This window comes from Bufo bufo, chromosome 7 (genome assembly GCF_905171765.1).
Source record: "Bufo bufo chromosome 7, aBufBuf1.1, whole genome shotgun sequence".
Classification (NCBI taxonomy): Eukaryota; Metazoa; Chordata; class Amphibia; order Anura; family Bufonidae; genus Bufo; species Bufo bufo.
The window spans coordinates 68,989,941-69,053,487 of record NC_053395.1 but is presented as its reverse complement, the minus strand read 5'-3'; the positions used below and the strand labels follow the sequence as shown (position 1 = coordinate 69,053,487).

Below are 63,547 nucleotides of genomic sequence, written 5' to 3'. Positions count from 1 at the left end.
TTTCTGTGTGTTGGGAAAAATGTGTGTTTTCTGTCTGGTAGTGATTAAGTTAGCCCATTACGTTTGGTAATTGTATTTTGTGGATTGCGTCTCAGACAATGCCAGTGTGTTAGTTAATTAAGTCTCAGACAATGCTCATTGTATTTTGTTGATTGCCTTACAGACAGAGGGAAGGGGATTTTGTGTACAATTGCTGGGAGGGTTTCAATACTGTAAATGCATGTGATTGGCTAAAATATAAACTGTCACAGTCTTTTACAAGGGCCCCAGGGGGAGTGTCCCTTGCTAGGAGACCTGCATAAAAGGCTGAAAAATAACCCATTAAAGAGTTCCTGCTTTGCCCCTTTATGAAGTCTTGGCTCATGTTTGGGGGATGGGATAACTACACTCTTGGGGATTGCTATATCATAATACTCCCCTGAGTATAAGCTCTTGTAAGAGCTTGTTCCTGGTTCCTGTCTCTGCATTTAGGAGAGGTTCACCCACTGGAGCCTGGAGCCTTGGCGTATGTCCAGGGTGGGTAGGAGATGGCGAGACCTCCACCAAGCTTCGGCGGTTCGTGGGGTCTGCAGTGCTGACAGTGTCAAGTGGAGTGCTTGGAGTCCTCTGGAAGCACTAGGAGCATCTATCAACGGAGGTACCAGGTCGGGGTGCTAGGCGTTCTGTTACAACCGGTATATATATATGTTGAAAATATAGGATAGTAGGATGCACAGGGCTACTAGTTCACCAACCAGGGTGCTCACAGTCAAGTAGTATCACCCCACTACTAAATAAAAGCTAGAAATGTATATAAAAAGACTGGGCACACCTGAGGAAATTTGGTCACTACGTTTATTATTGCGATATAAGTCTAAAAACACATATAGCTAAAGGGTGGTTGACCCAATTAGCGCTCCAATAGATAAGATGTATAATATAATATATACCACCTGTAGATGGATTATAAAACAATATACAGGATATACAATGTAATAAATAAAATATCTAAGCCTCCTGTGAATGAATAGGATAAGGTTAGAACATCAATCAATGGAATAAAATAAATGATAAAAATAATGATAATAAATATAGCAGCATGTATCGTATATAGCAGCGTTGGTATATGGACAGAAGTCTTGTATAGCAGCGTAGGTGTAGTGTATCAAATATTTGTAAGCTTGTTGCAGCAGCGTGAATCAGGTGTAGCCAAATATATCAAAGCGGCTGACAACAGCAAATAGTGGCAAGTTATTTCATTACTTTGTGGTCATTCCAATGAATCAAAGTCATGCACAAAGTCCAGTAGATAGTCTTCGTTATTTGCACCATAGACTATTACAACCTATACGGTAGGTCAATGCCCAAAGTCATTAGGTCAAGGTGCATCCGAAACAACAGTACCTGGACTGTATGCAGCGGCGTCCCGTTGTATCACTGACCTAGCGGCGTCCCGCTAGAGGTAAGTAATAAGATTGGTGATCACTCGAATCGACTCTAGTGTCAGAACAGTCTTACCAGTGTTTGTAGACCTCTGCCGTCCTGTAGACTTCAATAGGATACTTTCCTTTTGTCTTTCAGGGTGTTGGTTTGCCGCGTCGGTAGATTGTTTCACGTGGGCCCGCCGGTTCAGATCCAGGCTCCAATTTGGTCCTTCACTGGTTCTTTGTGGTGCACTCACATTCAAGTGGGGGGTCTGACCAGACGCGTTTCGGGGTTGAGATGTCCCCTTCCTCAGTGGTAATCGGACCCCCCCCCAAAAGCAGTCTCTTTTATAACAAAAGTGTGTTCACTGCAAACAGTCAAGCGGACAAGGAAAGGACATTTCTAGAGGAGTCTGAAACAAAATGGCAGCATGCACTTGGCCGGGATCCGTGTTTTGCAGATCCGCGATGTGGGGACCGCAAAACGGATGCGGTTGTGTGCATGAACCCTAAGGCTGATCGGTGTATCTTTCCAGGAGTAGGCAAGGAGTGGGGGTCTGTCTGTTGTCTGTGACCTTTGGGGATACAGGTCAGAAGGGCGGTGGGTGCCCGCCATGGCTATGCAGATACTTTCTGGGTTCATGTAAACCCCCTTTGTAAAATCCTACTACACATAAATTGGTGGAAATTTTCACCCTAAGGTCTCATGCACACAACCATATCCATTTTGCGGTCCGCAAAGTTCGGAGCCATTCCGCAATTTTCTCACACCCATCAGTAGAAATAGCAAGATGGGCAAGAGAGTTTTAGAATTAGCGGAACGGTCACACGGATGCGGACAGTTGTCTGCATTTTTTACATCCCGAAACAAATGAATAAGTCTGTGTGCGAACCGCAAAAAATACTGATAGGACGCGAACTCGAAGTATGTTTGTGTGCATGAGGCCTAAGGATGGGAGGCGCTGGCTGGCACTGTACCAGGGGTGCGCACTATAGAAGGGGGCTTTGTGGCATCACGCAGTCATGTAACGCCTCAGTGACATCTAATATTTTTTATAATGGACAACAGGGATCCATTATCCCATGTGTTGCATTACAATGTGGTTATTCCCAATTCATGTCTCATTTAATACTGATATTCCCAAATAAATATTGGCTTTTTCCATTCAGGAAGAACAATAGCTTTGGACATGAGGTCAGCACAACCACAGCAAAGAGGAGGAAGACAAGTGCTACTGCCCCACTGACTGCCATCCACAGCCACTGAGATTCACGCACATGCGCAGTGCACACGTTCTGCCTTCATGTAGCCAAGCTTGTCTGAAGCTTTCCACCCTTTGTGACGTGGTTAGACGTACGGCGGTATCAACCAATCAAAACAACGTCCTGGAGTTCAAAGCGCCTGCTCTACCAATGGTGTGGAGGGAAGACGCCAGGGGGCGGTCTTCTCGTACTAGCAGGTTTTTGCCGAGCTTACACTTAGTGTCAGGTCAGCGGCGTCACAGGTTCAGTTTGTTTGGAGTCAGCACGGAGGAACTATGGGGGTGAGGTAGCCGGCGGGGCGCTGTGGTCTCTCGTTGTCGCTACCTGTTGTGCGCGGCACGGACTTCTTCTTTTTAGGAGCCCGGCGACGGCAGACGTAAAAGGGCGTCAGCCGAGCACTAACTGCTAACCACCCTACCCCCCCGGAGGAGGTGGAGAACGACAGGCCCGGGGGACGGTATAAGATGGAGGACAAGAAAGAGGAGGGCGAGGCGGAAATCCAGGAACACGGACCCGAATACTGGTTTACCAAATGGGAGCGCCAGTGTCTAGCGGAGGCCGAGCAGGAGGAGCAGCCCGAGGCCGACGCCGAGGACGGGCAGCACAAGCTGTGGCATCTGTTCCAGAACTCGGCCACCGCCGTGGCGCAGCTCTACAAAGGTCAGTCCTAGGGGAGGCCGGGGCCTGCTAGAGCTCCTCGGAGGCCGGGGCGGGGAGTTCCGCAGCAACGGAGGCGAAAGTAAGATGGCGGACGGCTTTACCTCAGCGCTGGCCCGGGGTAGTTCCGTGCTGCCCCTCCCGCCTGCTCTCCCCGGGGGACGCGGAGAGCGGCTGGCTGCACCCCGGGAGGCGGCCTGTGCTCCTGGCCTGACAGCTGTGTGCGCCCCGGCGTAACCCCTTCCCTGCCGGAACCGAGGGCTTGATTACAAAATGGCGTTGGCTATTGTGAGGAACAGCTCCGTCCTGCGGCCGCCCGGCGGCGCTGCATGCTTCCCCGATCACCGCTGTTATGTCACTGGAACCGACCGGCTGATCAAAATGGCCGCCCGCCCCGTGTGATGAATGTGCGCCTCTGTGATCCGCATTGACATCGGCCTCTCTGTTTTCCTTTCCAGATCGCGTGTGTCAGCAGCAGGGGCAGCCTCTGTGGGCCACCTTCCAGAATGCCGCGACAGCTGTCACCAATCTATATAAAGGTAGGGCTGGAGCTGTCACCTGGCATCTCCGAGTGGAGGCCGTGCCAGCCTGTGTGGTTGGCAAACAGGACCGGTCCAGTGAGGGCTCCTGACTCTGCCACTAGGGGCGCTCTGCATGTAAACAAGCTGAACGGCCTACCCCCCCATCTGTGGCCCTGCCACAATGTATCTACTGAGAATGGAAGGAGTTGAAGGGGATCTGTCCTCTGATGACATGTGACCACACCTTTGTTAGCCTCATCTGTGCTCTCAAAGTCCTGAAAAATGCACTTAATTCGGTATGCAGATGAGGCCCAAAGGGCCCGGCAGACCCCAGGCCCAGCTCTTCACCCCTCCTTGGGTTTCCACCCCACCCCTCTTAGACACCACTGTTCCCCTTCAGCTCCACCTGCGAGATCAGCCGGTGTCTCACCAAAAACCTGCTCAGGCGTAGAGCGTCAATCTGCCCGCACAGCGCCTTTTCTGCAGTGGGTCTAGTGCAACCGCATGTGCATACCAAATAAAGTGCATTTTCTGGATTTTGAAAGAATGGATAGAGCTACCAGAGGTGTCAGGCGGATGTACTTTGTGCTGGCGTTACATATAGTGGAAGTAGCTGACAGATTCCCTATAAAACGCACTATATTTTCCGGTTCGGACCTCCTCTGCTCCAGGTCTGCACCTTCAGGCCTGGCTTTAAGTCACCTGCCCGTATAGTGCTGAGGCCAGGAACTGGCTGCAGCAGTCAATGTGCTATATGGAAAGGGGATCGGAGCGGTGGAGGTTTGGAATGGCAATTGTAACCTTTTTACTTAACGCTTTCCCTGCCATTTAGACATTTTTATTTCAACACTGCGCTCTGATAAATGCACTTTATGACCGTTGTCCAGTCGTGATTAATGACTTTAACCGCTAAGCTCGGGCGCTTCCTTGTGACCCTCTCCGGCCAGTCACCTGTCTGATCCGCCATAGACTAGACCTTGTACTGTGACCCCCTGGTTGCGGTGTGGGAGGGGACACTATTTTATGTCTTAGACGTCAATGTAACAAGAGTCTGTTCTTCAGTGTTATCCTGGAGTGGTCTTTCTCAATGGCTTTCCACTTGCCTTTTTAAGATTCTGCCGGTTAAGCTATTTTCACACCTGTGCAAAAGCTAACCGACGGAGGAGAGCTGCCGGGGTTCACCATATCTGGGCTAGCCGTTCACTGCCATGTCCTATTGACTAATGGGATTCCGCCCGACAAACTGGTGCCCGCACTTGTTTTGGTCCTGCCAAAACCTGTCACTCATGCCGGATACTGACCAAATCCCTGACAGGTCCCATTGTAGTCAATGAGCTCCGGCATTGCATGGCCCTGTCCGGCTAGGCCGGATGTGGTGAACTCCGGCAGGCTGTTCCTCTGCTGGATAGCTTTAGTGTGTGTGTGTGTGTGAGAGTAGCCTTACTCCTTAACCACAGGCCACAAACTGCTGCCAGTGTTCACCATTACCGGGAGGTGGTAGTCCTCTAATGGTTACTTGTTCTGTGGCACTCAGTGGTCAGGTCACAGCACGTTACTATGTAGCCACAGCCTCTCATTCGCCCATATGACCTTTTGGCATCTGGTCGGTATACAGTGCCGTACATCGGAGGTGGTGTTCAGCTAATTCTCCTGGCACATACTGTACCTCCCATGGTAGGCTGTAACGCTGTGTGAACGGAGCCTAAGGGCTTGTTTATGTTGCCTGATACTCGGGGATCTGGAATGAACTGACTGTTCTTGATTACTGCCAGTACTTGCACATCCCCTTAGGATCGTTGTGTGCCAGGAGGACATCCCCGCTTAGTGGTGTGCTGCCCACGTGAAGGATCTGATCACTGAGTGATCGGCAGCAGTTTTACATGGCCAGTATTCAAGAACGAGCGTTCCTGGGACTTTCTCCCCCACAGTTGTCTGTGTGAAAGGGATCTAGGTCTTGTGTATGTTCGGATGCACCTGACACAGTTGGGCCTGTCTTGCTGTTTACTCTGGTATTCCTGACCTTGCACATTACACAAATTACATGACGGGACATACCTGACACATAGCTGCTGGAAAGATGGTCGGGTAAGGAACGCTTTCCACTGTCGGCGGCGGCCGGGTGCTCTGGACATATCTGGCTTTAGATATTTGGGGATTGCTGGGGCCCTCTGGTAGCAGAGTATTGCACATGATTGGGAAGTCCTCCCCAGTAAGGACTGGTTTTCTTATCAAGATTATCTACAACTTGTCCGTGAACACTTTTTGCTGAAATAGATTTTTCCTGCGGACAGTAAAGGTATGTCCATGTCCACACAGGGTGCAAAGTCTGCATGACATGTGGTTTTTGCCACGGAAATGGCTTTGTATTTCATCTTCTCCATTGTGAACAGTGAATTCTTCAGTGGGAAGCAGCAACGTAGATTCAGTTCCGCACCAGTCAATTTATGCTGCACACTTTATTTTGTTTTTAAATTTGTATTTGCATTATGTGGGTGATTCTTATAGTTTAGTCCATTTTTCTGGTGCTGTAAAACGCCATGTGTGGACGTACAGCAGTCTTTACTGATTTTGATTGGCTTCAATGGGACCTATCAATTGTTCAAGGGGTTGTTCCCACCCACAACATAACTGGCTGACTGGTTAAAACAAACATAAAATTATCATTGGGACTTGCGTGATGTTGCAAATGATTGGCCGAATCCAGCTGGTCATGCGTTCAGCCGGCCACCTCCCAAATATTTAAAGGGGGTTCTGAATTTTTATTTATTTTTTTAACTGATGATGTATCCTCTGGATAGATCGTCTGATTGGCGGGGATCTGACACCCGGGACCCCCGCCGTTCAGCTGTTTGAGAAGGCAGTGGCGCGTCCTTCTCACTGTTTACCGCAGGCCCAGTGACGTCACGACTAGTATCAATGGGCGGGGCTAAGCTCTGTTCATTTTAATGGAGCTTAGCCCCGCCCAGGCCATTGATACTAGTCGTGATGTCGCTGGGCCTGCGGTAAACAGTGAGAAGGAGGCGCCACTGCCTTCTCAAACAGCTGATCGGCGGGGGTCCCGGGTGTCGGACCCCCGCCGATCAGATGCTGATGATCTATCCAGAGGATAGATCAACGGTTTAAACAAAGTGCAGAACCCATTTAAGTTTTATCCAATGTTTACGGCCACCGCAATACATTTGAGATGAGGCCGTTGGCATTGTGTTGGGCTTCCAGGGCTGTGGAGTCGGTAGATAAATGCTCCAACTCCGACGACTCAGTTTTTGGTACTTCCGACTCCTCTGTATTTAATATGCAAATGTATTTTCTACATTCCTTGAAGGAAAGAAAGGCAACATACATGTCATTACCACAGAACTACTGGCTAGGAAGCCGCTGCCTTCTCCTTTGTGTGCTGATCTTCTGCTGAAGATCGGGCAGTGGGAGGATCCAGGAAGGGGCCTTTATTGTAAAACATGATTTCCCTAGTAGAATCCCATAGTCATGTTTAAAGGGTTTCTGTCACCCCACAAAACTCATTTTTTTTTTTTTTTTTGGATAGTTAGATTCCTCATAGCGCGATATAGGAGAATATAATAGTCTTACTTACTTTCATGCGGCCGATTCTTTATAAAACGAAGTTTTATAATATGTAAATGAGGGCTCTACCAGCAAGTAGGGCGTCTACTTGCTGGTAGCCGCAGCAGAAAACCGCCCCCTCGCCGTGTTGATTGACAGGGCCAGCCGTGATCTCCTCCTCCGGCCGGCCCTGTCAGTAATTCAAAAATCGCGCGCCTCTGGTCATTCGGCGCAGGCGCTCTGAGATGAGGAGGCTCGTCTCCTCAGCACTCCCTCAGTGCGCCTGCGCCGATGACGTCTTCTCTTTCAGTGATGTCATCGGCGCAGGCGCACTGAGGGAGTGCTGAGGAGACGAGCCTCCTCATCTCAGAGCGCCTGCGCCGAATGACCAGAGGCGCGCGATTTTTGAATTACTGACAGGGCCGGCCGGAGGAGGAGATCACGGCTGGCCCTGTCAATCAACACGGCGAGGGGGCGGTTTTCTGCTGCGGCTACCAGCAAGTAGACGCCCTACTTGCTGGTAGAGCCCTCATTTACATATTATAAAACTTCGTTTTATAAAGAATCGGCCGCATGAAAGTAAGTAAGACTATTATATTCTCCTATATCGCGCTATGAGGAATTTAACTATCCAAAAAAAAAAAATGAGTTTTGTGGGGTGACAGAAACCCTTTAAGCTAACAATCTGAGTTTACAAGTTTTTATAGCCTTAGCTGAATGACAGCAGTTTTTCAAATGGTTTTCAGCTTCAGTCTTGAGCTATTGACTACCCATTCCCTTCACTTAGACAAGTGTCTCTAGTCCTGCGAAAAACATATTTACTTAATCAGTTATCAGTGAGAGGCTCGGTTACCCATGGGCGTTGTGTTCCGCTGTTACAGGGAACGCAACACAATGGAAAGTATAGGTATTGCCGCTCCTTAACTGTGCGTTGCGTGCCATATAGTGAAGCATATGAAAAGCATGCTTCTTCACGGTCACTAACGTGTTCGTTTTGCGGTAACGTGACGCACTGCATGCATTGGCCTTTATTCTTACAGTAGAGAAGTACCGTATTTTTTTGCAAAAGTGGGGGGGGAAATAGCAGTGCGTCTTATGGGGCGAATGCTGCGACCGTCCGGTGAATAGGCTGAGAAGGAGGAGGGGCTGACACCGGGCCCCGCTCACTGTAGTATACGGTAATCATATCTAACTTGTGGGTATTGTTAAAGTATTCCAATCATCTTAAATCTAGCGCTGTACTACTTACTACTAACTTCTTGGCAGTCAGGAGGCCGGGTGGGCGCTCGTAGCGTAGCTCACTACGTCACGCGCCTGTTCCGCCCACTTTATGACTGAAGCAGGCACCGGGCCCCGCTGCCATTACAGAAACAGATGCCGACCCCAATTACTACACAGGGACACTGTTATGGGGGGGGGGATCTGTGGATGACACATAAGATGCTATATATGTGTCATCTACAGATGCCCCCATAACAGTGCAATCCACAGACCACCATTAGTTCAAAAGCACACCTTTTAGGTTCAAAATTTTTTTTTCTTCTTATTTTCCTCCTCAAAAACCTAGGTGCAAAAAAACCTTGGCAAGCAACCCCCACCCACTTGGCCGGGCCTGCACTCGCTCCCTATAAGATATGGGCAGGTGCGTCTTATAGGGCGAAAAATACGGTAATTAATTATAACTTTTTGTGAATTGGGACATTTAAACTTCTTTTTTTTTTTTTTTTTTTTTTTTTATTCCAATTTAAATCGAGTCGGTTCATTTTTTGCCGACTCCAGGTACCCAAAATTGCCTCTGACTCCACAGCCCTGTGGGCTTCTGTGACATTTCTAGTGGGGGCCACAGACAGCTGGCCATGTAAGGCTGTTTCCTTTACTCTTAGACTGATGGTGGGCTGCACCTCACTGCTACAGTTTTTGGCCACCTTGTATGACAAATTGGAGGTCTCGGAGGCTAGAACGTTCACTTAAGATATTTGACATATCTGTCTTTGCTCAGAATTAACAGGGTTTTCTGGGATCTTTATATTAAAGGAGCTGGGCTCCTTTGTTGGAAACATCTGGTGGAAGCGGTGACCATGCCTCTTGCATCGTGTGACCATTTATCATGATATAAAGGGAGCTGGTCAGTGATTGGCTGCGCACAATGTTAAAGTGGATGAGCGCGGTGGAGCATTGCAGGGAGGAGGACTGGTGGGGAGTGCAGGCCCGGCCAAGTGGGTGGGGGTTGCTTGCCAAAACCCCTCCATTCTTGCACAACCCCTTTAGTGGCCTATCCTCAGATAGATCCTCAATATGAGATTGTGAGGGTCTGACTCCCTGAAACAGCTGATCAGCGGGGGTGCTGGAAGCCATTGCACTCACTAGCACTCCGGTGAGCGAGGGGGCTTTCTCGCAGCGTACCCTGAGCAGCTCCGTCCACTTGATGGCTTCTATGCTTGGTATTGCAGTGCAGCCCATTTCCATGAGCACACTTAAAGGGGTTCTGCAGTTTGTGTAAACTGATGATCTATCCTCTGGATAGATCATCAGCATCTGATCGGCGGGGGTCCGACACCCGGGACCCCTGTCGATCAGCTGTTTGAGAAGGCAGCACTGCAGCCTTCTGTTTACCGCAGGCCCAGTGACGTCATGACTAGTATCAATTGCCTGGGCGGGGCTGAGCTCTGTTCACTTGAATGGAGCTTAGCCCCGCCCAGGCCAGTTGATCGGCAGGGATCCCGGGTGTCGGACCCCCGCCGATCAGATGCTGATCTATCCAGAGGATAGATCATCAGTTTACACAAACTGCAGAAACCCTTTAACTCTTCAATAACTGGTCTAAACTGATTCTCAAATCTGAAGCAAGCAGTGTCCTCTATATTTGAAATGAACTGATAAGCGGATGTGGATGAATGTGCAGTAGACCAGGTCTCCTGTCGGTAAGCTGCTAGTGAGGCATGATCCATCGTTCTGGATGTGATTGTGTTACTATGACTTATCAGTGTGGACGAAGCTCTTTGGCTTTGTTGCCGTTCTATCAAGATTTTATCCCCTTTTGATGGTGAGGAGTTAAAAGCAGTTCTTTAGTGTTATCTGTCAGAAGGTGCTCAGGTTCTGAATGGCAGAATTGTCTAAAAGAACATGCATCTACCTGGTTAGAGGTTGCCTACTTTGCAGGATATTGGGCTGAACTGCATGGACGCCCCCCCCCCCCTTCTAAACTGTTACCATGTTCGTTAAAGAGGAGCTGTCCCCTCTCCTGACATGTCTGTTTTTAATATGTTCATACATTCCCCTTGTAATAACAGTTCTGGAGCATCTGTTCTTATGGCTCTGTTGTGCCATTCCTTATTCCTACTAGAAGTTATGAATGAATTGCTAGCAGTCTGCAGTAATGGTACAGAGGGGAGGTAACCAGTTGGGGGTGTGTACCTGCACAGACTCACTCTACCCAGTCAGTGTTGCAATTGTCAGACTGTGCAGGTACACCTCCCCCAACTGGGTAACACCCCTCTGTACCCTTACAGCAGACTGCTAGCAATTCATCATAACTTCTGGTAGAAATAATAAAGGAACGGCACAACATAGTCATAAGAATAGTTGTTCCAGAATTATTACATGAAGCTATTAAAACAGCATGTCAGGAGTGGTGACAGGTCCCCCTTAAATGGGTTGTCTGCAGAGGCTGCGGTAACATCTGTACAAGCGTCAGACACCTGTACAGGCAATTTCTACACTTGAGAATTTCTTCGGTCTGAAGAGTGGCTCAGCTTGTAAAGTCTGTTCATTCCCTGCTGCCCGCACTATCAACCCTAGCATGGGCAGCAGCAAATGTAAAGACCTGTGCTTCCGATCACTGTCTGAAGCCAAGTTTCTAGAACCTCTAGCATCTGAGTGAAATCTATTTAACTCCCTAGATGCATCAGTCAATAGCGACTGCGGCATCTTAACATTTGGATTGACATGGCTGTATGTCTTTTAAACTGTGCAGGAAGCATGGCCAATAGACTGGTACAGTGAGGCTGTAATGCAGTGGTATGAAGGGAAGGTAACCGCTATAAACTTGGTGAACATGAGGGTGGAGCATTATGGGTGACAGGGCTTCTAAAGCCAGAATTTATAAAGCCGCCATAGCTGGCGGTGGATCTGCCGAAGTTATGAAGTGTCGAAGGCCTCTCCATAACTTCGGCACATCCAGCCCCAGTTCTAAATGTAAGCCGGCCTCCGCCTAAACCAGGCATAGAAAATGATGAATCAAACAGGCCTACTGCCCCCCCCAATGTCACACCAACAATTTTAGACCTGGCGTGAGTGGGGAGAAGTCACAGATAGTGGCGCATCTAACCATTGTGCTGCCATCTGCGCCTGAAATACGCTTAACTTAGGCTTATTTCAGATTGGTAAATGACCCCCACATTTTTTAACTGAGCTTGGTTGATACTTAACTTTGGCCCAGATTTCCCAATTCTGTGTGAATGGAAGTGGCTAGACACTACTGCGGACAGGAGCGGTCTGATAACCTTCTGCTAGGGCAGGGTGCACCTACCTGAGTAGTCTGGCCACACCTGATGTGTGTGTGCACTGATGGCGAGGGACATAATAACTCTGCTTGCATGTCCACATGCTCTTAGGCTGACAGGCTTCACCACCTCCAGCCGTTATAACACTAACTTCCAGCACGCTTTATTCACTTATGTGGGAGTTCTCAGAACAGCTGAACAAGTTGTTACATGTTGGGGGTTGTAGTTGCAGCTGGAGTACCAGAGGTTGCCGACCCCTGGAATAGTGAGACCTTTACAGCTGATGCCTATATTTGTTCCTGATGTGATTGCCATATCCCAGAACGCATTTCATAGAAATCCACATCGCAGTACCATGCACTTTTACATATTACTTTTCTTAAAAAAGCAGCATGTTCTAGGGAAAAAAAACTGCTTTGTGTGACTTTATTTTTTATTTTTTTTGTGGATTTTCCTTGTTAAATCTGCATGCAAACTGTCAACAAATGTCACATTATAGACACTACAGACAGAATCTGCAAATATGAGGGGGTGCGTGAGGTCAACGAATCAGCGTTATCGGATTAGCTTGTTAACCTGACCCTTGTCTTAAAATTATGTGGGTATCGGATTCAGCTATGACTAGCACTAATAAGTACAGGCAGAACATAAGTAAGGTACTCGGATATTATGGATTTTCTATAGCACCATGTTTTCTGTACTGCTCTACAGTGTAATAGAAGTAATAACTTACAGGCACGTGCACATAGAAATCACTGGGGATCTGGGGGCAACGCAGTCTGGTGATGAGGACCCCTTTAAAATCACTGAGCTGTCACAGCACGAGCTGGCTGCAGAAGATCTAGAGTCCCGAATTCATGGGCTCCTTGCTCCCCCCCCTTCCCGCTGGTGATTGACAGCTCTCTTCCTAATGCTCCTGTGCACAGCCATAAGTGTTTTGTGGCTGCAAAACATGGATACCAGAAACGTCCTATCTTTTTCAGCTAAATAAAGAGTAGGGCATGGCTGCGGCACGGACTTGTGGGTGTGCTGTTTGTATCTTTTGCGGCCCCAGTGAGATGAATGGATCTGCATCCAATCCCCTTAAGATGCGGACAAGCTACGGCAGTGTGCATGAGTCCTAAGAGTTGGGGGCTCATGATGAATATTGGGGCTCCTGAGCACGTGCACTGCATTGAGCAGACTCCAGCATTAGGCAAGGAGCACACATTGTGTGGTCAAGGATCATTATGTAGCACTGCAACCAAAGAACTGAATGGGGTTGCAGTGCTATATCTAAGTTGTCACAAACAATACATCTGTGTCAGACCTTTTAATTCTACGGTCACTGCAACTTGTGTGTTGTGCTGCAACTCCGTTCAGCGTTGTCTTCAATGTTCACATGGATTTTAAGAAAATTATTAGGACACTTGTATTGACCCCCAGTCTTCATCGGGATCTGTTTCTGGTTCCCTCAGATAGGACAGCATAAAACTGGTGACATTGTCTTCAAGATTTGCAAGTAACTGTAGCAGAAGAATAATGGTGTACAGGCATATGGCAATAGTGAAAGCACTGGATTATCAGTAATAGTTCTGTTGCCCATCCTGCTGCTCTAATGTAAATTTACGTTGGTGGGGGTTTAAAATTGGTCACAAGCGCAGTGGGTGCCATGGCCACCAGGTGCTTGCCGTTTTAAACGGCAGACACATCCGGGGCTAATGTATGTGATTAATGTAGTTTGCATAGATTTAACCCCTCAGTTACTGTAGTCAATTGTGACAACTGCATCTGAGGTCAAAAACTAGGATGTGCGCCGCAGCCTCTACTCCTGAGTGATACGAGGCTGCCGCTTGTTAGTTCCCATGGAGAAGCCTGCTTGTGGCAAGGCTCCATAGGAACACAGTGTAATCCTCAGACCCCAATGCTTTAGCTTGTTGATTGCTTGTTAACGTTCCCTAGGGAAACTCTTAAAAAAAAAATAAGAAAATTATATATATATATATATATATATATATATATATATATACACACATGCCCCCCCCCCCCCCCTCCCACCCACCTTTACCCAAAATAGCAGTAAAATACATAAGCAATTAAAAAAAATAAACATTATGGGCATTGCCCGTACTATTAAAATATAAAAATGCTCCCGGGTCCGCACAGCCGCACCTCAAAAGATAAAACCTGTCTTATAAATTGTTGCATCTTCGTTGAAGTCATTGGGGTGCACGCTGATGCATCGTGTGTTTTGCGGTCCGGAAAATTGAGTCATGTTATTGGATCCATGCACTTTTTATGGATCGGATATAGGGTTGGGCAATATAAAAAAAATATTCCCACAATATTAAGAAATTTATAGCAATAACTAGAGAGAGATAACCCATACCCATCCAACAAGGAAACATTATACTGTATGGCACTTATCCTCTCCTTGGGACTCCTGTGTATTCTCCTTGGGTCTTGCACATCCCCCATCTATGTGCACTACTGAGAAGTAATTGTGGGATAGCGGTCTTGCGTCATTATATCATGTGTGTATATATACCGCTGCTTATGGCACCACTATTCTATTATTTGGACTCCATAGCAACTACAACAGCTAGTGCTCCACCACAGTGCACTCCCTCTTTAGCCTGACAGGGTATCCTCTTCAGTGAAACTACAAGTCCCAGCTAAACCGTCCAGTACAGCCTCAAACCAGAGGGCATACGGACCGAACACTACGCCCAGTCATACTTTACTATGCTTCTCGTACACCACTTCTGAGGGAGCGGGAGGGCGGTGTCTGCTCCAGTGTGCTGCTCCCATATGACGCCCCTTGTCACAAGCTAGGGAGACTTCAGCATCCACTGTTGGCCTAGTGGGTTGGGGATGTTGTTTATAAGGCGCATGGCACATGCTCAGATGATGGCACTGCTTTATGGAGTGTATCTGCACCCGTTTTGTCTGACTGCCCCTATGATGTCGTTAAAATACTGCGGTATTTCCGAAACTGATATCACTTCTGTTAGATCAGCAATGCTGACAGTCCCAGGCCTGTAAACTTCAGGACGAATTGTCAGGTACGCACCTGCAGCCAATCGCTAGCCTCAGAGTTGTGTCCAAGCGGCATGTCACTGCTGGTTCATGTGCTTCTTGGGGACAAGTCGCCAGTGATTGGCGACAGCTCCACACGTGACTCCCGCTCATAAGTTTACAGGTCTGGGACCAGTAGCAGCATCGAAGTGCACTTTAGCTCTGGCATCAAGTAGCTGGGGCACATTCTGGTGCCAAATAGGTGTGCTAAAGCTGTAAAACACCATTTAAAGGGGTTCTGCACTTTGTTTAAACTGATCTATCCTCTGGATACATCAGCATCTGATCGGCGGGGGTCCGACACCTGGGACCCCTGACGATCAGCTGTTTGAGAAGGCAGCGGCGCTCCTGCCAAGCCACGGCCTTCTCACTGTTTACAGCAGGCCCAGTGACGTCACGACTAATATCAACTGGCCCGGGCGCAGCTAAGCTCCATTCAAGTGAACAGAGCTTAGCCGCACTCAGCCCACTGATGCTAGTCGTGACATCTGGGCCAGCGGTAAACAGTGAGAAGGCCGCGGCGCTGTTGGAGCGCCGCTGCCTTCTCAAACAGCTGATCGGCGGGGGTCCTGGGTGTCGGACCCCCGCCGATCAGATGCTGATGTATCCAGAGGATAGATCATCAGTTTAAACAAAGTGCAGAACCCCTTTAATGCTGTGATTTGTTTTCTCGAGCGCTTGATAACTGTGGGACATAGTCATGATACACTAGGAAAACCTCTGGTATCTCTGTAGGGCTGGCCTGTTTCTGATTTTACAGGGAAGGATTGATACCTTGTCTATTGGCTGGTGTGTACCCAGTGTTCGTCTTGCCGAGCTCTCGTGACTTTTGGTCCAGCCGCCAAACTGTTACAGAAAACTGTTTTGGGTAAGGGCTGAAAAAACTCCCCACCCCCACCTGGGCACACTTTGTGTCCCAGTTACTTTGGCAAGGTTTCAGCTTTGCAAGCTCACAACAGTGGTCTGTGTTAAAATGTGTGAAGTCGGCAGTTTTTCTGTGGATGAAGTAGTTGAGTAGATTAACAAATTGGGATTTGTTTTGCATAACTAAAATTGTTCAGTCCTTCTATGCCTTGTAAAAAGGGAACTGCAAATGGAAATTGATAGCGTTTAAAGGGGTTTCCAGGATCGTGCACGATTTGGTTATTATGTGTATATGTCTAAACGGCCTACGTGTGACTTGAGAATTCCTTTTTATTTTCCTGCTCCGGTGCCTCCCATCGGGTCGTACAGCAGTCTCGCAGTACATGTATCAATTTTGCCGGTAACGTACCAGGCTTTTCATCTCTCTGCTAAGGCCTGACTTCCACCAAGCACTGTGCCCAGTAAAGTCACCGGGATAGCTGGCTATGCTCCAGCACTGCCAGGGGCTGGTACTATGCAGACTTGCGCGGCCTATGGGACCCATAAGGCAGTGTGACAGGAAGTGGCATGGGGAGAATGCAGCATGTAAACAATATGGAGAGCAGCATCAGGGAGCCGCTGGAGGATGGTAAAAATGCGGGGAAAGCCATCAGGGCAGCCTTAGAACAAGGAGATTAGGTGATTGAGAAAGTAATTCTGATTTAATGTGAACCCAGATAACCCCCTTCAAGGTGTCCCTAAATAAGGGCGCAGAAAAGCGGATCACTTTTTTTTTTTTTCCCTTTTGCTGTTTGTATTCCATCTAAATGTATGAGAAATGTTTCTCTGCCTTCAAACTGTAATTTTCCCTCTGTTTGCATTTTAGAAAGCGTGGATACCCATCAGCGGACCTTTGATCTTGGAATTCATGTTGGCTATCAGCGGCGCAATAAGGATGTTTTAGCCTGGGTAAAAAAGCGTCGACGAACTATTCGTAGAGAGGATTTAATAAGCTTTCTATGTGGCAAAATTCCACCTCCACGAAACTCGCGTGCACCACCAAGACTAACTGTTGTATCTCCGAACCGAGCTTCACCTTCAGAAACTGACTCCTCTGTAGAGACTGATTTGCAGCCATTCCGAGAAGCGATAGCTCTCCATGGTAACTGTCAACTTCTGCTTATCTTATTATGCATCACATTCCATAAGGGGTATTCCTGTTTTTAAAGAGCAACTCAGTTTTCTAAAACCTCTTTAAAATGATCTAAATAGCCTAAAAATGATTTTTGTAATGTACTTTATTAATCAGTAATTCTAATCAAACAGACACCCAAATTTGTGGGTGCTATTGTGCCTTAAAAGTGAGATATCAGCTTTCACTGGGGCCGCAGATTACAGCTTCTGCCTGTGCTCCCCTCAAGCTTGGCTAAGTTCTGGCACAACGGTACCCTGCACAAGTGTGCTATGCAAGGATTGAGTGGAGCAGGCTCCTGCCTGAGCCCACTCAGCTCAGACTCTCTATAGCACATTACTACTACACCAATGTGCTGTAGAGCAGCGGCCCCCAACTGCCCAGCACTGGGCCACGGCAATACAGAGGAGCGCCAGGCGCATGCGCGCACGGCCGTACAGCAGGAAGGAAGGAGAGCGTTCCTTCCTTCCAACTGTGATGCCAGCCACTGCCACCAATGAAAAATGCTTGAAAAGGGCTAGTGAGGCAGGGATTGGTTAGGTCCCACTGCCCCACCAATGGAAATAAACATGACGGCCCGAGGGGGGTTGTCCGCATCCAATTTCAGCTAGTATCTGAGGGGGGCCCAGTGCCCATTAGACCCTAGTCAGTTTTGTGCAGCCAATTCAGGTATAGTTACCATGTCAGACTGAAATAAAGGCAGGGAGATATCAATGTAATAGTAAGGCATATTTCACACTGATTCTGCATAATGGTGAGTTGAGTCACATTTAAATAATAAATGTAATTGTCCTATAGTGTTATATATTTTAATATGCGCCTTGTGTTTTTGTTATGCACCTGAATCAGTCAGCGCCACCCCACCCGGTCCCTGGGAAAATTGTCTTGCATGAAACTGGTCCTTGGCGCAAAATAGGTTGGGGACCACTGCTGTAGAGTCTGAGCTGAGTGGGCTCAGGCAGGAGCCTGTTCCACTCAATCCTTGCATAGCACACTTGTGCGGGGAACTGTTGTGTTGTGCAGAATTTAGCTTTGCATGATGGGAGCACAGGCAGGAGCAGCGATCTGTGCTCCAGCCTGTGCAGCATTACCTGTAGCCCTCAGTGAAATCTGTACAGCACTCTACTAGGGGAGTGATTTTAAGATGCGATAGCACCTAGGGGTTTGGGTGCCTATTTGGTTAAGGCTACTTTCACACTCACGTTTTTACTGGATCTGGCAGGGTTCAGCAAAAAACGCTTCCGTTACTGATAATACAACCATCTGCATCCGTTCAGAACGGATCCAGTTGTATTATCTTTAACATATCAAACATGGATCCGCCATGAACTCCATTGAAAGTTAATGGGGGATGGATCTGTTTTCTGTTGTCAGAGAAAACTGATCCGTCCCCATTGACTTGCATTGTTGGTCATGACGGATCCGTCTTGCTCCGCATCCCAGGACGGAAAGCAAACCGCAGCTTGCGGAATGCATTTTGGAGCATTACGTTCAATTCAATTACGTTTTGTCCCCATTGACAATGAATGGGGACAAAACTGAAGCGTTTTTTTCCGGTATTGAGATCTGTCATAGGGAAAATATTAACGCTAGTGTGAAAGTAGCCTAAGAATTTTTTTTCTATTTAAAACATTTTAAAAGGTTTTAGAAAAGTTGGTTCACTTTAATTTATTTGTTTATATAATAGGAAATTATAAAAAAAATTCTAATATACATGTATTTAAAACTTTGCTTTCATACTTTTTTTTTTTTTTTTTTTTCTTATCAGGTTTATGGCCCCTTTTCTGTACAACTGAATGGTGTAGCCCTGTGATGGCTAACCTCCTGCACTCCAGCTGTGGTGAAACTACGATTCCCAGCATTCTCCATTCATAGAACAACGATGTTGGGAGTCGTAGTTTTGCCACAGCTGGAGTGCTGGAGGTTAGCCATCACAGGTTTAGCCCATGAAGTGAAGCATGGCATCAGTCATGTGACATCCCACTGACAGATTCAGTAATGGGTCAGCACATGGGACACTTTCATTGGATAACTACATAGGACTAGTCGGTGCTCCAGATGGCAACCAAAATGGTCGCCAATGTGACTTAGAATTGCAAAATGGCGACAAGACTTTGTAGTCTTGTCGCCATTTGTGCCTAGACCCCTCCACTGTTCTGCCTATTTAAGAAAATAAAGGCTTTCATCCAGCAGACACACGCTGCAGACGTCTGCCCCTCACACTACCCGACAGGGTGGGCGTGGCTTGGGCTCCTGCTTCCAGCAGTCTAGCAAGTTTGGAGTAGAGTCTCACCTCACCCTGATTGGCTAGTAACTTTCCCACCCATCGCTCACGTGGTCACCGCCCCTTCACGTGTATTCGCTGCTGCACGAACAACGCTTGTTTCTATTAGACAGTTGAGTCTCCTCCTGTGTCCTGCTCGCTGATTGGCTTGTGAGTGTGGTGGGCGGAAGCGTCGCCTGTGTGTTGTCCCGGCTGACGTGCACATAGCTCTTGAGAAGGGACCTGGTTATGTTATGTGCTGGGTGAGTGTTTGATGTGTGACAACTTTGCAAATAGTGGCCTACAGAGTGTATATTGTCGCTGACCAGTCCAGACAAACCTTTATCTTCAAAATGGAACTCCCTCCCTTTCCTCTTGCCACACTTCATCAAATTGAAGATGCCGGCTTGCTGTCAGTGCAGACGCTCATGCTTGCATCCAAAACCTGCAGTCCAGTGGTAAGCGCCATGCTTTATCTACACTGATACATTGTAACTGAACCTCAGCTGTAATAAGTAAGAGGTTAAGATAATTTTCAGCGTCCCAGTGGCTGACTGCAAGCAGAAAGTTTGAAAATAGTGAGGTAGTAACACAGTGAATTATACATACGCTGAAAACCCATCCTGGTGACAGAGCTATGGGTTTGGTGCTGTACTCCTGGTAAGGGCTCTTTCACACTTGCGTTGTTCTGTTCCGGCATAGAGTTCCGTCATCGGGGCTCTATGCCGGAAGAATCCTGATCAGGATTATCCTCATGCATTCTGAATGGAGAGAAATCCGTTCAGGATGTCTTCAGTTCCGGACCGGAACGTTTTTTGGCCGGAGAAAATACCGCAGCATGCTGCGCTTTTTGCTCCGGCCAAAAATCCTGAACATTTGCCGCAAGGCGGGATCCGGAATTAATGCCCATTGAAAGGCATTAATCCGGATCCGGCCTTAAGCTAAACGTCGTTTCGGTGCATTACCGGATCCGACGTTTAGCTTTTTCTGAATGGTTACCATGGCTGCAAGGACGCTAAAGTCCTGGCAGCCATGGTAAAGTGTAGTAGGGAGCGGGGGAGCAGTATACTTACCGTCCGTGCGGCTCCCGGGGCACTTCAGAGTGACGTCAGGGCGCCTCACGCGTATGGATGCGCATGGGGTGCTCTGACGTCATTCTGGAGCGCCCCGGGAGCCGTACGGACTGTAAGTATACTGCTCGCCCGCTCCCCACTACTACTATGGCAACCAGGACTTTAATAGCGTCCTGGCTGCCATAGTAACACTGAACGCATTTTGAAGACGGATCAGTCTTCAAATGCTTTCAGTTCACTTGCGGTGTTACGGATCCGGCGGGCACTTCCGGCAAATGGAGTACACGACGGATCCAGACAACGCAAGTGTGAAAGAGCCCTAAGAGGGGTTGTACCCCAGCTCCTCTTAGTGGCTAAAAGGTTGGAGAGGAGTACATGGCATCCATATCTAAATATGTGCTTTAGGGCTCATGCACACGACCGTATGTATTCTGCGGTCCACAAAAAAATACGTCTGACATCCGTGTGAATTCTGCGGAACGGAACAGCTAGCCCCTAATAGAACAGTACTATCCTTGTCCATAATTCTGCCAATAATGGGACATGTTCTATTTAAATATTTTTTTTTGCAAAACGGAAACTGAATGCACACGGAGTAACTTTTTTTTTTTTTTTGCAAGCAAGTTAAGTCGGTTTTGTCTGCAATTGCGTTCAGTTTTTTTCCGTGCGGGTGCAATGCGTTTTTCACGCGTGTGATAAAATACTGAAGGTTTACAAACTGCTCCTAGCAACCATCACTGAAAAACGTATCGCACCCGCACTTGCTTGCGGATGCAATGCGTTTTTCACACAGCCCCATCCACTTCTATGGGGGCCAGGGCTGCTTGAAAAACACAGAACTGATGCGTGAAAAACAACGCTCATGTACACAGACCCATTGAAATGAATGGGTCAGGATTCAGTGCGGGTGCGATGTGTTCATGTCACGCTTTGCACCCGCATGGAAAACTCGCTCGTGTGAAAGGGGCCTAACAGTTCTGCCTGTCTTTCGGTGATGTCATGTTAATAAAGTTAGATGTTTGAAACTTTTTTTTTAACACAGCACATACAGGGAAGGGGGGTGCAGTGACTGTATATTCTGTATCTCGGTAAACTCCCAGTCACCTGTTAGATCTGGACAGTTAACTGACATGTCGCGCTTGAATGTCACATGAGCGATACAATCTTTAGTCCCGTTCAGATCTTAAGTATGCATTTTGCAGGACTAAAATAGGCTGAACTATTTTTTTTCTTTCTGCGAGAAGCTAGTGTGCGAAATTTAAATTACATATGAAAATTGGATAGTTGCCTATTCTCTAAACAAATGTAATAATTAAAACCGAAATGCCTCTGAGTTAACATGCTGTTCACATTCGTCATTGCACAGCCTGCAAGAAAGCCTGTCTTGTAACATGGTGCAGGGCCTCTGGAAGGGGAAAATGCAGATGCACATGGCTGGTAGCCGTGTTTTGCGGATCTAAGATTAGCGTGCTGCAAAATGAATACGGTTGTGTGCATAACTTGGGTATCACAGCTGACAATGCATATCTGAGCAAAAACCCAAGCCATGAGGAAGAAGGAACAGCCTGTAGAGCCCAGAGACAGGATTGTGTGGAGGTACAAATCTGGAGAAGGGCACAAACACTGACAGTTCCCCAGAGCACAGTGGCCTCTATAATCCTAATGGGAATGTGTCATCAGAAAAGACGTTTTTGTTTTTAATCACTTTATTTAATCACTATATTTAATTCTGCACTTTGTACGTTGGGCATTAAAACATGTTAAGACTCCCGTCTTTTAAGCGTGGCTACATGGGCCAAAGACCCTAATGGACGAGCTGACCCCACCGACTTGTATGGGGGAAGTTGTCTAAGCATGCATTGTGATATCACTGATTGTGAATGGTGGGTTCTGTGTTATCTAAGAAGAGGTGTTACCTGTTTTAATTCTGCCTTTGTAACAAGATGGCTACTAAAAACTTACCTGTACAGGAATCATGATGTATTATTAGAGGTAGTGGCAGGTGTAAAAATTGCAGGATCATCTAAAAAAAATATATATTTTTTTAAATATAGCCATGGAAAAAAAAAATTCCTAAGATTATATTCAACCTAAAAATGTGATTTTAAACAATAGTTTTTTTTTTTTTTTTCTTTGATACATTCCCTTTTTAAATGGAAGAGGTTTGGAACAACCAGAACTCCTAAAGCTAGTAGCTGTTCCACCAAACTACCGTTTCGCTGAGCTCAAAAGATCCTGTGTGGAGAGGAGAGAAACTTCCAGAAGGTCAGCCATCACTGCAGCACTCCACCGATCTGGGCCAGAAAGAAGCCTCTCCTCAGTAAAAGACACATGGAAGTTTACAAAAGCACCTAATGGACTGTGCGAAACGGGCTTCTCTGGTCTGATAAACCAAGATTTAACTTTTTGGCCTCAATTCTAAGAGTCATGTTTGGAGGAAATCAGGCAGTGCCAATACCCTCCGTATAGTGAAGCATGGTGGTGGCCTGGGAGAGACCTGAAAATGTCAGAAACCCCAAATTCAGATGTTGCAAACCTTGTGGCATTATACCCAAGATCACTAGAGGCTGTAATCGCTGCCAAAGGGGCTTCAGCTAAGGCTAGTTTCACACCTGCATTAGACATCTATGGCAGAGAGTATCCTCCTGGAGATGTCTGTAATCGTCTGGACGAAAACTGTTGTACGCAGTGTTTTTGTCTGTCCTATTTGCTGGGTTACTGCCTGGTGTCCACCTGTCCCCATTATAGTGAATGGGGCCGGACAGCGATGTGGTAGCTTCCGGCAGTGCCGAATCCAGACATCTCCGACAGGCTGCTCCCTTGCCTTCATATACGGTAATGCAGGAAGGTTGAATGCTGGTGCTATTTTGTGTAACCAGAAAACCCCTTTAACCCTTTCACGTATTTGGACTTAACTGTACGTCCAAATTGCAAGTAACTTACTGCATTTGTACGTACAGTCACTAAAGTGTCACAGCTCCGGAGTCTCGACTCTCCCGGAGAGCAGAGACACCAGGGAAGCAGTCAAGGGACAAACCAGAGTGCCGGCAAACGCTCCAATTGGTTTGTCTGCAGAGAGCGCTTCATTGAGAGAAATGTCTGTTTCAGGTATGACTGCCCCCCAGAAGCCCCCTGCTGCAATGTCCTCTGTGCCGGATCTGATGGCAGCGGCTCAGGAATGGAGCCGCTGCCATGAGCAGAATGTGTCTGCTGTAACTTACAGCTGACCCTCTGCTGTTACGGCCGAAATTTGTGCTGGCGGTCAGCATCTGCCCGTGGCATCCATGGGGTTGAGAGGGTGCTCCCTTTCTTGCATATGGCTGTCATGGCAACCGGACGCCCTTACGTACGCGGCCGCGCTGGTCATGTACCTAAGGCTGATCAACCTTAGGGCTCATGCACACGATAGTATTTTGCGTTCAGTATACTGGCCGTTTTTTGAGTTCAGTATGCGGTACATATACTGAACCATTCATTTCAATGGTTCAGCAAAAAAAAAAACTGAAGTGTCTCCGTGTGCATTCTGTTTCAGTATTTCTGTACCATGAAAAGATAGAACATGTCCTATTCTTGTCTGCAAATCACGGTGCTTGGCTCCATTTAAGTCAATGGGTCCGCAAAAAAACGGAACACCTACGGAAATGCATCCGTATGTCTTCTGTATCCATTCCGATCTATTAAAAATGTTATGCCCAGCACAAATTATTTTTTTCTATGCAATTACTGTATATGGCATACGCAACAACGGATCCGTAAAAAATGGACCGCAAAACACTAAAAAAGCCATACGGTCGTGTGCATGAGCCCTTAGTGTAAGTGTAGCACTGTATAGCCATCAGGCCCACTGGATCGTAAAGATCAGATGGGTCTTGATAAATAAAGTGTAAAGAAAAAAAAAGGTAAAAAATTGTCTTTTCTCATCCGTTCATATCATAAAAAAAAAACACTTTGTATTGTAACGACCTGATCTATAAAAGTATCATTACTAATCCCACACTGTGAAGGCTGTAAAAAAACGACTGAATTGCTGGTTTTTGTCACCTCACGTCCACAAAGTGATCAAAAAGACGTGTACCCCAAAATAACAATAAAATCTCCAGCCCGTCCCGCAAAAAAAAGCATCCGGACAGCTACATTGGTGAGAAAATATAAATGTTAGGGACTTTACTATATATGGCGATGCAAAATATAATTTTCACACAAGTGATTTTATGCTGAAAAAGTAGTAAAAACAAACTACATAATACGGTTATAGCGATACCAAATTTAACACACAGAATAAAATGATCATATAATATTTACCACAAGAGGAACCCCATAAAAAATAACCGATAGAATTGGCATTTTTGCCCACTTCATCTACACAAAAAAATGGTATAAAAAGTGATCAAAAAGACATATGTACCCCAAAATGATACCAATAAAAACTACAGCCCATCCCGCAAAAAAAAGCCCTCACACCGCTACATTGGTGAGCAAATACAAATGTTATGGGCCCTAAACTAGTTTCAGCAAATTACATGTTAGAAAATCCTGATGCCGCTTTTACCCTTCTGAATGCTGCCGTGCCCGCAAACAGCGGTTTATGACCATGTATGAGGTGTTGCCGTATTCAGGAAAAAATGCATTACAAATTTTGGTGTGCATTTTCTCCTGTTCCCCCTTGCGAAAATGAAAAATTTGCGGCTAAAGCAACTTTATATTAGAAATAAAAGTAAATTTTTCATTTTCACAGCCATATGTTTCTAAATTCTATGAAATGCTTGTTAGGTCAAAGCATTCACTTCACCACTACATTTATTCCTTTAGGGGGGTAGTTTCTAAAATGTGGTCACTTTTTGGGTTTTCTTTCTAGGGGTACCTCAGGGTCTCTTCAAATGTGACATGGCACCTTGAAAACCATTCCAGCAAAATCTGCCCTCCAATAAATGGTTTCTGTCACCTGAAAAATGGGTATTAAGCTGGCTGACACTAGTGATGTGCTAATGTCAGCTGAACCTAACTATATTAGTGCCATCTCACTGCCTGAAGCCTTTATTGAGAAAAACAAACTTATATAATATGCTAATTGACCTCTGGGGGGGGGGGGGGGGTTGCACCTGCTCCTAGAGGCTCCGCTTGCCCACCTCTTTTCACTCCCTTCTTGTTTTGATTGCCAGTGCAGCGCTGCTCTCCTCCCGCCGGCCGTGTCTGCAGTGAGGAAGCCAGCAACCGCCGAGCGTCCTTCCCTCACTGCGCCTGCGCCAAATATTGAACGGCGCAAGATTTACACTGCAGACACGGCCGCCGGGAGGAGCGCAGCGTTGCCCCGGACCTGTCAATCAAAAGAAGGGCGTGAAAAGAGGTGGGCTAACTGAGCCTCTAAAATCAGATGCAACGCCTCGCCCCCCCTTCGTGCTCCTGGAGGCTAATTAGCATATTATAAAAGTTTGTTTTTCATAGTAAAGGCTTCACGCAGTGAGATGGCACGAATATAGTTATGTTCAGCTGACATTAGCACATCGCTAGTGTCAGCCAGCTTAATACCTATTTTTCAGGTGACAGTAACCCTTTAACAATATGGCGCTCCTTTCCCTCTGCACCCTGCCGTGCGCCCATAAAGCATGTAGGGTGTTTCTGTAAACTGCAGAGTAATAAATATCAGGGTAATGAATATTGAGCATTCTTTGTCTGTTAAAGGGGTTGTCCGGGTTCAGAGCTAAACCCGGACATACCCTTATTTTCACCCCAGCAGCAAAATCGCACAGGGCGGGGGCTGTTTTGTTTATCATAACACATGGCCAGGCGGAAACTTCTGCCAGGCAGTGTGTTTGGTGACGTCACCGGCTCTGATGGGTGGGCTTTAGCGCTTTCCTTGCCGTTTTACTGGCTAGGGCAGTGCTAAATCCCGCCCATCATTGCTGGTGACGTCACCGGGCTTCCTGACAGCCCTATGGAGAGCCCCGCTACGTCACCGAAATTCCTATAAATGCCTTTGCCCTGCACGATTTAGCGCAGGGCAAAGGAGAGCATCGAAGCATGAACTTCTGTGATGCTCAAGTCAGGGATGCTGCCTGGGTGAAAATGGAGGCATGTCCGGGTTCAGCTCTGAACCCAGACAACCCCTTTAACCCTTGCTGTATTACAGGAAAATTGGATTTAAATGGAAAATCTGCCCCAAAAAAATAAAAATTTCCCCTGCATTTTGCTTTAATTCTTGTGGAACACCTAAAGGGTTAATAAAGTTTGTTAAAATCAGTTTTGAATAACTTGAGGGGTGTAACTTCTAAAATGCGTCATTTATGGGTGGTTTCTACTATGTAAGTCCCACAAAGTGACTTCATAACTGAGATGGTCCTTAAAGAAAAAAAGTGGGTTTTTAAAAGATTTTTTTTAAATGTACTTCTAAGTCTTCTAACTTCCTAAAAAAATAAAATAAATGTCAATTACAAAATGATACTAACATAAAGTAGACATATGGGGAATGTAAAGTGATAAGTATTTTATGAAGTATCACTATCCGTCTTAAAAGCAAAGAAATTCTAATTTTCCAAAATTTCTGCAATTTTTTTTTTAATGCATAAAGGTAAAATGTATCAACTCAGATTTACCACTAACATAAAGTAATATGTGTCACGAGAAAGCAATCTCAGAATGGCTTGGATAAGTAAAAGCGTTCCAAAGTTATTACCACACATGTCGGATTTGAAGGGGTTAAAGGGGTCCTCTGGTAAAGCCACCCCTTTTCAGTATGCGCTGTGAGGTTATATGGACATCGTATAAGGGGATCTTTTGCTCAGGTTCCCTTCTGTACAAGGACTCGACCTATCCTTTTATCACAAGCAGAGCCGTTCATCTGAATGCCTGCCATGTAATACTGCATTACCTCTGCAGAGGCTGTGGCTTTTCCCTGATAAAATCAGCTGTTTTCTTGGAGCTTGACCACATTTTAAAATATGCTGCATCTGATGAGGTTGATTTTTTACTTAGAGAAATTAATGTTCAAGGGATTTAAAAAAATATATATACACCTGTCTGGAAGGAAGAGTAATCCAGTGAATGGTAGGGGCAGCATGCTTTATAAATTAGGCGTCTGTCTCATTAAATGGGTTGTCTCATCATAGACAATGGGAGCATATCGCTAGCTCCCACCGCTGGGACCCGCACCTATATCAACAACGGGGCCCTGCAAGTGAAGGGGGGGGGGGGCATGCACAGCCGCTCTCCATTCAATTTCTATGGGGCCGGCGAATATAGCCGAGCGCTGTCTCGGCTATTTCAGTCAGCCCCATAGAAATGAATGGCTGCGCATGCGTGGCACGCTCCCATTCACTTCTATGGGGAGCTGGCTTGGTAGTGGCCGGACCGGACTCCTCCAGCCACCACCTTGTGGGGCTCCGTTCTCGATATAGATGCGGGTCCCAGCTTTTAGGACAATGGGGGCATATCCTAGTGATATGCCCCCATTGTCCATGATGAGACCACCCCTTTAAGGAAAGGGGTATTATAAAGCTAATTTCAGGAAGTAATGGGGTAAAATATCAGTCTAAGGCCTAGTTCATACGATCGTTTTTTTTTGCCAGTGTACGGGCCGTTTTTTTGTGTTCCATTCATTTCAATGGTTCCGCATTAAAAATGGAATGTGTTCCGTAAGCATTCCGTTTCTGTATTTCCGTTGAAAGATAGAACAAGTCCTATTATTGCCCGCAAATCACGTTCCGTGGCTCCATTCAAGTCCAAAGGGTCTGCAAAAAAACGGAACGCATACGGAAATGCATCCGTATGTCTTCGTATCCGTTCCGTTTTTTCAGAACCATCTATTGAAAATGTTATGCCCAGCCCAATTTTTTCTATGTAATTACTGTATACTGTATATGCCATACGGAAGAACGGAAAAACAAAACGGAAACACAACGGAACTCAAAAACGGAACAATGGATCCGTGAAAAACGGACCTTAAAAACCTATAAAAGCCATACGTTCGTGTGAACTAGGGTACTTTCACACTTGCGGCAGAGGATTCTGTCATCTAAACTGCCTGCCGGACGCAAACTGATGCATTTGTGAGACTGATCCGGATGTGGATCCGTCTCACAAATGCATTGCATTACCGGATCCGTCTCTCCGGTGTCATCTGGAAAAAACGGATCCGGTATTAATTTTCTATATATTTTTTTTTCATCTTTAAAGGTCTGCGCAGGCCGGAAAGCCGGATCTTTTTTGCCGGAACCCTTAATGCTGGATCTGGCACTAATACACTTCAATGTAAATTAATGCCGGATCTGGCATTCCGGCAAGTGGTCAGTATTTTTGGCATGCTGCAGTATTTTCTCCGTCCAAAAAACGTAAGAGGACTGAACTGATGCATCCTGAACGGATTGCTCTCCATTCAGAATGCATTAGGATAAAACTGATAAGTATTTTTCCGGTATTGAGCCCTGAGGATGGAACTCAATACCAGAAAACTTTAACGCAAGTGTGAAAGTACCCTAAGGGTCCATTCACGCGTCCGCAATTTTTTTCCAGATTTTGCGGACCCATTCATTTTCAATGGGGCTGGAACGGATGCTATGTGCTGTCTGCATACGCGCTTCCGGGTCAGCAATTCCGTTCCCAAAAAAAAAAAAAAAGGGAACATGTTCTATTCTTGTCCGCAACTGTGGACAAGAAAAGGCGTTTTCTATTATAGTACGAGCGGTGTGTGGTCCGTGAGATGCGGAACGCACATTGCCGGTGTCTGTGTTTTGCGGGTCTGTAATTTGCGTACCGCAGAAAACCTACGGACGTGTGACTGGACCCTAAGGCCTCTTGCACACAAACGTACATTTCTTAATTTTTTTTGTGGACCGTATGCAGAACCATTTGTTTCAATGGGTCTGCAAAAAAAGGCGTGCATTCCATTTCCGTATATCGGTTCCTCTAAAGCAGGGATGCTCAACCTGTGGCCCTCCAGCTGTTGCAAAACTACAACTCCCAGCATGCCCGAACAGCTTACAGCTATCAGCCTACAGCAAGGCATGGTGGGAGTTGTAAAACTACAACTCCCACCATGCCTTGCTGTAGGCTGATAGCTGTAAGCTGTTCGGGCATGCTGGGAGTTGTAGTTTTGCAACAGCTGGAGGGCCACAGGTTGAGCATGCCTGCATAAAGGATAGAACTTGCCCTATTATTGGCAGCATTACGGACAAGGATAGTACTGTTCTATTAGGGGCCCGATGTTCTGTTCTGCAAAATAGGGAATGCACACGGACGTCATCCGTATTTTTTGCGGACTGCAAAGTACATACGGTCGTGTGCAAGAGGCCTAAATTGACACCTGAAATAGGGCACATGCCTTTGATGCATATTTTTGCTCATGTAAACGACAACTAAAATTTGCGCTTGATTTAACCACTTCTGATGGGCAAGTGTGAGCACAGCTATTAGACATCTGGTGGCCTATGTTTGGCAGTCATCTGTTCTTCTGATCCATCTGAAATCTGTGCTATCTGACAGTCTTTTGGCGGTGGCCATACACATTTGCTGTATCTACCAATTGTCTCACCATTGTCATTTATTTTCGGTTTACTTGCTGGTTAATGAACCTAGTGATGATAAGCCACCAATGTCTGGCAAGCCTGCCCTTTATCGTTAAAGGGTTACTGTCACCCCACTAAAGTGATTTTTTTTTTTTTTTGGGCTAGTTAAATTAGTTATATAGCGATATATTAAAATATAATAGTGTTCCTTACTTTGATCCAGCAGTTTAGTCAAAAAACGAAGTTTTATCATATGCAAATTCGGTCTCTACCAGCAAGTAGGGCGGCTACTTGCTGGTAGCTGCTGCAGAAATCCGCCCCCTCCTCTTGGCCCTGTCGGCATTTCAAAAATCGCGCGCCCGTGTTGAATCTGCGCAGGCGCTCTGAGATGAGGAGGCTCGTCTCCTCAGAACTCCCTCAGTGCGCCTGCGCAGATGACGTCTTCTATTTCGATGATGTCATCGGCGCAGGCGCACTGAGGGAGTTCTGAGGAGACGAGCCTCCTCATCTCAGAGCGCCTGCGCAGATTCAACACGGGCGCGCGATTTTTGAAATGCCGACAGGGCTGGCCGGAGGAGGAGATCCCGGCTGGCCCTGTCAATCAACAAGAGGAGGGGGCGGATTTCTGCAGCAGCTACCAGCAAGTAGACGCCCTACTTGGTGGTAGAGACCGAATTTGCATATGATAAAACTTCGTTTTTTGACTAAACTGCTGGATCAATGTAAGGAACACTATTATATTTTAATATATCGCTATATAACTAATTTAACTAGCCCGAAAAAAAAAAATCACTTTAGTGGGGTGACAGAAGCCCTTTAAAAAGGCTAATACACTGGGTTTCCCATGTTGGTGCAAGCAGTCCTTTTGCATTACAGATGTCTGCCGGTAAGGGATTTTCATTGTAAGTGTGTATCCACCTTAACTGCCACATCACATATAAATAAATGTGTTTTTCCGGGGGGAAAAACTGTTGTAGGACAAAACCTTCTGCAAACATTAGTCAACTGCATTGCCATAGTTCTGCCCATTGACTTGACAGGAAAGATATTGCAAAATGCCTCAAATAGGGCAATACTGTTAAATGGAATTTTACAACACAATGTTGGGCTTATTTGTGGTACTGCAGATAAAGGTCCAGGTTGCCATTTTTATTTTTTCATTCTTCCACCACTGTCGGCTCTCAATGCTTCACTGAAATATACGGTCGTGACTGCTATGCCATGATGGCTTAACCCTTATGTGCACCATGCCGTACAGTTACATTAGGGTGTAGTTTATGCAGCATGTTCACTCGCTGAGCCCAGCCCATATACAGTGGGTGCTAGGACTGGGATCAGCGATGATGCCAATCCTGGTCATTAAACACCGCAGATGTCAGTCACTTGTGACCACAGCATCTGAGGCAGTTTTCCCCAGGAGTGCAGCACTCCCAGGGCCCAAACTGCACCCTCCCATCAGGATTGAAGGAGTTGTTTGCTGTGATAGCCCCAAGCCTGCTAGAGGCTACCAAGCTTACCACAGCAGAGCTCCATAGGAACTCCCACAGACTGCACTGATAAATCATTGTGGTCTATGGGAAAACTGATCGCAAGTTCATGTTCCCTAGGAGGACTACGTGGGGAAATAAGTTTCACAAAATATATGAAAAATAAAAATTTCAAACCACCCTAGTTTACATATAGAAATAATAAAAAATTAACATAACCGATATCGCCACATCCCAAAATTGCTGAACTATTAAAATATAAATTTTTTCCTGTGTAACGGGGAATGAAATAAATCCATGGTTCGGCTTTTTTTTATCACCTTATCCCCTCATAAAAATTGAATAAGCAATCAAAATGTTACCAATAAAACCTGCCAAATTCAAAATGTCTGCCCTGCAAAAAACAAGCCCACATACAACTCTGTAGATGGGAATATAAAAAATCTGACCATCAGAACAGATTTTTATATTTTTAAAAGTGGAACACACACTATATAAATTTGGTATCAATGCACTGCAACAATCTTTATGTTAAAATGAATAGTGCCATTAAAGAATACAATTTGTCCCACAAAAAACAGGTGCTTATGCAAAAAAAGGTGGCTCTTGAAACGTGGGGAAGGAAAAATGGAATTGAGAAAATTAGGTTGTGTCCTAAAAGGGTTAAATTGTATGGGTATAAGTGATCACTCTTCCCTGTACAGTGGGGTTGATTGCTGCATGTAAATGTGGCTATCCTTCTCAGTTACAAGATGATAGGCAGTTATCGGGAATTAACAGTTTGGTCCCAATAATTGCCTCGTCATTCAACCATGTTAAAGGGCCTTTAGAACTGATGAGGCTGGTATACTTGCCTTGATAAAAACATGGTGTGCCTTAGTAATCCTTTTTGTAATTTTTTATTTCTTTTCCCTTTTGATATTAAATTTAGCATTTTGAGTCTCCCTTAACTTAGTAGCCTCTTTGGAATGAGTAGTAGTAATAACTTCGGCTCATCGGAGCCAATACATTCTAATACTGTACGGAGCGCTTGCTCTGTGCAGTATTCAAACGAAGTATTATGCGAGTCGACGTCTGATGTTTCATCCGAAGTCTATTTGCTAATCCCTAATAAATATACCGTAACTTTATTATGTGGGTCAGTACAATAAATAAATAAATATCTCCTGCAGGCTGTCGGCGGCAGAACTGCCCAACTGCTATTCCACATTGTACATTCCACAGTTTGTTGATTGGGCAGCTCATCATAGAAATGCCTATTCTTATCCGTGGAACAGAGCACTCCTTGTGCTGTCTGCATCTTTTGTGACCCCATTGAAATGAATGAGTCCACATCCAAGCCGCAAAAAATGCTGCTCGTATGCGGACCCAAACAGCGGTCGTGTGCATGAGACCTAATGCTGTCATTCTGGTCTTGTATGAAAGCCTGGAATGCCAGCTTTTAAACAAGACCAGGCCCATGTCTCTAGCTAAGGGATTGCCAACCTGTAGCTCTCCAGCTGTTGCAAAAGTACAACTCCCAGCATGCAAAGACTGAATTGTAGGTTTACAACAGCTGGAGAGCCGCAGGTTGGCCATCCCCGCTCTAGCTGCTACCAATCTTGACACATGAGCAGCTAAACAGCCACCTCGTTTATGTCCAGAACATAGGATTACGCTCACACATGGAGAGTGATTTCCAAACTCCACATGCTCATGTGAAACGGCCATTAAGGGGAAGTATGGAGTTTGCTCGCGCTCCAAGCTTGCTCCATATGTGGTAGGTGATGGCTGTATAATACAGCCTACACTCACTGGCAGGGACTGGGATTGGCGATAACTCCAGCCTGGTAATTTAACCAATCATATGCTGCTGTCAATGGGCACCGTGATATCTGTATGGTTAGACAGAGGAAGGGAGCTCTTTCCTTGATTGGAGCTCCTGTGTTGAGGGGCTCCCACTTGTTCCTATTACGCTTGGGGCTTTGTGAAGGCTCCCAGCGCTGTCAGGGTCCATTCAGACGTCCGTAGAATGGGTCCGGATCCTTTTCGCAATTGTCGAATGGGTGCGGACACATTAATTTTCAGTGGGGCCGGAAAAGATGTGGACAGCACACAGTGTGCTGTCCGCATCCGAAATTCCGGTCCGCAGCTCAACAAAAAAAATATAACGTCCGTTTCGCGGGCAAGAATGGGCATCTCTACAATGGGCTGCCTGTTTCGCAAATTGAGGAAAAAAAACGGAACGGTCGTGTGCATCAGGCCTAAGGCTCTGCTTTACAGGCAGCAAGTGAAAATGCCATTCTCTCAGTCCTATGGGACAGGAGATCAGAAGATTACAAGTCTTCTATGGGGACTAAAAGGTACTGTAAGGAAAGAAGTGAAGCAAAATACCTAAATTCAAATGACCCCCCACCCCTCCAAATGTTAAAAAAACATAACTGGTATTGTTGTGACACATTGTAGAGAATAATCATAATATGCCGATGCAAAGAATAATTTTTTTAAGGTTGTTTTTTATTTATTTGGAGTAATAAAACATAATTTAAAGAACTATATTTGGCATCGCTGTAATTGTACTGACCCACAGATTAAAGCCTCTTGCACACAGCCGCGGCTGGGACAGATTGAGACCCATTCAACTTGAATGGGTCCATGATCCTTCCGCAGTTTCAAATTTTTTTGCGGTGCGGAGGACAGACAAACACCATGGAAGCGCTCCATAGTGCTTCTGTGGGGTTCCGTGCCTCCATTCCGCAGCTCTGGATTGCGGACCCATTCAAGTGAATGCAACCGCATCTGTGATGCAGGGAGCACACGGCTGGTGCTCGTATATTGCGGGCCTCGGCCGGGCAACGGCCATGTGTATGAGGCCTAAGGATGTTGTGTCATGTTGGTGCACTGTAAACGCCATAAACACAAAAGACATGGTAGAATTTCCTATTTTTTTTTTTTGTAATAATGAATGATCAAAAAAAATCCTATGTACCCAGAAATTGTACCAATAAAACTGTCACCTTATTTCCAAAATGGGGTCACTTTTTGGGAGTTTCTACTGTAGGGGGGCTTCAAATTGGGACATGCACCTAAAAACCAGTCCAGGAAAATCTGCCTTTCATAAACCATATTGCGTTCCTTTTCTTCTGCGCCCTGCTGTGTGCCCTTACATCAGTTTACTACCACGTGGAGTGTTTCTGTAAACCGCAGAATCGGGGTAATATTGATGCGGACTGGCACTCTGTGTGTGTGGATACGAATTAAAATAGACAATATATAAAGTGAACACTAAATTTAATATACAAAAAAATATATGATAAAACTCTATAAAATCACAAAAAACACATATATATATATATATATATATATATATATATATATATATATATATATATATGAGTTTGGAAAACGAGGAAGCAGCACACTGTAGAAGCGTGGGGTGCACGTCCGGCCAGTGAGGACCAGCACCTAGGTCCAATGAACTAGAGATAAAAAAATCAGCCAGCAGCACTCCAATATTGCAAGGAAAATCGTGTGGTTTATTGACCCAAAGTCAAGCGACATTTCGACAGCTGTCGAAACGTCGCTTGACTTTGGGTCAATAAACCACACGATTTTCCTTGCAATATTGGAGTGCTGCTGGCTGATTTTTTTTTATATATATATATATATATATATATATATATATATATATATATATATATATATATATATATATATATATATATATATATATATATATATATATATATATATATATATATATATATATATATATATATATCAGATTATAAAGCCTTGAGGTAGTGGATGTATAAGTGTCTATGTTTGAAATCGGACAATCAAAGCGCAAAAAAATCAAAGTTCCTTTTTAAAGATAAATAAAGTGCTTTCTTGAATAAAGAACTATCACAGGTCTTTATAGTGTTCTTCTAATCAAGATAAAGTGCACTTAATTTAGATGGATGAATGTTACTTGATCATATGTTTGTAATTGACATCTTATAGACAAAAGTCCTCAGTAGAGGTAAGCAGTCCTGTATTTTGTTGCTGCTAAATATCCGGACCCGATTACTGCAGGTAATAGCAAATAAAGTGGTAATTTGCACTATATGAAACAATGTACGGGTCTTACCTTCTCTTCGGGAAGTAGCAGTGTGGTGTATCCGGAATTACGGCCTTACATACCCGATAGTAGAAACACTGCTGTGTAGATTATCCCAGCTCGTTCAAGCAGACGCCGGCGTGTCACGTGGTCTGTGACTGGATTCTGGCTTGTAGCTCACAGCAAGATATCACGGGAACTGATGCCGAAGTTTTGGATACGATAGTTGTTATTCTGTTTGGAGTGCTCCAGTTATTTCGAAAATCTTTAGCAGATTTTTATAGTCGTCCGTGTAGAGGCCTCTTTCTTTGGTCCGGTGGGAGTTCTAAGCTGTTCACGCCAGATGCGTTTCGGGGACCTCTTACCCCTTCCTCAGTGGCAGCTTTTCTCCCATTTTTGGACTGTATTTATAGACCGTCCCAAATCAGTCCAATCAATGGTGCGGATTTGGCAACCAAGGATTCTGCTGTATTTTGTATGCTATTTTATTTTTGTGTGGTTTTGTTGCGTTTTTTCTTCCACTTGTGCGTTTTTTTGCAAGTGGAAGAAAAAAACGCAACAAAACCACACAAAAAATCGCATACAAAATAATACAGCCGAATTCTTGGTTGCCAAATCCGCACCATTGATTGGACTGATTTGGGACGGTCTATAAATAGTCCAAAAATGGGAGAAAAGCTGCCACTGAGGAAGGGGTAAGAGGTCCCCGAAACGCGTCTGGCGTGAACAGCTTAGAACTCCCACCGGACCAAAGAAGGAGGCCTCCCCACGGACGACTATAAAAATCTGCTAAAGATTTTCGCAATAACTGGAGCGCTCCAAACAGAACAATAACGATCGTATCCAAAACTTCGGCATCAGTTCCCGCGATATCTTGCTGTGATTTTATTTATTTTTTTGCGCTTTGATTGTCCGATTTCAAACCTAGTCCCTTATACATCCACTACCTCAAGGCTTTATAATCTGTCATGTATGTGTTTTTTGTGATTTTTATATATTGTGTTTTTATCATTTTTTTTGGGATATTAAATTTAGTGTGATCACTTTTTATATATTGTCTATTTTAATTTGTATCCACACACAGAGTGCCAGTCCGCATCATCTATTTATTTCCAATATTTTTCTCTGTACGGGTGATACAGCTATTTGGACTAGAGCACCTGTTCCCTGTCATATAGGAGTGAGCTATTCCTACTACCTTCTCTTGCATTAATATTGAGTTTTGTTTGGCTGTTAACCCTCTATGTGTTAAAGGGAAAAAAATGGATTAAAATGCAAAATCTGCTAAAAAAAAAGTTTAATCTTTTTTCCTTTTAATTCTTGTGGGTTAACATAGTTTGTAGAAACTACACCCCAAGTTATTTAAACCTGATTTTACACTGGGGTCATGGGTGACTTCAGACCTGAATTGATCCTTTTTAAAGTGGGTTTTGAAAATTTAATAAAAAAAATTTAAAGAATGGCTTCTAAGCCTTCTAACGTCCTAAAAAAATGACATTTACAAAATGATGCAAACATAAAGTAGACATATGGGGATTGTTATGTAATACATATTTTATGTATCACTTTCTGTTTTTAAAAGCGGAGAAATTGAAATTTTTAAAATATTTTTGGTAAATTTGGGATTTTTCATAAATAAAGGTGAAATATATATTGACTCAAATTTATGAGTGTCATGAAGTAAAATATGTGACGAGAAAACAATGTCAGAATGGCCTGGATAAGTAAAAGCGTTCCAAAGTTATTACCACAAAGTGACACACGTCAGATTTGCAAAAAATGACCGGGGTAGAAGGGGTTAAAACTTGATTTCTGCACCTGAGGTACGTTTACACTTCACCTGTATTCTGAGGGGTCACAACTGCCGACACTCGCCTTAACCCCTTTATGGGCTAGGCCAATTTTTGCAATTTCTGCTAAGCTTTGCAGTTTCTTCCTCTCGCAGTGCTCTGGGTGTTCATTGAAGTGTGTGGGAGTGAGCCCTGCCCCTTTCCCAAACTTCCTGTTTTGACTGAGGTTTTGCTAGTGCACAGTTGGTCCCCGGGCTCTGATGTAGGAGCTGGAATGGAGGAGTCACTTCTCCATATGAAAATGATGTTGTCTGTGTGTACATATTTAATATATTATACCGGTGTATATATGTTCATCATGTGGGAAATTGTCTTCTGTTACAGTTGTTTTCTATAATTGCAGGTCTGAGTGGCGCAATGGCTAGTATAAGTGTTCGCTCAAGTACTCCGGGCTCGCCCACCCATGTCGGTGGAAGTTCTAATACCAGCCGTAGGAGAAATGGACTCCTCGATGTCGATCTGAATACTTTCATATCAGAGGAAATGGCACTCCACTTGGACAATGGCGGCACTAGAAAGCGTACTTCAGCCCAATGCAGCAACGTCATTACGGACTCTCCAACTAATAAACGCAACAGAATGATCTAATCCTACAAAATTCTAAAAAAATCAAAAATAAAAAAAAAATCCACCATGCTGCTTGAAAGCCACTTTATCCTCAACATGCTGTCTGAAAGGAACCATCTTCCCCTTTCACTGTTCAAAACGCGTGAATTCAACAATTGCCATAAGGAAGTTCTAAATATTACCGTAGATGCATATTGGCTTTCTTTACCGAACTTCTTCACAGAACATCTAAAATTGTGTAGTATATGGTAAGATCATCCTAGGTGAACATCAGTCTATTAAATGCAAAGTGACCTTACTTGTGTTTGCAAAGGGAAAGGAATCATCATTCACTTTTGTTTTTTCTCTCCAGTGTATTGCCATTGGAGTTTGGCCAAGACATTAGTGGGCATACCCATCAGTTCTGTAGGCTTCCATTGTTTTTATACACTGTGTGCAAATAATTTTATTTTCTGTTCAGTTTTGGTAATCGTGTGATTATGTACAGAGATGCTATGATGGTCGTACACACTGGGCCTCATTTATCAAGACTCTTAACAGTAAGACTGTCTTAACCAGTCAAAGCTGATTTACAATTTTTTTTTCTTCAGAACTGCTTCAGAAATAAAAGATGAGCTTTGATTGGTTGCTTGTGGGGAGCAAAGACCGCCTCGCTGTTAGCCAGTTTTGTTAAGAGTTGTTCCATCTTGCTGTTTCCACAGCTCTAGGTGGCCAGGCTTCGGGAAACGGCCGAGCGAGCCGGCGCCCCAGGAGATGCGGAAGCAGCATAGCTTGTTCTGCTATGTTTGCATACTACAATGGAAATTACGGAAACTGGGTAACGCCGGTCTGTGCAGCTTTTTCCGTAAGCCCAGCCAGCACTTAGTCCCATCGTGGAAATGTCGAGATGGGACAACCCCTTTAAATGAGACCCAATGAGTCCATGTATGAAAGGCTCTTGGATTCACTTTGTATGTTATTAGTGCTGACATGCCAATATTAAAATGTCTCCAAATAATTCTCCGTAGGCTTTTAAAGTTGGTCAATTTAAGCATATGTATGCACTTATTTACATGCTTGTTGTAACCTTGTTAGGTAATTGTAACTGTATAAGCCACACTAAAACCTAAAAACCCAGACTCTCTATAACGTTCTCCTTGTACATTCTTGGTCAGTAGTGTATTTATTCTATGGTAACTGAAGGTATCGTTTTCTCTCCCCAGCTTTTATTTGACTTATGTTCTCCTTCCAACCAGGCGGATGTCTTTTCCCAGACTACTTGTAATGAACACTTTTTAGTCCTGTTGGGGTTGTGTTGCAGTATATGCCTTTTGTGAGCAATAAGGTGACTCTAGCCTCGTAGTGGTATTTCTCCGTATCTGTGGCATGCCATCTGACACATTTGAGCGCTTGCTGCAGCTTCATTATTTTGCCCTAGACTGCAAAAAAAAAAGTTTGTTTGAGTGGTCTGACGAAGTCTACAACGGCTACCCAGTTTTAGGTTTTTCTAGTGCTTCAAATGTCCTCTCCCCATGTAAACAAATGATCTTTGGGAAGAATGAGCTCACGTCCATTCTCTACCAGTGTTTAAGCTTACAGTTGGAATTGAACACTATCCGCTCTGTACTTAGAGATGATACTTTACCGCTTTGCAAGTAGCTCATGGATGCCCCAAACAGTAAAAGGGCTACCAAAAGAAGGTTCCTTTGTATTACTTTGGTGCACAGTGTAAACACATTGGACTTATTCCTGGCCACTTGAGAAATTTCCAGCTTTGTATAATGTTGAAAATTTTGATCTGTATAACTTTTGTATTACTGGGAATATTATCATTTAGAATCTTGCAACTGAGTATACGGAATCATTTGGCCTTAATCTGCTGTTTTCTGAATCCATGCGTTTTGTCACCAGACTTCATCCGTGACCTTGTGTAAACTGAACTTCATTTTTTATGGCAATAAAGGCACTCCTGCGAACAGTGGTGAAATGGTCTGATAGTTGGGGGAAGGGGTGGGTGTAGATGACAATGTTGGAGCGCCTTAAGTGTTCCTGTACCGTGACCTTGGAAACGCTAACTTGCATGTGTATTCATGAGTATGGTATGCGTATTGGTGCTGGTCACGGCTGGGTGTGGATGCTGAGCACCATCACTTTTGAAGTTCAGTTTAGAGGAGACTTTACTTACTTATGGTAGCAATCGCCTGTGCAAAAAGGGAAAAAAAAATCCACGTGTGCATATGGTTGTCTTTAATTACTTTTTTGTAGGAATTTCTTATAAAAATTAAGATGTTTAAAGGGATACTGTCACCTGGATTTCACTTACTGAGCTATTAACATCACCACATCAGTCTCCACGATTTATATTAAAATATACTAGTATTACAGCCCTGTGTCTTGTAATTTGTCTATAAAATCGCTTTTATTAATATACTAATTACCTCAATAAGGAGCCCAAGGGGCTGTCCCTCCGGTGGTTGGCGCCCAGCACCGCCCCACTGCTAATTTATTCACTCCTCATTTCAGATGTAATGCGTTTGTTGCGCCCAAAATCTCACGCATGTGCCGTGGGTACTCGTGTCAGCGCCCGTGCGGTGTCCTGGCATTGGCCTCACAGAACGAAGTGCGCATGCGCCAGCTTCACTCAACCCGGTAATGCACGAGATAATGGGCGCGGCTGGGCTCCAACGGCCGGAGGGACAGCCCCTTGGGCTCCTTATCGAGGTAATTAGCATATTAATGAAAGCTATCTTATAGACTAATTACAAGACACAGGGCAGTAATACTAGTATATTTTAATCTAAATCGTGGAGACTGATGTGGTGATGTTAATCGCTCAGTAAGTGAAATCCAGGTGACCGTGTCCCTTTTAACACTTGGTCCGACAAAAATTGCAACCGATTTCACCACAAAAGAAGCATGTAGTGTCCGCAGATTCAATGTGGCTTTCGCCCCACTACATTGATAAGAGTTGAAGTCGGTGGTGAAGATCTGCAGAAACAATTGGTATCCTGTGGTTTTAAAATCCGTGCCGCATGTCAGTTTTTGCTTGAATAGTTTTCTGCAATGTGTGGCTGAGATTTATAAAAATCTCATCCGCTGTGCTGCTACTGCCATGTTTGCTTACCTGCATGGAAAATCCACGGTGACACTGCTAAATTTGAACGTACCTTTTAGGCCAGTTTGACATGAGCTTGTGCGGTCTGTGTGACGGCTGCCGGTCTACTGTCCTGTGCTCGCTGAATCATGAGTACAGAACGGTAGACCCGCAGTTGGGTTGGGTCAGCCTAACCACGATTGGTCCGGTGTGCCCTCACACAGGATATATTTTCTTGACAGCGCACGCTCATGTGAATCAGGCCTTGAAGGGGCTATCCCAACTGGAGCATTTATGGCATATCCATCCCAGGTTTGGGACCTAATATTTCCTGAAGAGGGTCCTGTTGCTCCCCACTGGCAGAGATGGCCGCACTTTTCATTCACTTCAGTAGCACTTTCTAAATAGCCCAGAATGCTGACTTTATCTGGAAGTTCTATTGAAGTCGGTAGGTATACCTCTCTCTCCACATGTGGACACCTTTCCATTTTTGGCCAGATCTGACTGGGTCCTGTTCTGGAGATATAAGTGGGTCTCCTCTCTGAGACTCGCTTTTTTTACACACTTGTGACATTTCCTGTGGAAATGCCATAAGTGTCCCAGATGGGAGAACCCCTTAAAGGGCTTCAGTCAGCCCACTAAACCGTTTTTTTTTTTTTTTTGTGTTACTAATAATCCCTATACTGCGAGCTCTGCATACATAAGTTAAATAATCATTTTGGTTCAGTAGAATTTGATAAAAAGCTATTTTTAAAATATGCAAATTACCTTGCTACCAGCAAGTAGGGCGGCTACTTGCAGCCGCATCCTCCGATCCTAATGACGCCACCTCCGCATTGTGATTGACAGGGAACGGAATCGTTATCTGCTGGCCCTGCCTGTTAGCATTTAAAATCTGGCTCCTGCGCCGCGGCCGTACCTATCTTCAATCTGCGCAGGCGCACTGAGAGGCGGCCGCTCGCTCCTCAATGCGCCGGGTGTAGATGTGACGTCATCGGCGCAGGCGCATTGAGGATGGAGTGGCCGCCTCTCAGTGCGCCTGCGCAGATTGAAGATAGGTGCGGTGCAGGTGCCAGATTTTAAATGCTAACAGGCAGGGCCAGCAGATAACGATTCCGTTCCCTGGCCCTGTCAATCACAATGCGGAGGGGGCGTCATTAGGATCGGAGGATGCGGCTGCAAGTAGCCGCCCTACTTGCTGGTAGCAAGGTAATTTGCATATTTTAAAAATAGCTTTTTATCAAATTCTACTGAACCAAAATGATTATTTAACTTATGTAGAGCTCGCAGTATAGGGATTATTAGTAAGCAAAAAAAAAAAAAAAAACTGTTTAGTGGGCTGACAGAAGCTTCATTGATTGAAAAGGTTTTTCCCCCAACATCCCAAGAGACCATTTTCAATGTTCTTGATTTTACTTGCGACAGTTCACATTTAAGAATTGCTGCTGCCAAAATGAGTATATGACCACTTCCACATCCTCTGGGTTGGTAGATGTAGATGTTCTGCCTTGTGACACGGAAGCTTGCCACGTTCAGTAGTTTTCAGGTAGGGCTGGACACCAGGTATAATGGAAGGGCTGCAAGAGGGGTTCCTCTGTAAAAACATTAGCGGTAAGCTCGCCATTTTTATACCATTTTGCTTGGGATGTGCCAAGTGTACATTAAAGCTGCCCTTTTAACATTGTGTTCATTAAAATACATGCCTCTTTCCTTTTGGCAAGTTTAAGTAACACTTCTGGTTTTGACAGCAAATTTTAACTAATAAAACTACGCCATTAACAACCTTGTGGTGCTTCTTTTAAGTGATTAGTAGTTTGGATAGTGAATTCAGCGCTGCCAGTCAGTAACATGCTTGTGGCAATAACCTGATGCTATGATTTCTACTGCAGAGAAATAGTTCTAGGTCTCCAGACTAATGGCTTCAGTTTTCTGTCCCGGTTCCTGGATACTGCAGAATAATTAGAGGCTCTAGTGTTGCTCTACATATACTCATTCTAGAGCACTGAACCATCAAAGTCTCCCTTTTGAGTGACATTTAGGACCCCACCTACTGAGCCGAGTGGTGGTGGACACACATGCGAAGTCACTATCAGTGTCTGATAGTTATCTCTGTATACACCCTTAAAGGGATTCTCTGGCAATGCTCATTTTTAAGCAAATGCCTACAGCCTGCGTCCGTAAACAAGATTCATACATACCGGCCTCTTCTGGCTGTTCATGTTCACATGCTCCTCTGCAGCCAGTGACCAGCTTCAGCAGTACGTCACTGCTGAAGCCACTCATTGGCTTCAGCGGAGCATATGCCCATGTTGCGCAGAAGAACAAGCTGGGGGAGCAGGTAACTATGAAGGCAGGCTGTGGGCACTTCCTAAAAAAAGAGTTTTCCCAGAGAACCTCTTTAGGCCTCTTTCACACTGGCGTGTGCGGCCCGCACTGCACGAACAAAGTCTTTGGGGCAACTGCAGCGGATCGCGGACCCATTCACTTGAATGGGTCTGCGATCTGGCCGTTCTGCAAAAAGATAGAACATGTTCTATCTTTTTTTGCGGAACGGAAGTATGGGACGAAACCCCACTGAAGCACTCCGTAGTGCTTCCATAGGGTTCCATTCCACATCTCTGGATTTGCGGACCCATTCAAGTGAATGGGTCCGCATCCGTGATGCGGAATGCTCACGGAACCGCACCTGTGTATTGCGGATCCGCAATATGCCAACGGGGCGCACACGCCAGTGTGAAAGAGGCCTTAAGGTGAGTCTACACTGCTCGGCGGTCGGGCAGATAATCGGAGATGAAGGAAGGTTCCTATGAACGATCTGCTTATCAGGTGAAGCAGTCGTTCATGGTTATCTCTTCTGGCCAGTAGGTGGTGCCATCTAAATGGTTATCTGCTGTCCAGAAACAAGGCAGCTGTATGAGGACGAGTAGATAATCATTGCTCATCTTCATACTGTGGAATTCTTCTGTACCGAGCAGGCAGTTGTCAGGAAGGAACACACTACATGGGTGGTGCTGAAGCTGTGGCAGAGAAAGGAGAAGGGTGTCATGGGCTTGGTTGGATACAGCAAAAGTAAGTGCTACATACAGGATGGAAACAGTAATTTGATGGCATGGTGAAAAAGGGTCAAGGGATCCCAATAAAAATAAATAAATAAAAAATGCATGGGGAAGATGTACATGAGGTAAGAAACCGAGGAAAACACTTTAAAATGCTTTTGTTTTTGTGTGAATGTGCTATGAGGGTGTATTTACATGAGTTTTTTTTGTAGAGGTTTTTTTTGTAGGGCTCATTTTGGGGTCTGCAAAAAATACAGATATCCGTGTGCATTCCGTATTTTGTGGAACGGAACAGCTGGCCCTTAAAAGAACGGTCCTATCCTTGTCCATAATGCGGACAATAGGTTTTTTTTTTTTGCAGAACGAAAATACGGATAAATAAAAGCGGAATGCACACGGAGTAACTTCTGTTTTTTTGTGGACCCATTGAAATTAATGGTTCTGCATACAGTCCGCAAAAGACCCGGAACGAATACGGAAAGAAAATACGTTTGTGTGCATTAGCCCTAAGGCAGAGATAGTGTGTGGGTGAGGGGGGGGGGGAAAGGGAATGAAAGCCTTTGCAATGTTCACGTGCAGTGAATGTCATGTCTTGCAGCCGACTTCCTCAGTCATAGCAGACTTGCAGCAACTTCCCTTCCCTACTTCCCGCTGCTGTTCTTTTGGCAGCCTTCACTTCTCCATAACCCTATAGCAGCTATGGCCCTGTTGGTGTCCCCTAGTATTAAAAATGCTCCAGTATTAATATGGTCCCCAGTAAATTAGTGCCCACCTAGTATTAATAATGCCCCCTTCCCCACTTTTCTTGTTCAACAAAAAAAAAAACTCCTCATCCATTCACGCCGCGGTGAACACTCTCTGCTCACTGGATGCTCAGGGACAAGATCTTGGCTCCAGCCTCATGATGATTAGCAGGTCTTGCCCTGCGCATCCAGTGAGCAGCGAGTGTTCTCTGCAGTGCAATCAAATGGATGAGGTGAGGTTTTTTTTATTTTAACACAAGCAAAAGGGGGGCAAAGGTTGTACTAATGAGCGCTTCACAATGGAAACACTCATTAGTAATCGTGCACAGGTGGCAACACTACACATGGCTGACACAGCAGTGTGCCGACAGAGAGAGCGCTCAGTGCCCCCTCTAGCACGTGTGTTATAGATTCGCCACCACTTCCCTACAGTTAAGCTCTGAAGTGCAGTAGCTGTAGTGCACCCTCTAATTGTTTACTACTACGAGCCTCTCGGGCCAGTGCTCAGTTCCGACTCCAGGTTGAAACAAATCTGTTATTAATATTGTGTAAGTTATTAAGGGTACTTTCACACTAGCGTTTTTCTTTTCCGGCGCTGAGTTCCGTCCTAGGGGCTCAAATCCGGAAAAGAACTGATCAGTTTTATCCCCATACATTCTGAATGGAGAGTCAGTCCTTCAGGATGCATCAGGATGTCTTCAGTTCAGTCTTTTTGACTGATCAGGCTTTTCAGAAAAACGTAGCATGCAGTATTTTTACCTCCGGCCAAAAAGCCTGAACACTTTGACTGAACGCCGGATCAGGCCTTTTTCCCATTGACTTGCATTAACGCCGGATCTGGCACTGTGTGTTCAGTCAAAACGGATCCGGCTTTTGCATGTTAAACCCGAAAAATGTGAAAAAAAAGTTAAAAGTCCATAAATGGCGGATCCGTTTTTTCCAATGCATTTTTTCATTGTGATCAAAATCCTGATCAGGATTCAAATGTAATCCGTTTTCACACGTTTTTCCGGATCCGGCGGGCAGTTCCTGTGTCGGAATTGAACGCCGGATTAAAACAACGCTAGTGTGAAAGTAGCCTAACTTTTGCGTATATTTATAAAAGTTTACAAATGTTAATTATAAATATATTTTAGATTCTATCAATCTATGGCCCAAATTTATCAAACAGTGATAACCAAGGTGTTCTAGTGGTGAACCATAATCAGTTCTCACACCTCCTGTCCTTATTATCTATCACCACTACAACACCCTGCTTATAGTATAAGGACATGAGAGGTGAGAACTGATTATCAGCACAAGAACACCTTGCTTATTACTGCTTACAGTATAAGGACTGGGAGAACACAGGAGTGGTGAGAACGGATGATCTATCATCACTATACTGGACTTAGTATTAACCAATAGGCCTGACAGAACAACAGACGTGCAGGTTGGGGGACACCTGGGAAATAGTCACCATAAAGTAATAACCTTCCAATTATCATTCAAAAGAGCGTTTCTACAGGGAGGAACAAAAATACCAAACTTCAAAAAAGCTAAATTTAGCCAACTAAGAGAGGCCATAGGCCTAACTAACTGGGACAATGTCCTCAAAATACAGCCACAAAATGGGATATCTTTAAAAACATCCTAAAATCTCATTGTGAGAGGTACATACCATATGGGAATAAAAGGTTAAGGAACAAAAAGAAACCAATATGGATAAATAGAACTGTAAAGAAAGCAAGAAATCCCTAAAACAGGAGGGTAGCACGGAAGCACTGAAAAACTATACGGAAAAAAATAGAACATGTAAAAAACTAATAAAAGCGGGCAAACTAGAGACCGAGAGATTAATTGCCAAAGAGAGTAAAACTAACCCTAAAATGTTCTTCAATTATATAAATGTTAAAAAGTATAAATCTGAAGGTGTCGGCCCTTTAAAGAGTAATGAGGGGGGAGTCGCAGAGAGCGACGAGGAGAAAGCAAAACTGTTACATATTTTTTTTCTCCAATGTATTCACTGAGGAAAATAAATTGTCAGATGACATGCAGAATGTAAAAATAAATTCCCCATTAAAAGTGTCCTGTCTGACCCAGGAAGAAGTACATCAGCGACTTAAAAAGATTAAAATAGACAAATCGCCAGGACCGGATGGCATACACCCCCGTATCCTAAGGGAATTAAGTAATGTCAGCCAGACCCTTATTTCTGATATTTGCGGACTCTATACTGACAGGGAATGTCCCACAGGATTGGCGCATGGCAAATGTGGTGCCAATATTCAAAAAGGGTCCAAAAACAGAGCCTGGAAACTATAGGCCGGTAAGTTTAACATCTGTTGTGGGTAAACTGTTTGAAGGTTTTCTGAGAGATGCTATGTTAGAGTATCTCAACGGAAATAAGCAAATAACGCCATATCAGCATGGCTTCGTGAGGGATCGGTCATGTCAAACTAATTTAATCTGTTTCTATGAGGAGGTAAGTTCTAGACTTGACAGAGGCGAATCAATGGATGTCGTATATCTGGACTTCTCCAAAGCATTTGACACTGTACCGCATAAAAGGTTAGTATATAAAATGAGAATGCTCGGACTGGGAGAAAAGGTCTGTATGTGGGTAAGTAACTGGCTCAATGATAGAAAACAGAGGGTGGTTATTAACGGTACACACTCAGATTGGGTCACTGTCACTAGCGGAGTACCTCAGGGGTCAGTATTGGGCCCTGTTCTCTTCAATATATTTATTAATGATCTTGTAGAAGGCTTGCATAGTAAAGTATCAATTTTTGCAGATGACATTAAACTGTGTAAAGTAATTAACACTGAAGAGGACAGTATACTACTACAGAGGGATCTGGATAGACTGGAGGCTTGGGCAGATAAGTGGCAGATGAGGTTTAACACTGACAAATGTAAAGTTATGCACATGGGAAGGAATAATGCAAGTCACCCGTACATACTAAATGATAAAACACTCAGTAACACTGACATGGAAAAGGATCTAGGAATTTTAATAAACCGCAAACTAAGCTGCAAAAACCAGTATCAGGCAGCTGCTGCCAAGGCCAATAAGATAATGGGTTGCATCAGAAGGGGCATAGATGCCTGTGATAAGAACATAGTCCTACCACTTTACAAATCGCTAGTCAGACCACACATGGAGTACTGTGTACAGTTCTGGGCTCCTGTAAACAAGGCAGACATAGCAGAGCTGGAGAGGGTCCAGAGGAGGGCAACTAAAGTAATAACTGGAATGGGGCAACTACAGTACCCTGAAAGATTATCAAAATTAGGGTTATTCACGTTAGAAAAAAGACGACTGAGGGGAGATCTAATCACTATGTATAAATATATCAGGGGTCAGTACAGAGATCTATCCCATCATCTATTCATCCCCAGGACTGTGACGAGGGGACATTCTCTGCGTCTGGAGGAAAGAAGGTTTGTACACAAACATAGAAAAGGATTCTTTACTGTAAGAGCAGTGAGACTCTCTGCCTGAGGAGGTGGTGATGGTGAGTACAATGAAGGAATACAAGAGGGGCCTGGATGTATTTCTGGAGCGTAATAATATTACATGCTATGGCTACTAGAGAGGGGTCATTGATCCAGGGAGTTATTCTGATTGGAGTCGGGAAGGAATTTTTTATTCCCCTAAAGTGGGGAAAATTAGCTTCTACCTCACAGGGTTTTTTTTTTTTTTTGCCTTCCTCTGGATCAACTTGCAGGATAACAGGCCGAACTGGATGGACAAATGTCTTTTTTCGGCCTTATGTACTATGTTACTAGGACACCCTGCTTATCACTGTTTATAAATAATAATAAAAAAGGACATGAGAGGTGAGAACTGATTATCAGCACAAGAACACCTTGCTTATTACTGCTTACAGTATAAGGACGGGGAGAACACAGGCGTTGTGAGGCCTGATTTTCTATTATTACTAGAACACCCTGCTTATCACTGTTTATAGTGTAAGACAAGACGGAACACAGGAGAGGTGAGAACTCGTCTATCACCACTACAACACCCTGCTTAGGCTACTTTCACACTAGTGTTAATAGTTTCCGGTATTGAGATCCGTCATAGGGTCTCAATACCGGGAAAAAATGCTTCAGTTTTCATTGTCAGTGGGGACAAAACATAACGGAATGCTCCAAAATGCATTCTGTTCCGTTTAGTTGCGTTCCCATACCGGAGAGCAAACCGCAACATCATGTAGTTTGCTTTCCGTCCTGGGATGCTGAGCAAGACATCAGTCGTGACCCCCAGTGCAAGTCAATGGGGACGGATCCGTTTTATCTGACAATAGATCCGTCCCGGGTATGTTAAAGATAATTCAACTGGATTCGTTCATAACGGATGCAGATGGTTGTATTATCAGTAACTGAAGCGTTTTTGCTGAACCCTGCCGGATCCAGTAAAAACGTGAGTGTGAAAGTAGCCTATAGTACAGTGATGGTGAACCTCTTAGAGACCGAGTGCCCAAACTGCAACCCAAAACCCACTTATTTATCGCAAAGTGCCAACACGGCAATTTAACCTGAACACCAATATCATATATCTTCCATGTACACTGCTCAAAAAAATAAAGGGAACACAAAAATAACACATCCTAGATCTGAGTTAATTAAATATTCTTCTGAAATACTTTGTTCTTTACATAGTTGAATGTGCTGACAACAAAATCACATAAAAAAAAAAAAATTTAAATCAAATTTTTCAACCCATGGAGGTCTGGATTTGGAGTCACACTCAAAATTAAAGTGGAAAAAGACACTACAGGCTATTCCAACTTTGATGTAATGTCCTTAAAACAGGTCAAAATGTCAGTAGTGTGTGTGGCCTCCACGTGCCTGTATGACCTCCCTACAACGCCTGTGCATGCTCCTGATGAGGTGGCGGACGGTCTCCTGAGGGTTCTCCTCCCAGACCTGGACTAAAGCATCTGCCAACTCCTGGACAGTCTGTGGTGCAATGTGACGTTGGTGGATAGAGCGAGACGTGATGTCCCAGATGTGCTCAATTGGATTCAGGTCTGGGGAACGGGCGGGCCAGTCCATAGCATCAATGCCTTCGTCTTCCAGGAACTGCTGACACACTCCAGCCACATGAGGTCTAGCATTGTCTTGCATTAGAAGGAACCCAGGGCCAACCGCACCAGCATATGGTCTCACAAGGGGTCTGAGGATCTCATCTCGGTACCTAATGGCAGTCAGGCTACCTCTGGCGAGCACATGCAGGGCTGTGCGGCCCTCCAAAGAAATGCCACCCCACACCATTACTGACCCAATGCCAAACCGGTCATGCTGGAGGATGTTGCAGGCAGCAGAACGTTCTCCACGGCGTCTCCAGACTGTCACGTCTGTCATATGTGCTCAGTGTGAACCTGCTTTCATCTGTGAAGAGCACAGGGCGCCAGTGGCGAATTTGCCAATCTTGGTGTTCTCTGGCAAATGCCAAACGTCCTGCACGGTGTTGGGCTGTAAGCACAACCCCCACCTGTGGACGTCGGGCCCTCATATCACCCTCATGGAGTCTGTTTCTGACCGTTTGAGCAGACACATGCACATTTGTGGCCTGCTGGAGGTCATTTTGCAGGGCTCTGGCAGTGCTCTTCCTGTTCCTCCTTGCACAAAGGCGGAGGTAGCGGTCCTGCTGCTGGGTTGTTGCCCTCCTACGGCCTCCTCCATGTCTCCTGATGTACTGGCCTGTCTCCTGGTAGCGCCTCCATGCTCTGGACACTACGCTGACAAACACAGCAAACCTTCTTGCCACAGCTCGCATTGATGTGCCATCCTGGATAAGCTGCACTACCTGAGCCACTTGTGTGGGTTGTAGACTCCGTCTCATGCTAACACTAGAGTGAAAGCACCGCCAGCATTCAAAAGTGACCAAAACATCAGTCAGGAAGCATAGGAACTGAGAAGTGGTCAGTGGTGACCACCTGCAGAACCACTCCTTTATTGGGGGTGTCTTGCTAATTGCCTATAATTTCCACCTGTTGTCTATCCCATTTGCACAACAGCATGTGAAATTGATTGTCACTCAGTGTTGCTTCCTAAGTGGACAGTTTGATTTCACAGAAGTGTGATTGACTTGGAGTTACATTGTGTTGTTTAAGTGTTCCCTTTATTTTTTTGAGCAGTGTACTTTATCATTTAGCTATAATAACCTGCCTACATTCAATGTGCTGCCTGTGCTGTTCATAGCATGTCCTGCACTGATGAATGGCAGGAAAAGTCTAAGGCATATTGGTACACCATAGACTTTCTCCAGGGTGCAGGTGCCCACAGAGAGGGCTCTGAGTGCCGCCTCTGGCACGCGTGCCATAGGTTCGCCATCACTGCTATAGTATAAGTTCTCACCTCTCCTTTGTTCTCTCTTGTCTTACAACACTATAAACAGTGATAATCAGGTATAAGCAGGGTGTTCTAGTAATAGAAAATCAGGCCTCACAACTGCTGTGTTCTCCCCGTCCTTATATTGTAAGCAGTAATAAGCAAGGAGTTATTGTGCTAATAGATAATCAGTTCTCACCTCATGTCTTTTTATATATATATATATATATATATATATATATATATATAAATATATATAATTTGTGGTCAAGGCTACGGCCAAGGGGATGCCTGGAAACCCTAAGGAGATAACACTAAGGCCCCTTTCACACGGGCGAGTATTCCGCGCGGATGCGATGCGTGAGGTGAACGCATTGCACCCGCACTGTTAATACCGACCCATTTATTTCTATGGGGCTGTTCACATGAGCGGTGATTTTCACGCATCACTTATGCGTTGCGTGAAAATCGCAGCATGCTCTATATTCTGCGTTTTTCTCACGCAGGCCCCATAGAAGTGAATGGGGTTGCGTGAAAATCGCAAGCCTCCGCAAGCAAGTGCGGATGCGGTGCGATTTTCACACACGGTTGCTAGGAGACGATCAGGATGGAGACCCGATCATTATTATTTTCCCTTATAACTTGGTTATAAGGGAAAATAATAGGGGTTAAAAAAAAAATAATAATAATTTAATTCACCTTAGTCCACTTGATCGCGTAGCCCGGCATCTCCTTCTGTCTCCTTTGTTGAATATGACCTGTGGTGAGCATTAATTACAGGAACAGGACCTTTGATGACATCACTCCGGTCATCACATGGTACGTCACATGATCTTTTACCATGGTGATGGATCATGTGATGACCGGAGTGACGTCATCAAAGGTCCTGTTCCTGTAATTAATGCTCACCACAGGTCCTGTTCAACAAAGGAGACAGAAGGAGATGTCGGGCTACGCGATCAAGTGGACTAAGGTGAGTTAAATTATTATTATTTTTTTTTAACCCCTCCTGCGCTGTTTTACTATGCATTCTGTATTCAGAATGCTATTATTTTCCTTTATAACCATGTTTGGGTACCAAACATGCCCGATTTTTCTCACACGAGTGCAAAACGCATTACAATGTTTTGCACTTGTGCGGAAAAATTGCGGGTGTTCCCGCAACGCACCCGCACATTTTCCTGCAACGCCTGTGTGAACCCAGCCTAAGACTAACCTAAACTAACTGGACGTGTCTTAGATGACCTGACTGAATGGCTGATGATGTGCCCTTTGCCATTGCCGTGGGTAGGCCTATAAAGGGGGCAAAAACCGAGCCGTGTAGTATAGGAAAGAACCTTATCGGCATGTACAACCAGATCACGAAGCCAAACTGCGAAGAGCGACAGAATTCTTCGCATGGGGGTTCAGGATGTATTAGGCAAAAAAGAAAAACACTGAGGTCCCATCTTGCTGATGACGTGGCCTGAGACATGCTGCTTTGACACTGCAGATGCTACCCCAATGTGGAACGAGTGATCTGAAATGGCATTGGGGTCGGAACCTGGTCTAGCCGCTAGGGAACGGACATGGGAGAATTGAGATAAGGTGATGGCTCGGACTTTGAACAGAAGTAGTGGGCTATCAGGGGCGGAGTCACCCAGAAACCACAATAAACTATTGGAAAACCTTAACTGGCCACCAACACAAAACAACCGGAAGTACTTGGCCTCCCCTGGTGGACTGACCTGCGATGTTTTGAAAGAGCGGAGATGCAATGTGAAATGGACATACTAACTGTATTGTCTACCGTGAAGAAAAGCTGGACCCCGGCCAAATACAATTTAACTGTGTTGTAAGAGAGTCTAAGGCCAGTGTGGCAATAAGCTAAGAAAGTCATAATATACGAGTTCCTGTCGATGTCATCCCGTGGGTGAAGGAGTGCACCTGAGAACTCACACCCGTGGGTGAGGCTGTGCCTCGTTTATGAAGTGCCTCCGCCCCTCCCACAAATGCAGGCTGACTCATCAGCCTTAACTACATATTAGTGAGAACTGATTATATATTAGTTCTTGTGCTAATTTATTTTTATTTTGTGTTCTAGTGGTGAAACATAATCAGGCCTCAACACTCCTGTGTTCTCTCCTGTCCTTATACTATAAGCAGGGTGTTTTAGTGGTGATAGAAAAATCAGTTACTCACCTCTCCTGTGTTCTCTCCAGTCCCTTTTTATACTAGGTATCTTCATGCTGCTCCAAGGCCCTTAGTTAAAATGCCCAAAACTGTGCTGCACATGCTCAGTAGTGAAGACCAGAGGTGGATGTTCACCGCTGGGCATGCCTGCAGTCATCTCAGAACTACTGGACAGAACAGGTAGACAGCATTAAATGGGTTGTCTGGGAATAAAGAACTTTTCACAGTAGCCCGCAGCCAGCCTCTGCCATACAAGGTGGGGTCTCTTGTGTAAACCTCACTTCTGTAGCCCATCATTGGCTGCGGCAGAGCAGATTATGTCCGTAACATAGAGTAAGTAAACAAGCCTTGGACAAACAGACACATGGGAAGCAGAACCGGAGCGGATAGCAGGTACGGTATGATTCCTTCCATGGTGGAGGCAGGCTCCTGTGAAGTTATTTACTCCCAGACAACCCTTCCATAGCAGCTCCAGTTCATACATGTTTCTTTTATTCCCATTTAGATTTGCACATGATTCTCTGCATTTCCAGGATATATAGATTTTCAAATTCTTTTTTTTTTTTTTGTAGGACAAATTTCTAGATTTCTTACAACTATTAAATGTATAGCAGTGTTTTCCAGCTAATACATGCACAGTGCATTACATATTTACTTATAGGGATTTATAAAATGTCAGGATTGATTATGGTTTAAGTTCCATCTAAGTAGCCTGATTACTCAAATATTAGCAAGAAATTTTACTACAGTAAATGTGTTATTACTAAATTATTGGCCATTTATGAATATGTTGGAGTGTGATAAAATGCCAGAGCTTTGATTTACCCACTCCACAGCCCAGGCTCGGGTTCATACAAACAGTGCTCACATGGCTGAACTTCTGATATCATGGTCTTTAGGCCTCTTGCCCACGACCGTATGTCCTCCGAGATATATGGTCCGTGAGCGGCATTGATCTTGCACACGGGAGTACACAGCATTATAGATTACAATGATGTTGTGCCCGTGGGGCTATTGTCCCACACTCATATGAATGCAGGACAATAGCACCGCGGGTGGCCCGACATGCACAGCATTATTGTAATCTAGAATGCTGTGCGCTCCCGTGCGCACGATTAGTGTGTGTGTGGCTGAAATCCTAAAGGCCCCTTTCTGACACAGCAGGCAATTGTCGAGAACAAACTATTAGTTCCCAATAATTGGCAGCTCGTCAAAAGAGCTGCATTTACATGGAGCAATCACCTCTGCTGCATGGGGATGGGGGGTCGCTACAGCGATTGCTCGTCCCTGTGGCGAATAATTAGGGGTCTTTACCCTCTGCACTGCTAGCAGATGCATGTAATTTGTGAAGAGGTGCACGCCTTATCGTAAATTAGGTGCATCCTCTGGCGGTCCATACGTCTAGATTGAAATCTACTCCCAATTGGTGTAGATTTCTATCATCATTTACGCCTGGAAATAGGTGAAGATGGGGTAAAAATGTTGCATGCACCCAAATTTGGGTGCATGGGTGATTAAAAAGTTGTACAATTGGGACCTTTTTTTTTCTATGCCTGAAACTGGGGTAGACTCCTATTCACTTTAATTTGGGTGCTTTCCATTTTAAACACAGATCCTGAGTGTAAACATCGCTCGTGTGCATGAATCCTTGGAATAAACCGTACATTAAGGCCTCATGCACACGACCGTATTTTTTTGCGGTCCGCAAAACGGGGTTCCGTTTTCCCGTGATCCGTGACCGTTTTTTCGTCCGTGGGTCTTCCTTGATTTTTGGAGGATCCACGGACATGAAAAAAAAGTCGTTTTGGTGTCCGCCTGGCCGTGCGGAGCCAAACGGATCCGTCCTGAATTACAATGCAAGTCAATGGGGACGGATCCGTTTGACGTTGACACAATATGGTGCCATTTCAAACGGATCCGTCCCCCATTGACTTTCAATGTAAAGTCTGGAGTTAATATACCATCGGATCGGAGTTTTCTCCAATCCGATGGTATATTTTAACTTGAAGCGTCCCCATCACCATGGGAACGCCTCTATGTTAGAATATACTGTCGGATATGAGTTAGATCGTGAAACCTCATTTCCGACAGTATATTCTAACACAGAGGCGTTCCCATGGTGATGGGGACGCTTCTAGTTAGAATATACTACAAACTGTGTACATGACTGCCCCCTGCTGCCTGGCAGCACCCGATCTCTTACAGGGGGCCGTGATCAGCACAATTAACCCCTCAGGTGCCGCACCTGAAGGGGTTAATTGTACTATCATATCCCCCTGTAAGAGATCAGGGCTGCCAGGCAGCAGGGGGCAGACCCCTCCCCAGTTTGAATATCATTGGTGGCCAGTGCGGCCCCCCCCCCCTTTCTCCCTCTATTGTAATAATTCGTTGGTGGCACAGTGTGATCCCCCCCCGCCCCCCCCCCCCTTCCTCCCTCTATTGTAATAATTTGTTGGTGGCACAGTGTGCGCCCCCCCCCCTTCCTCCCTCTATTGTAATAAATCGTTGGTGGCACAGTGTGAGCCCCCCCCCCCTTCCCCCCTCTATTGTAATAAATCGTTGGTGGCACAGTGTGCGCCCCCCCCCCTTCCTCCCTCTATTGTAATAAATCGTTGGTGGCACAGTGTGTGCCCCTATTGGCCCCCCCCTCCCTCTATAGCATTAACAACATTGGTGGCCAGTGTGCGGCCTCCCATCTACCCCCCCCCCCCCGATCATTGGTGGCAGCGGGTTACTAGCAATAGTACAATAGTAAAAGATTCATACTTACCTGGGAGCTGCGATGTCTGTGCCCGGCCGGGAGCTCCTCCTACTGGTAAGTGACAGTTCATTTAGCAATGCGCCGCACAGACCTGACACTTACCAGTAGGTGGAGCTCCCAGCCGGACACGAACATCGCAGCAGCCGGTAAGTATGAATCTTCTACTATTGTACTATTGCTAAGTAACCATGGCAACCAGGACTGCAGTAGCGTCCTGGTTGCCATGGTTACAGATCGGAGCCCCAGCGATTAAACTGGGACTCCGATCGGAACTCCGCTGCCACCAATGATGGGGGGGGGAGAGATGGGAGGCCGCACACTGGCCACCAATGTTGTTAATGCTATAGAGGGAGGGGGGGGCCGATGGGGGGCGCACACTGTGCCACCAACGAATTATTACAATAGAGGGAGGGAGGGGAGGGGCGCACACTGTGCCACCAACGAATTATTACAATAGAGGGAGGGGGGGGGGGCCGCACTGGCCACCAACCTATTATTAAAATAGAGGGAAGGGGGGGGGGGCGCACTGGCCACCAATAATATTCAAACTGGGCAGGGGGGGGGAGGGTCTGCCCTCTGCTGCCTGGCAGCCCTGATCTCTTACAGGGGGCCGTGATCAGCACAATTAACCCCTTCAGGTGCCGCACCTGAAGGGGTTAATTGTGCTGATCACGGCCCCCTGTAAGAGATCGGGTGCTGCCAGGCAGCAGGGGGCAGTCTTGTACACAGTTTGTAGTGTATTCTAACTAGAAGCGTCCCCATCACCATGGGAACGCTTCTGTGTTAGAGTATACTGTCGATTCCATGAGAAGGGCCTATCTTCCCTGTACGCGGTTGAGCGGGCGCACAGAGTCCCTTCGCGGCCGCTCCCGCCAGGCAGGCCTCCTCGCCCCATACTGGCGAAGATTTTACACTTTAAAGATTGGGACACTATCCTACGCCAGTCAAGGGACAATGATGAGATGGTCATGAATGGGGTCAGAGTGTCCATTTTTCCGGATTATTCCAATGAGGTGCAGCGGAGGAGGAGCAGATTTATAGATATAAAGAAAAGGCTCAGAGTGCTACAAGTTCCGTACGCCATGTTGTTCCCGGCTAGATTGCGAGTGGTGGCATTGGGATCCACCAGATTTTTTGAGGACCCTGATGAAGCGACACAGTGGCTGGACGTCCACGAGCGGCAATTGAGAAGTGGGGCCCTAAACACTTGAAGGAAATAGTTTGCAGTTTGTGTTCACTTTATATGCATAGGACTGCACCCTAATGTCACTTTAACGTTATACCTGTGATAAAGTGTATTGAGTGTTGCTACCACATGGTAGATCCTGATGCAGGAGTAGGAAGTTGGGATAAGAAATGTATTTCCCAGTTGTGGAGAGGATTCTCTACCTGAGGGAGAGTGTTGGAATCAGAAATGATTTTTGTTCAGCATTGGGCATGGTGCTTACAGATTGCCCTGAGTTAGAGTTGGATGTTTGTGAGGGGGGGTTGGGGTTACTGTTCAAAGTAGCCTGATCACTGGGGAGGGGGAGGGATGGGGGGGGGGGGGTGGGTGACTGGTCAGAGATGGGTGAGGGGCGTGAATTATGAGAGAGTGACATTAGTATGGGGTGTGAGATTCAAACATGCTGTAATCTTTCATCATGACACAGGTGATTAAAGTGTTGAGCTGGAATGTGAGGGGAATGGCTAATGCAAGAAAACGACAATGTATATTTCAATATTTGGGTCGGTTTCAGCCAGCTATCTGCTGCTTGCAGGAAACGCATTTGTCTAATGATAATGTGAAGTGGCTGAACAAAAATTGGGTAGGACATGTGGTACATGCAATTCATTCCTCTCACTCCAGGGGTGTTAGTATGATTGTGCATAAAAGTATAAGATATGAACATTTGAAGCAATGTGTGGATGCTGAGGGCAGGTATGTGTGTGTAGTGTGCAAGATTGATGGGATCCAGGTGGTGTTGGTGTCAGTGTATGTGCCTCCACCGTTTGCTTCCCCTTTAATAAGGGATATTATGACCTTTGTGGCGGACTTCCCTGGACTGCCGTGGCTGCTAGTGGGGGACTTCAATTGTACATTGGATGACTCCATAGATAGATGTCGGGTAGAAGGTGCCAGTGGATCACCGGGGAGTGTGGCTCTTAAGAATATTATGAGGGAAACTGGTTTACTTGATGCTTGGAGGCTGCGTAACCCGGATAAGCGGGTGTTTTCATGTAGATCTGCTACGCATCATTCATTATCACGTATAGATCTGGCTTTGGTTAATGATGTTATGCTACCACTGATAAGAGAGGTTATTTATAATCCTCGGTCGTTGTCTGACCATTCCTTGGTGCAGGTTGATTTGTGCCTGGGCGTGCTTAGGCAGGGACCGAGGTTGTGGAAATGTAACCCGCATTGGTTGAATGTACTTGGTGATTTGTCTGAGATTACTTTGGAGGTCAGGGAGTACTTTTCTATTAATGGAGGGACGGCTTCAATTCACAGAGTCTGGGATGCCATGAAAGCGTTTTTGAGAGGGGTACTGATCAAAGAAATAAGCAAGCATAAATCTAAATCCAGAGAGGCAGATGTTAAAGCTCATGTACAAGTAACTGAGGCTGAAAGAGAGTTTGGTAGAATCCCCACCATGGCTAATAGTGAGGCGCTGGAGGTAGCTCAGGAACAACTGAGGTGTCACCTACTACAGGCTGCAGAGAGGAAACGTAGTTTTTATCGCCAAAGATCTTTTGAGGAAGGAGAGAAAGTTGGGCATTTGCTTTCAGTGGTTTCTCAGGCACAGAGGGGTTCTTCTTGTATACAAGAGCTGATGGATGGTAATGGGAATAGTAGCCAGGATACAAAAGGGATATTAGATATTCTAAAAGGTTTTTATGTCTCTCTCTATGCTTCCAAGGCGTCTAGCTCGGAGGAAGCCCTGTCCGCCTTTCTGGCTGAGGCTCAGTTATCAGTGTTATCAGAGGAGGATAGAGAGAGACTGGAAGAGCCGATCACGCTGGAGGAGTTGGAGGTAGCTCTTGGGGGGATGGCGAATGGTAAGGCGCCGGGGGTTCTTGAATATTCTCTGGAGAAGGGTTCGCTACCACATTCTATGCAGGAGGCTATCATAGTAGTTATTCCTAAGCCTGGGAAAGATCCCAAAGTTCCTGATTCCTATAGACCAATTTCGCTATTAACAGCAGATGTGAAGCTCCTGGCGAAAGTGTTGGGGAACAGGCTGTCCAGGGTAATACTGACTATAGTGCACCCGGATCAAACGGGCTTTATGCCTGGGAAATCGACTGCTATAAATATCCGTAGAGTATATGCTAGTCTGAATATTCCAGCAGATAATGGAGGAGATAGGGCCTTACTTGCGTTAGACGCCGCCAAGGCGTTTGACAGTGTTGAATGGAACTACCTATGGGAAACCTTGAGAGTCATGGGCTTTGGTGCGCGATTTATTCAGTGGGTGAAAGTGTTGTATTCAAGTCCAAAGGCACGGATCAGAGCTAATGGGGGGTTGTCAGATAGCTTCTCTTTGGCCAGAGGCACCAGACAGGGGTGCCCATTGTCACCCTTGTTGTTTGCGTTAGCAATTGAACCACTTGCAGCCCTTATCCGCCTGTCACCTCATATTGTGGGGTTTAGATATGGTGAGACGCAAAATAAAGTGGCAATGTATGCTGATGACACTATGCTATTTCTGGGTGACACTGGGGGCTCTCTGGATGCGGCCATGGCTTTAATAGATAAATTTGGTGGCTTCTCTGGGCTTCGGATAAATTGGCAGAAGTCTGCCCTGATGCCGGTAGACGGACAGGCACTCTCTGGTGTGCAGGCAGATAGTTTGATTCCCTGGGTGGGCAAATTTAAATATTTGGGGCTATATATAACACCTAGACTGCTAGATTTTGAAGAGCTTAATTTAACTCCTTTACTAAATACCTTTAGGCTGAAGGCAAGGACATGGAGTAGACTCTTTTTGTCGGTGGTGGGCAGAGTGAATCTCCTAAAAATGGTAATGATGCCTCAGTTGCTATACATATTGAATAATGCCCCTGTATGGATCCCAGTTGAGAGATTTAGGAAAATACATTCGATATTTAGAGATCTTATCTGGAAATATGGTCAAGCTAGGATTAAGCTGGAGACGCTGCAATATCCCAAGTCTGAAGGTGGCTTGGCTGTCCCTAACGCCTGGATATATTTCTTAGCCTCTCAGTGTCAACATTTTAAGGGTTGGATGGAATTTCAGCTACCAGACGTGACGGGGAAAATACTGCAACACTGGTTGGGTAGTAGGGATCTTATGGGTATTCTGGAAGGTGCAGGGATGCATGGGGGGAGAGAGAAAGTAACGCTTATAGAGCTTATGAAAAAAGTGTGGGCAAAGGTGAAATTGATCAGGGGAGTTGGTGGGGTAGGTGAGCTTTCCCCAATATAGAACAATAACTTGATGCCAGAGTTCATTTCTCTATCAGGAGTCCGAAATTGGGAATCCCATGGAGTAATGAGGATAGGTCAATTGATTGAGACTAATGTATTTAAATCATTTCAAGGCCTACAGCAAGAATTCCACATTCCTAAAGTGTGGTTCTATCAATACCTGCAACTGAGACACGCCTACGATGTCACGATAAGGAAGGGTTGCATTATTGCAAAAACAGATGTGGTCCATAAACTAGTTCTCCCAGCTGGAGGAAAGAGAGGTCTGATTTCACAGGTGTATACTCTGCTTTTAGACAAATTCTTGATAGAATTCCCTCTTACAAGGATGAGAAAATGGGAAAAGGATCTGGGGGACATCCCTAAGGAACAGTGGGAAGATATATTGGAGGCAGTCCCGAGAGTGTCTGTAAGTGAACAGGGCAAGCTGTCACAATTGTTTATCATCCACAGAGTCTACAAAACTCCAGTGTTTTTATGAAAAATTGGGGTTAGAACTGATGACAACTGTCCAAAATGTATGGCGGAAGGTGCAGATCTGTTTCATATGCTTTGGGCTTGTCCAGTGCTAAGTAGTTTTTGGGATGAGGTGTTGACTTTGATTAATCGTAACCTGGAATTGAGGGTGCAGAAGGACCCCAAGATATGTGTGCTAGGATATGTGAAGGAGATTGGTGGGGGAGAGGCGGTCAAAGTGGCGGTTGGGAGACTATTGTATGTGGCCAGGAAGTTGATTGCTTTTAGGTGGATCCAGGGGAGTCCGCCAACGGTGGATGAATTTGTGAGAAAGGTGCATGATATGTTGACTTTAGAGAGGGGAGTGTTTGTTAGGAGAGGATGCCCTCAGAAGTTTGAAAAGTTGTGGAATGAATGGTTGTCTCACACTCATGTCGTCATCTAAAAAGGTCTTGAAAATTCATGCTCTGATTTGGGGGGGGGGGGGGGGTTGGTAGTTGTGAGAGGGGGGGTGGCGGATGTTGGGCTTTATAGTCAAATAACTCTGTAACTGTTTTGTCTTTTTATTGGTATATTCATTATGTACAATAACTGTGGAAGATGTATCAAATATGTGGACATATGATAATGTTTTTATACAATTCTGTGTATATGAGAAGTGGAGGGGAGAAAATTACAAAAAATTGTAGACGCAAATGTCTTGTGATATGCCAATTTTATTTGAATAATAAAAACTATTTGATTGAGAATATACTGTCGGATCTGAGTTTTCACGAAGTGAAAACTCAGCTTTGAAAAAGCTTTTATGCAGACGGATCTTCGGATCCGTCTGTATAAAAACTAACCTACGGCCACGGATCACGGACACGGATGCTAATCTTGTGTGCATCCGTGTTCTTTCACGGACCCATTGACTTGAATGGGTCCGTGAACCGTTGGCCGTGAAAAAAATAGGACAGGTCATATTTTTTTCACGGCCAGGAAACACGGATCATGGATGCGGCTGCAAAACGGTGCATTTTCCGATTTTTCCACGGACCCATTGAAAGTCAATGGGTCCGCGAAAAAAAAACGGAAAACGGCACAACGGCCACGGGTGCACACAACGGTCGTGTGCATGAGGCCTTAGTGGAATAGAGCTTTTTTGGATTTGTGGAAAATGATCTTTATGACCTGTATTTGAAAATGTATTGCTAGGGTGATATACTTTCCCCTCTACCTCCTCTTGTGGTAATGGCACTACAGCTTGGAGCTTATGAGGACATGGATGTGAGAAGAAAAGACCGGGTGGGACGTGCATCATCACAGGCTCCCTGCACATTGTAATACTTAGAATGCCTGCCTACAATCCACAGAACTCGGTTTGAGTCGGGCCATGGAAGCACTGGTGCAGTGACCCCATTTTGCCCATTCTATAGTGCAGCCCTCAATTTGAGCAACAAAGGTTTTGTTCCAAGGGCTGAGACCCCTGCTGATCATGAAAAAAAGGGGATCGAAGAGCACTTTATCCTCGCTGCAGGAGACCGTCACATAGAGAGGAATTTATCATCCCTCGATGCCAGTTTTCTGGCTTTAAAAAGTCACAAAACCTGGTTGTGACTTTTTATGGTTGCAACTGTTTGTTTTTTTATGCCACCCTCAGCAGTTTCTGAAAAGTGGCCAGGGCCTTATTTATCATCGTTTAAGCCAGGAACTGGCGTAAATGATGAAATCTATGCCAGCTATGCCCATACCTATCAGAGTGATATGTCCCCAGTGTCCAAGATGTGAATACTCATTTAATTTAGGACAAGGCCATTATCTAACCAGCAAGGAGAGAGAGCACTTCTTTCTCTTCATTCGGTGGGGGTCTCCACACTCAGACCTCTACCTGTCAAAACCTTTGATATGTCGCAGTGAAAATACAGGGACACCACATGCTGCAAATTTAGGTCAATTTCAAACTACCACATTCAGTTTGGGAAATACACTCCATTTGAAGACTGCATTTCCCGGACTGAACACGGCTCCTCTGACTGGAACTCACTGTATCATAATGACTTCATGAAGCTATAGGTTCCTGCCTGTGTACAGCTTTTTTTTCAGCCAATGTGTGGGGGAAAGGATGGTTGGATCTTTATCCCCTTCTCAGCTTCCTTGCAGGTGATAAGGGTGCATTTACACATAGCTGGTGAGGTGTGATTAAAACCACATAAAAGCTGTTGCCCGATGATGGGCTTAAGCCACTCTGCTTCCTCTGCCAGCCCCGCTGTCTTCTTCATTGACAGGGCCAGGTTAGATGACTATGCAGGAACCGCACCCCTGTAGATGAGGGAGGGGGTGGCGGCAAAGCAGAAGGAGCAAGGGTGCACAGAGTGGCTTGGGCCCGCCCTCAGTGCGCTTAAACGCTCATTTGCATATGAATTAAAGGTACTTTTCTCCAGAATAAAGCATTGGATCACTAAGTGAAAAGTATCATTACATTCACCTGAACTAGCCCTACAAGGCAATGCCTGGTTTACCAGTGAACAGGGGTGGACTGGCCATATGCCCTACATGGAAATTCCGCTGGCCAGGTGCATAACAATCTGATGTTCTCAGCATTCGTTAATGCTAATAGCATTAGATATTTATGCTCCTGGCCAGCAGAGGCAGGTGCCGTCCTGAATTCAACTGTATCGCTGTCCTCAGTGTGGTGATAGGGCGGTACTTTGTGCTGCACTATAGTATTTAT

The 63,547-nt window shown here is 45.3% G+C and overlaps 1 protein-coding gene across 1 annotated transcript; it reads left to right on the top strand.

Moving 5' to 3' along the window:
- The first annotated feature begins 2,859 nt into the window (after positions 1-2,859).
- On the top strand, positions 2,860-39,059 carry C7H16orf72 (chromosome 7 C16orf72 homolog). Its single transcript, XM_040439355.1, has 4 exons — positions 2,860-3,326; positions 3,782-3,862; positions 16,691-16,966; positions 37,591-39,059. The coding sequence occupies exons 1-4, from the start codon at positions 3,131-3,133 to the stop codon at positions 37,833-37,835; spliced, it is 798 nt and encodes a 265-aa protein (XP_040295289.1). The 5' UTR covers positions 2,860-3,130; the 3' UTR covers positions 37,836-39,059.
- The last annotated feature ends 24,488 nt before the right edge of the window (positions 39,060-63,547 follow it).

What these genes read in the sequence shown, in the direction of transcription:
- C7H16orf72 (XM_040439355.1), top strand. Translation starts at nt 3,131, where the DNA reads ATGGAGGACAAGAAAGAGGAGGGCGAGGCGGAAATCCAGGAACACGGA. An exon ending in TGTCACCAATCTATATAAAG is followed by an intron (nt 3,863 to 16,690) that starts GTAGGGCTGGAG and finishes TTTGCATTTTAG; the next exon opens with AAAGCGTGGATACCCATCAG. An exon ending in AGAAGCGATAGCTCTCCATG is followed by an intron (nt 16,967 to 37,590) that starts GTAACTGTCAAC and finishes CTATAATTGCAG; the next exon opens with GTCTGAGTGGCGCAATGGCT.